The sequence below is a fragment of the Oryctolagus cuniculus genome, chromosome 6, assembly GCF_051225735.1.
Source record: "Oryctolagus cuniculus isolate XC-2025 breed Fujian yellow rabbit chromosome 6, ASM5122573v1, whole genome shotgun sequence".
Lineage (NCBI taxonomy): Eukaryota > Metazoa > Chordata > Mammalia > Lagomorpha > Leporidae > Oryctolagus > Oryctolagus cuniculus.
In genome coordinates, this window is record NC_142872.1 from 116525108 (window position 1) to 116597196 (window position 72089).

General features: G+C 40.6%; 1 protein-coding gene across 2 annotated transcripts; it reads right to left on the reverse strand.

Annotated features, from left to right (window-relative positions):
- Nucleotides 1-1143: 1143 nt before the first annotated feature.
- TMEM64 (transmembrane protein 64) lies at nucleotides 1144-28503 on the reverse strand. Of its 2 annotated transcripts, none has more exons than XM_051843877.3 (3): nucleotides 27470-28503; nucleotides 8281-8436; nucleotides 1144-3461 (listed from the first exon to the last, which is right to left on the reverse strand). In XM_051843877.3, exons 1-3 carry the CDS (start codon nucleotides 28274-28276, stop codon nucleotides 3270-3272), a joined length of 1155 nt encoding a protein of 384 aa, XP_051699837.1. In that variant the 5' UTR covers nucleotides 28277-28503; the 3' UTR covers nucleotides 1144-3269. The 2 variants fall into 2 exon arrangements, with proteins under 2 accessions (XP_051699837.1, XP_089191632.1); XM_089335506.1 differs by having other exon boundaries at nucleotides 27950-28421.
- Nucleotides 28504-72089: the final 43586 nt, after the last annotated feature.

The window sequence follows — 72089 nt, forward strand, 5'->3', positions numbered from 1 at the left end:
GGCTGAAACAAAATCTTTCACCACTAAGGCCATCAACTTAGGTCAGCTCTCTTGCTCCTGAGGTCCACGTGAGTTTCTCTGCAAATGCTGCTTGACTGCGAATGGCATGCATGGACTTACCAGGCATCTAAGGATGTACCTACACCAACCTGGCACACACACACAGTGACTTTCTCAAAGACGGCTCCACAGCCAACAAATATTGATGCGTGTAAGTCACAGCACCTTCCTCATCAGCACTGTCCGCTAACCGACACAGCGAGGCTGGGGATATGTTTGTACCTATGCAGCTTAGCTTATTTCCAGTGGGGGAAAATAAGAGTAATTACTGAACTTAAATTAATACCTTCACAAGGAGGAAAATGGTTTATAAGTCAGATACTTCACTTATCAGGAGAAAGCCATCTTGGACAGGGCTGTAGCTTATAACAAAGTGCAGCAAAGGGAGTGCCAGGCTGGCTCTGAATATACCCACAGTCATTCAAAATACATATCCTAATGGCAGAGGCTAGCTTATATTATTTTGGCAAAACAAAGGGTACAGATTTCAAGTTATTTCACAAATTAGACCATCAAATGAAACTGGATATGAAAGCATTCAGTAAATCTTAACACATTTTTTAGGAGATGCTACTTTAACATAATTTACATGGTCAGGTAAAATCTGCCAAAGAGTAAACAAAGTCATCAACAATAAAATAAAAAATATGGAAAAATCAGGCAAAGACCCCCAAAATTAAAAACAGAACAAATCTTTCATCAGATTTGGAAGTCAAGTGCATTGTATGCTTTTTAAAATGAGCACAAAGCAACTCCATACTGCCTTTAACTAGACTGAGAAATGGAAAATATTTCACATCTATAAACATACATGATTGGAGGCATTTTATATTTGGGGTAATATAAAAGTATCCTGTAGAATGTGTTGCTGCCATAAATTGGGGCTGCGGGGTTAATGACAGAGTGAATAAGTCCTGACAATGCTTTGCACAATTTATAGTGAGCTAAGTAAAACCCAGCACTGAAATCCACCTAAGAAATGACTGGATGATAATGGATGCGGTTTACTTGAGGCTAGAAATCCTGGATAAAAGGAAAACTGCAGCTACAGATTAGTGTTTTACAAACAGTCAATCCATATTATTTTAAGAAAAAAATGGATGATTTATTATATAAAATTATGATTGGCAGAATACAGAAAAATTATTTCTTTTAACCTTTACATATTTACTACAAGTACCAAGCAAAGTGTAACAATTGGAAGAATGCATTACAAACTACCAAAGGGTATTCATTTGGTGAAATTATTCAAGTCACAGATGCTAAGTAAATAAATGCACTTCAAAACACATGAAGTGTAAAATAAGTAGGAAAATAGTAACTTTGAATAATGATTCCTTTAATAAAAAACTAATCAACAAACAAGAAGCACAAGAAAAATGTAGTCAAGTTAGATGGAAAAGAACAAATCAAATGTATTGTTCACTGGGGCTGTTAAACTAATATAATTTAAAAAAATCTAAACATGTAATTAGTTTTAAAAAAATAAGAATATTCCAAATATATATCTCTTTCCTACCAATAGCAGAAGGAAGGATTTAGAGGCCAGTTATGTACTTGTAGACCAACGTGTGTCTCAAAACATCTGCCCTGAAGTCTTCTTGTTAAGCGCATAAAACTGAATTTCACTGTTACTTAAAGGTGGGAAAATTTATGTTTTATGAAGGAAAGGAAAACAATTATACTTCAGGGCAACTTATATATTAAAAGAATGTCATCTCTAGCATAATCCTAGAATAACTGACTTCCAAAGAATTCCTTTGTACTTCTGTTAAATCAGGGCAAAGGTGACCCTTATGAGAAGGCAAATGGAGGGTCTCTGATAAGTTGGAATATTCATAGCAAAAGAAGAGATACCCACTAGAAAATCTGCATTAGTATCTATAATCTCATCTGTAAAAAAACTAATCATTAAGTTCATAATTAAGCTTTTAAAAAATAAAGGTGATATAGGAATAATACATGTCATATGAACTATATGCCAAATTACTGTTTTCTCTAGTCTTAAGTGCTATTAATAAATACACTTGATTCATGCTACAAGAGAAATAATTGAGACGATCTCACATTTCAGAATTCCTGAGTCTTATCAGAGAAAAATAAGTACCAAAACAAAAACAAAAACCTCACAAAAAACAAAACAGACCCACCTATACTATGGCAGATAATACAAATTTGGGCATTAAGTTAATATAGAGTTTTAAAGCTGAAGACTATGGGAACACATATATATGTACTTCAATGTAACTATAAACATGACTTTAAAGCTTGTTTTCTTAAAAAAGGCGTTTTGATCAAACAAGGCCACCTGAGTGACATCTTCAATGATGGTAACCCACCATTTAAAGGAACAGTATCTTTATTCCAAAGCCTAATTATTAATATAAAAAGGAAAAACATTTATTTTAATACAGCATTTTAGTAAGACTGCAATGGGACAGCCCTTTGATGAAAGATCTAAGGAGGGTAAAGCCAACATAACTGGATTAGAACACACGTTCCAATTTTGAGCCACCATCCATTAAATAATTTCCTTTTTGCTTTGCATATTACACAGTGAAAATAAAAAGGTATCTTAAGAGCACTTCAGTCCCACAATGTAGGATTTAAGCTTGTGTGAACAGGTGTAAATGGCCCTGCAATAATGTGATACTTGCAAAAATACATTCAACCAAAACTTAATGTCCATTTTCTAGGAACAGGGAAACAAAGTGGTCCCACTTAAACAACAACAACAATAAAACAAAACAAAAAACACTGTTTATCCTTCCTGGGAAGACTACCAAAGCAAAGAATGTCTAGTAATATAATGCATTTAAAACTGATACTTCTACTCATCTTTATAAGTAGGAAAGAGAGGCATACAGCTATTCGTGGACTTTATAAATAAAGACAGTAAGCAGAAAAAAATATTTGGGTTATTTCTCTGTTCATAAGTACCCAGAAATAAAACAATTACAAAAACACTAAAGTGCAGACCTATAGGCCATTACAGGCATAATAAAGAGGTGCAGCCAAAATTGCATCTACATTTACATTTACATATCCAGAAAATGATTCTTGCTTTAAAAAAATTGTGCAATTTAAAAACTAGTCAGTTTTGTTTGTGCCGTAATACAATTAGGACTTGTCTCTACCCAGTAGTGAAGGGACTGCTAGACCCCAGACAGCACACTACGGGCTCCTGACCATCGTATGTTTCGTCAGAATCATACAATATTGATTCCACCTCCAGAAAACGTTAGGGTCCTCTTGTTGTAGAGTGAAGAGCCACTGGTATTTGGTTGATTGCCTTTAACCAGAGAGGTTTTCAGTTCCATTTCGCAAGCTACAATGGCTGCATTCAATTCCACTTGAGCTCGATGAACTACATAAAACATGAGGCCTATACTTATAACAATCTGTGAAGAAAAATAAAATGTTACTTATCATTATCAGTATTTTATACACAAAAATAGAAAAATTAAACCCGTTAAATACTTGGCTTAGAAAGGCTTCAAAAAAGATGCTTCTCAAATGCGGTAAGATTTAAATAGTTCATCTACAGTTACCATTTATTCTTTCCTTTGCTGCTGCTTCTAGGAGTAGTGGGGCAAAGTCTTAGGCATTATGATGTCAGGCAAACATACTGCAAAAAACCACTTCTGGTCCAAACGATGTCTGCCTGATATAAGGCAAATTTGCCTCTTTGCACCAAAAAAGCTTCCTTCCATGAACACTACCAACAACAAAATGTCTGCAGTAGAAATGACAGCTGGATAAACTTTACTAATGTAGTTTACGTAGCTTTAATTATCTTTACACAACTTTAAGCTCATTCAGAAATACGCACTGCTATTTGAAAATGAACTTCTTGGGGTCGGTGCTGTGACGTAGTGGGTAAAGCTGCCACCTGCAGTGCCAGCATCCCATATGGGTGCTGGTTCAAGTCCTGACTGCTCCACTTATGATCCAGATCTCTGCTATGGTCTGAGAAAGCAGTAGAAGGCCCAAGTCCTCAGGCCCCTGTATCCACGTGAGAGGCCAGGAAGAAGCTCCTGGCTTTGGATGGGCGCAGCTCCGGCCATTGGAGCCAACTGGGGAGTGAATCAGCGGATGGAAGACCTCTCTCTGCCTCTCTCTCTGTGTATTAATTCTGACTTTCAAATAAATAAATCTTTAATAAAAAAAAGAAAATTAACTTCTTATAAATGAGTACTACTACTATTTTATGTGATACTACAACTGTTTGCAAGAATACTCAGAAATATTAAAGGCAACTTTAAAAAAGTGAAAATCCAATAAATTTTTAGGCATCAAACTGATAGGTTTCTAGTCTCAGCATTTCCATTCACTAGTGATGTAATTTTCTCACTTTCATTTCCCACTGTCCAGTATGTAATTCATCAGAATGTCTAAACAATGAATAGCTAAATGATGTGCCAGCATTTTACAAAGGCTTCTGCACCCAAAAGTGACCCTAAAATATAACTTTCTTTCCATTAAGCTTACCCATAATTATAGCATTAACTTTATGGGGAAAGTATTCTAAATGTAAGTGTTGAGGGTGACGGGGAGAGAATTGAGCAGAACATACTGGAGTCTAGAAAAGAAGAGACCATGGAGCTTGTACCAGAGGTACCTGTAAGTGAGCAGCCACTAAAATTCTAAGTAACTAAGGCGGTAGGTCTTTAAATTCTGTAACTGTTCTCTAATATGTTAGTTTTATTAAAGAAATAAGATGCCCTTTTTTTGTAAGATCCCAGTAGAAAGAACGGGCCATCAAAGAAGGAGGTACCTTTCTCTGAAGGGAGGAGTGAATCGCCACTTTGACTATGACCTTGTCTAAATAAGATCGAAGTCGGCGAACTCCAAAGGCCTCCATAGCCTTGGCAGCTCATGACTAGAGCCTAGGGAGATTACTGGCACCATAAACAAGAGTGTCAATTTGTTAAGTCAACAACAGGAGTCACTGTGCACTTACTCCTCATGTAGGATCTCTGTCCTTAATGTGTTGTCCAATGTGAATTAATGCTATAACTAGTACTCTAACAGTACTTTACACTTTGTGCTTCAGTGTGGGTGCAAACTTTGAAATCTTTACTTAGTATATACTAAATTGATCTTCTGTATATAAAGAGAATTGAAAATGAATCTTGATGTGAATGGAATGGGAGAGGGAGCGGTATTTGGGAGGGTTGCAGGAGGGAGGGAAATTATGGGGGGGGGAGCCACTGTAATCCATAAGCTGTACTTTGGAAATTTATATTTGCTAAATAAAAGTTTAAAAAAATAAAAGCTGAAATGGATTGTGAGAAAATAAAATAAAATAAAATAAAGAAATAAGATGCATTTTCTAAAAATTCTTTAAATTTGATACTGATCAATAGATGGCAATGCGATATTAAAAAAAATGAAGCAAATGTTAAGAGAATTATCTGGGTATGTTAATGAGCATGTGTTTGCATGAGATGCAAAGTTCTGGTTCAAGACATGCTGAATTCCAGGTGCTCCAAGACATCCAAAATAGTTCTGCATGTGTAGCTATCAAAAAAGGAAAAAAAAAAAAAAAGCAAGCTACAGATGTGTACCACTGCCACCACAATAATTGGATTTGCTAAGAAATAAAAAGTTTTCAGAGAGACTAGAGAATGGGCTACAATCTCACAATGTTCAGGAACATGGATTTAGGAAGTAAAAACAAACAGAAAAAGGAATGGTTTCTGGCCATTAATTGTTACCATCTGTTTTGTGGTATGACTTCCCCAAAGAACAGGTGCAGACAGGATCAAACTTGAACTTAGCCAGAATTGCAGTTCTGGGTGGTGGGTACACAGAAAAATGCAGCATGGAAAAGAGTAACCAAACAGACCATGGAATCTACATGGGATTTCAGTACAAGAAATAGTTTGTATTGCTCTAATTTTACCAACACTGTGAACTCTTTCAGGTTGATGACTTTCATAGTCTGAGCTTCATGCTCAGAAGCAAATCTGTGGTTCATTTGAAGAATGCAGAAGGAACCTCAAGAAAACATTCACTTTACTAACTTTAACCTAAGCTTGACCTTTCCCTATGCTAATTTTCCCCTTTAAAATGACTTCTTTCTCCCCTCCTTTTACTCTTAAGTATATATTTTGCATGCTGCATTAAATCCTTCCTGAAACAAATTAAGCTATAACTAATATCAATAAACCAAACTGGAGCATAAATATGTCTGGACTTTTGCTTTTTTCCCCATAAGTGTTTGTGCTAAGAAATATGTGCCTTTCCAGTCTTGTCTTGTATCCTAAACTGAAATTTACTAGCTCAAGCAAAAGGGTAAGAAATCACTGGATAAAAGTCAATCCTGTAGCTTAAGAAGCACCAGGAGTTACAATGGTGATAGCTGAGTAATTTACTCTGATGCTCAGAAATACAATGTTCCAAATAGGGAAAGACAAGGTCGAAGGACAAAAAAGATGCTCCAAACAAATTACTCATTTTTAGGAAGCTAAAAACTATACACAGAAAATATGCTTAAGTTTATATTAGCAAAAAATTGAGAATGCATCAGAATCTTTTATCTTGGCATGATTGTAGACATTAAATTATTACATATGCTATGTGACATTTATAACACATAGAAAGTTTAATATTACATAATTTATAGCATGCTGTATTAATACAAATTAACCAAGTATAACAAAAATTATAAACCTAGATTCAGCTTAGCTAAATCAAATATAGCTCTAGAACAATATTAGTTAAAACAAAAATTAAGTATCAGAAATACTCTAGCATGTTTCTCAAAGCAAGCCCTTTTTTTGATAAGCTTCTATTAAAGTAATCCTCCAAAGTAAATATTCTTGGACTTACTTTATTGCCTGAACTTGTACCTCATAAGCACAAAGAAAATTAACTCTGGATTTATTTTATCATAGTATTCTTAACACAATTTCAAGTCAGAAACTTGAGAATAATGCCACCACTATCAAATCTGCAGTATGATACCACACAATCAATGACTATAAATTACAATGAACACGCTTAAAAGATCTATAAGTTAAGTCTGTGGGACTATCTCATTAATATTACCTGCTCAGATGACAATATTCTATCATTTATGAGCCCGGTCTCCAGAATCAGACACCTTGGTTCAAATCCTGTTCCACCCCTTATAGCTATAACTTTAGACAACTTATTACCCAATGGCTCCAACGCTATCTTGGTAAACCAGCTCTTGGGGACCCAAGCTGAGAAGACTAGCTTGTAGCATTTGCCTTTTCTTATGTAGTAAATACTCCCAACGAGGCCAATTTCAAGCTAACCAGTATTATGTCACTGAACACAAAGCTGGAAAGAGATGGACACAACTAGCTCAAGATAATAAAACTCTAAGTCCCAAAAGCTTTTGTCAAATTAAATGAGCTTTAAAATGCAGCATTTAAAGCTTGGACTATAGGTTAGCTATCATCATCATCTTACTGATTAATCAAAAATTATGATGATTTTTTATTTTGGCAAATCTTAGGACTGAAAGGCATCATAAACAAATGAAAATGTTAAATCTTTCTGTATGCAATTTAAAGGCCCTGAATAAATTTGCCTACACGGCAGTATAATCCTTTTATCAATCTCTTTATAGGGAATTACATGTACTCCAAATTATATTACAATTTGCATAGTAACAATAATCTATTACATAAATCTTATCTGGGTTTTTAATGAAAAACTTTAGAATTTTTAATAGAATCATGCCTTTGTTCTGCATCAAATTGTACTAGAAAGAAATTTACATTTCCAGGGCAACTAATACTTTAAAGTATAAATAGAAAAGTTTCAATAATTTGAAAATAGAATATTAAGATAAAAATCCAATTCTATCAAATCTCACTATTATTATTTTCAAGAATATAGTACACATACAGAAAACAGTGCACAATACCCAACACAAAATCAAAATATACATCTGATTTGTGATGACTCTGAAAATCACAGTTTTAAAAAAATCCCATTTTTACTATTCCCCTTTCTTTGAAAACTTCCAGTTAAGTATCAATTCAGTCCTATACATTTTCACATACGAGTATACAGTTAAAACATTTCAATGTTTTCAAGATTTGAAGTACTGAAACCCAGAAAAGACCTAAAAAGGAAAAATCTCTTGAATTATTTTCAAGGAAATACATTAGATATAAATCAAGCAATGCAATTAGAAAAAAAAAGATTAAAATAGATATCGCTTGGCCTTAAACTCACCTGTAAACAAAAAACAAAATACCCACTAACACTCTGTTCTGCAATGACATCTTCCATTGTTCGCAGGGTGGTACCCAGGTACGAATTCAGAAGCTGGGTGGGAAGCAGTCCAACTGAAGATGCCATCAGGTAGTTGGGTAACGAGAGATCAGTAATCTAGAAATCACATTAAAAGGAATGATTCATTACCAAGTCAAATATCAATGCAACACAAAGAGTAAGCCTTGCTAGTGGTTTTCCTAGGGAGTGGAGAGAGCTCAAATACTTTACTAACCATTCTTTTTAAAACAATCACAAAAGTTTATATATATATATCACATATATATAAAAATGTGGATTTGGAATGAAATAACAATTTTTATAGTATTTTTCTACCTTTGAGAGATAACAATCATGAGTGCCTTTGCTTATATGTAATTAAAATCCACTCATAGATGACTTGTAAAAAGTTTCCATGTCTACCTCACTAAACATTCTTCATAAAATATTCTTTTTATTTTGTTTTGAATTTGAGAAGCAGAGAGAGAATGCTCCCATCTGGTTGGCTCATTCCCCAAATTCCCACAATGGCTATGGCTGACACTAGGAGCTGGCAATATCATCGAGTTCTTCTATGTGAGCAGCAGGGACTCAATTACTTGAGCCAATACTGCTGAATTCCAGGGTTTGCTTGAGCAAGAAACAAGAGTCAGAAGCAGAATCTGGACTCGAACCCAGGTACTCAGATACAGAACGTGGGCATTTTAACTACTAGGCCAAATATTTGCCCCATAAGCAATCTTAAAAGACTGTGTGGTCATTAGGCCTTGAAGACAGATAACCCCTGGAACGGTACTGCACTGCTAAGAACGCAATGAACTACTCTGTCTCTGAGTAACAGATTTTCATCTAAAACACGAAAATAACTACCTCCTTACATAGTTATTACTAGGCCCAGAAATATGCATAAAATATGTAGAATTGCCTAGCATATGTCTGACACTCAAAAAAAGTGCAAATTATCATTATGTCTTTGTGTATATGGATGTGATTGTTTTCTTCTTGCTTTTATAAAACCCATACTTATGACAAAAACCTCTGCACATTAGCTTAAGAGATAGGCAGCACCTAAAAAAATCCCAGCAATGTGATCTCCTGGTATTCCCTTCCTTGTGTAATCCCTTCCCTAGAGGGCGGATGTAGACGGGACCCACTGCTTACTTCTTAGCAAACAGACGGCAGCAGAAGTGACTAGATGTCACTTCCAAGCATAGGCTACAAGAAGAACAGGATCTCCATCTCCTCCTCAAGCAGGCCAGCTGCTGCGCTGTAAGTATCTCCATGGCAAGGCCCCAGGTAGAAAGGAGCTAATGTCTTCTGCCAGCAGTCAGCAAAAAATTGAGGCCTGCCAACAGCCACAGGAGTGAGGCTGGGAGCAGATTCTTGCTAATGAAAGCTTTAAGATGACTGAATCATTGTGAGAAAGCCTGAGTCACACGCACCCTGTTAAAACTGCACAGGGATTCCTAACCCACAGAAACCGAGACAAAGAATGTTTGTTTTAAGCTACTAGGTTTTGAAGTCATGTTAACCAGTAGTACTCACAAATGACTAACTGTATGCATCTGTTATTTCAGGATGGGTTTTTAGGAGTGGGATTACTAGACAGTAAAAACTGTTTATTTTCCTAAAATCTGAACACTGATTTACACATCTGCAGTTACAAATACACGAGTGTGTCCATTTTATCATACTATCAGCAATTTTAAGTATTAAACTTCAAACTTTTTTAGTTTGATAGGATAAAATGCAGTTTCATTATTAATTTGCACTATTTTAATTTATATTGACACTGGTTTTCTACATATATTTTTCTATTTTCATTTCTTTTATGCTCTTATTTTTTCACATTTGTCCTTTCTCACTGGAAGGTTTTTCTCATTTAAAAAATTTTTAAATTTATTTTTGAGAGAGAAAGATATTTCCAATTTGTTGGTTTACTCCCCAAATGCCTACAACAGTCAAGGATTGGCCAGACCAAAGCCAAGAGGCAGGAACTCAGTCTGAGTCTCCCATGTGGGTGGCAGGGACCCAAATACTTGAGCCATCACTTGCTTCAACTCTGAGTGTGCATTAGCAGGAAGCTGGAATCAGAGAAGAGTTAGGACTCAAACCCATGTTCTCCAATATGAGACTTGGGCATCCCAAGTGGTATATTAACTGCTATGCCAAATGCCACACTCTTAACTAAAGAGCTCCTTATAGAGCAAGGAAAACCTTAGATCAACTGTGGCATGCATTCTCCCTAAAGCATCTTTCATCTTTATTTATTTATTTATTTATTTTGACAGACAGAGTTAGACAGTGAGAGAGAGAGAGAGAGAGAGAGAAAGGTCTTCCTTCCATTGGTTCACCTCCCAAACGGCTGCTACAGCCAGCGCGCTGTGCTGATCCGAAGCCAGGAGCCAGGTGCTTCCTTCTGGTCTCCCATGCAGGTGCAGGGCCCAATCACTTGGAGCATCCTCCACTGCCCTCCCGGGCCACAGCAGAGAGCTGGACTGGAAGAGAAGCAACTGGGACTAGAACCCAGCGCCCACATGGGATGTCAGCGCCACAGGCGGAGGATTAACCAAGTGAGCCACAGCGCCAGTCCCCATGATCTAATATTATTAATATTTTCCTACTGCCTTTGGCTTTTGATTCTTTTCAGATCCCCTAGTCAGTTTTTACCTAATATTTGTGATGACTTTTTTTTAATATTTACCACTTATTCCTTCTGGAATTTATTCAGATTAAAGGTGATGACAGAGTCTCATTCTTCCCTCTTCCTATATCCCTATAGATCACTTCATCAGTCAAAAAAAAAAAAAAAAAACCAGCAAATTCTATATTAGGTCTAAGTTAAATTTATGAATTAATCTGGATAGTTCTGAAGTCTCCACAATATTTAGTACTCTTATCTAGAAGTGTTTCTATAATTACTCAAAATCAGTCAAAATCATTTTATACTCTTACTAAAGTTTGGTAGTTTTGTTCACACTTACCACACATTTGTTATTATTTCTGATCATTTCATGTTATTACTGTTATCACAGCTATTAATTTTCAAAATAACTTCTTCATGTGTTCATCTCTGTATTACTGATATGTAAGAAAGCTAATGGCCACCTCATTAAACCAGTTATTAATCTTCAAAATAGAGTTAGAGTGTTGTAATCAGCTATAGATACTACTATAGGTACTATTACTAGAACCTAATCTAAGCATTGTATAAACTATAATTTCAATAAAGCCACATACAACTCTTTTCACAGATAATGAACTGGGGATGTGCCACTGTCAGTCTGGAAATACTGCAGTGACTGGTTGTTAAAACACCAAAAAGGAAACCTGTTGAAGTGAAATCGACACTATGAGAAACAGTGACTTGATCAGCATAGCCCTGACTGTTAATGAACAACTTAATACATTATCCCTCTTAGTAGTTTTTTTTTTGTCTGTTCTACTTAATATGACTGGCTTAATTCTGTAATTAATACACAGTTATTCTTAAGTGTTGAAATTTAACTGAAATGTGATCCCTGTTAAACACAAGAGTGGGAATAAGAGAGGGAAGAGATGTACAATTTGGGACATGCTCAAGCTGACTTGCCCCAAATGGTAGAGTTAGAAACATACCAGGGGACTCCAATTTAATCCCATCAAGGTGGCAAGTACCAATTCCATCTCACTAGTCCAAGTGATCAATTTCAGTTCACAATTGATCATAATGAAAGGACTAAGAGTCAAAGGGAGCACATAAACAAGTCTAGTACCTGCTAATACTAACCGATAGAATAAATAAAGGGGAGAGTGATCCAACATGGGAAGCGAGATACTCAGCAGACTCATAGAATGACAGATGTCCTAAACAGCACTCTGGCCTCAGAATCAGCCCTAAAGGCATTCGGATCTGGCTGAAAAGCCCATGAGAGTATTTCAGGCATGGAAAGCCAAGACACTCTGGCAAAAAAAAAAAAAAACCTAAATGAAAGATCTCTGTGAGTGAGATCCCAGTGGAAAGAACAGGTCTTCAAAGAAGGAGGTACCTTTCTCTGAAGGGAGGAGAGAACCTCCACTTTGACTATGACCTTGTCTAAACAAGATAAGAGTCGGAGAACTCAAAAGGCTTCCCTAGCCTTGGAAACTCATCACTGGAGCATAGGGAGATTACTGATGCCGCAAACAGGAGTGTCAATTTGTAAAGTCAAAAACAGGAGTCACTGTGCACTTACTCCTCATGTAGGATCTCTGTCCTTAATATGCTGTACATTGAGACTTAATGCTATAACGAGTACGTACTCAAACAGTACATTTCACTTTGTGTTTCTATGGGGGTGCAAACTATTGAAATCTTTACTTAATGTATACTAAACTGATCTTCTGTTAAAAAAAAAAAAAAGAAGAAGAAGAAGAAATTATCAATTCCCAACTTGACTTCACTGGGATTAAACATGACAATAGGTCTGATCTGATTTCATCATCATTTAAAAAATCATCTATTATTTTTCATTTTATGTTTCTGTGTGGGAGCAAACTGTTGAAATCTTTACTTAATGTATGCTAAACTGATCTTCTGTATATAAAGAGAATCAAAAATGAATCCTCATGTGAATGGAAGGGGAGAGGGAGTGGGAAAGGGGAGGGTTGCGGGTGGGAGGGACGTTATGGGGGGGAAGCCATTGTAATCCATAAGCCGTACTTTGGAAATTTATATTCATTAAATAAAAGTTAAAAAAAAATTTCATTCCATCAAAATCAAAAAAAAAAAAAAATTTACCCTATCAACCACTGACTTGGCAACTGTCCATGCAAGATGCTCCAACAGGTGCCTGAAAGAGGGAGAAACGAGGGCCATCCTTTAAGGATTTACGTATTGACGAGTACACACCAACTACCTGTCCTGGAAACACGAAGAGGGAGCTTTGCCAGGGAAGATGTTTGCAGAGCATTAGAGTACAGAGGGATTAAAGTCAGTTGCAGGAGTGAGGCCAAAGAGCAACTCTGTGAAAAAAGAGGTGTTTAGATTGGACAGGAAGTGCTAACTATGGGCAAAGACCAGCAAAGACGGGTGCGAGGAGGAAGGCAGGTGTTCTAGGAAGAGAATGAACGAGAATGATGTGGCAGGCAAGGTACAAGAGGTATGCATAAGGTTGGCAGTGCATTCTGCTTTGTTTACAGGCACATACAAGGGAATCCTGGACAACAAAGACAGGAAAAGCAGCTGGGGTGATACTAGTGAGGGACCTTGGATGATAAAGGAACAGAGGAAAAGCACTGATGAGTCTAGTTGAGGAATGACGTGAATGGAGCTAAGCTCAAGGGAAGTTCATGTGTCAGTTTACAGCACTCACAGAAGCAGACAGCTCTCTTCAGAATAAACATGTCAAATGTTTGAGTAAATACTTGTAGTTAATAACAAAACATTATACACTATGGAAGTTACCTTTAAAAGACATTTAGGGGCAAGCATCTGGCCTAGTGGTTAAGACAACAGTTGGGGCACTCATGTCCCTTACTAAGAGTTTCTGGGATTGAATTCCAGCTCCTCTCCTTGATTCCAGCTTTCTGCTATTGCATACCCTTGGAAGCTGTAGGTGATAGCTTATGTAGTTGGGCCCCTAACACTCATGTGGGAGAGCTGGTTTGAGCTACCAACTCCTAGTTTTGTTTGGCACAGCCCCAGCTGTTGCAGATTTTTGGGGAATGAACTTGTGGATGGGAGCCCTGTCTCTCTGCCTTTCAAATAAATAAACTAATTTAAAAATAAACACGCATTTAAGTTTCAAAATATTGGTATGCAGAGCCTCAGTCCACAGCCTTTAAATGTAATAAGTTTCTCTACTTGTAACACATAGTAGATATTCATGGATAATATCACTAATATCCAAATGGGAATTTTATAGAGAGATTTTATAAGCTTCAAACTACTCTGACACTCAACTCTTTAACAAGATCACTGGGGCCCACAATGCAGACAAAGCTGCCACTTGTGACCCTAGCATCCCATATGGGTACCAGCTCATGTACCGGCTGCTCTACTTCCTATCCAGCTCCCTGCTAATGGCCTGGGAAAACAGCACTAGATGTTCCGAGCGCCTGGGGCCCTGCCACCCACATGGGAGATCGGATGAAGCTCCTGGCTCCTGGCTCAGCCCTGGTTGTTGAGGCCGTCTAGGGAGTAAACCAGTGGCTAGAATTATGTCTCTCTGTTAATTCTTTCAAATAAATTAATCTTAAAAAGATCATTGACCATTGCATAAATCAAAATTTTATCAAATGCTTCATGACCAAACCTCATCCTGGGGGGAAAAGTAATTGTTATTATACACACATATATCCTTTCTGAAAGTTGCATATCTAAAGAAACTACAAAAACCAATTTCAGCTAACTACTGTAAATACTATTGCTGGAATGTTCAGTGATTTAACCAATGGAGCAATACTGTAACATATATGTGTACATATACTCCGTTTTAAAATATTAATAACTTTATTAAAGATTAAAAAAGAATCCAAATTATTTTAACACATGCATTTCCTGTGAATTCCTACCCAGAACCTTCCCCTAGCTCCAGTCTTTGCAGGAGTGAGGCCAAAGAGCAACTCTGTGAAAAAAGAGGCATTTAAATTGGATAGGAAGTGCTAACTATGGGCAAAGACACAAAGGCAAAGATGGGCAAAGACAGGCAAAAAACATATTTAATTTACAATACTTCTTTCCACAGAGACTCATTCAATCTTCTCCCCCCAATAAGCCCTCACCTACCTAATTAAAAAAAAAAAAAATCTGCCACCTTTTTCTATATTCCAGAAAGAACGTAAAATGAGCTTAGAGTTGTCCCCCTGGAATTCCTGCCTATAGTACTCCAGGATCTTGGCTCAGAAACTGTCTTCCAAATCCAAAGAATCAAGAAACTTCAACCTAGGACATTGAGTGTTATCCTGCTTTGTCTCTGCAACCAGAGATAAAAAGGAATACAGTACATCAGGAGTTTAGGGGAGCACATGCCCACTCGACTGCCATCCTCTCACGCTGTTAAACCCAAGAAGCATTACAAAATTATATACACTCTTATTCCCAGAGTACTGTGATTTACTCGGAGGCTCCATTCACTTATCTGGGCTCAGCAGAGGTTAGTGTAAAACATTATGCCAAACAGATCTTGAGAACAAAGCACCCACCTAGGGAAAAAAAGACAAGCAAAGCCTTCACTGTGAAGAGGAAGAACAGGTTCACCTCTGGACACATCATTTTTGGAGACCACCTCCACCCTTAGAGTCATCCATTACCCGTGTGCTTGGTGAAACTGGGGCCTGCTATCCGCTCAGCCACAGCATAGGCACAGCTCCAGGGAAACCCTGCCCTGGCTCCTCCACTTTCTAAGCTGGCAGATGCTCACACAACAGCTTACTGTTTTTCATTTAATGTTTTACACAGAAAATATTCACACAGACGTAATGAAGAATTTAAAGGCAATCTGGCTGGCGCCATGGCTCACTAGGCTAATCCTCCGCCTTGCGGCGCCAGCACACGGGGTTCTAGTCCTGGTCGGGGCACCAGATTCTGTCCCGGTTGCCCCTCTTCCAGGCCAGCTCTCTGCTGTGGCCAGGGAGTGCAGTGGAGTTGGGCCCTGCACCCCATGGGAGACCAGGAGAAGCACCTGGCTCCTGCCATCGGATCAGCGCGGTGCGCCGGCCACAGCGCACCAGCCGCGGCGGCCATTGGAGGGTGAACCAACGGCAAAAGGAAGACCTTTCTCTCTGTCTCTCTCTCTCTCACTGTCCACTCTCCCTGTCAAAAAATAAATAAATAAATAAAGGCAATCTGTACTCAAAGTGCCGTAATTTTTCCATGGCTCTATTAAACTATCATTCGTTTCAGCAAATTATTCTTATACCTTTCTGCACAGGTGTGTTTCTTGGTTTATCTGGAATGCTGTTTACTGACATAGTTACTATCAAGGTATTATACTAATTCTAATTCAAATATATTTAATAACTGGGTGGGTCCTGTGGTGCAGCGGATTAAGCCGCGGCTTGGGACGCCAGCATCCCATAGCAGCACATGCCAGGGACCGAGTCTCATCTCTGCTTCTGATCCAGCTTCCTGCCAATGTGCCCCGAAGGCAGCAGATGACAGCCCAAGTCAGTGGGTTCCTGTTACCCACATGAGTGACTCAGATGGAGTTCTGGTTCCTGGTTTCAGCTTGGTTCAGGGTCTGCTGTAACAGGCATTTGAGGAGTGAGCCAGTAGATGGAAGATATCTCTCCCTCTCCCTCCTTCTCTCCCTCTCTTCATCATTCTGCCTTTCAAGTAAATAAATAAATCTTTTAAAGAAGTTTGTATAATAATGACATACAACAGGAAACAATCATGAATCCTTATAATGTTTTCTGAAGAAAGGGCAGTCCAAAGATATCAAAATGGCAAGAGACTGAGCTTTTCATATAATTATTATTTGTTGATAAATTATGGATTTTATTGTAGCTATCCCCAAACTAATATTTCAGAGAAACTGACAAAAGGGAGAGAGAGATCAGGAAAGATAACTAGCTTTCACTCTCAGAAAGACAAAAATTTTAAAACTGGTTTAAGGAAAAACATTAAATTCCCATCTTTGTCTCTCTCTGTGTTCCCATCCTCAGCTGCTTGAACTGGAGACCTCAAGGTCAGTTGCACAGCTTCTCCCTCACTGCCCATACCCAATTATCTACTCTGCCTTGTCCAATGCACCCTGTCAATGTCTAAGGACTCTTCTCTATCCTGCATCCTCTTCTTGTTCAGTCTCATCCTCTCCAGCCTTGACAGCCAGACTACCCCCACTCACCACCTTGCTAAATCCTACAGAGGGCTTTTGAAAACACAAACCTAATCCTGCTTCAACTCTCACCTACAGCCAGCACAACAAGGGTCACGTTCTGCGGTGGACAAAGTGCTTCAGGACACCTGGTCTCTGGCCATCTCCTGCTTCACATCACACTATGTTCCAGCCACATCAGATGTCCCTTGGTTCCCAGAACACTGCTGGCTTTCTTTTCCTTCTTTTCCTTCTGGGCCTCTGTACACTGCTCCTTCTGGCAAGGCCACTCACAACTTTGCTCCCACTACTTTTACTCAGGTAACTGTCTGTCACTACTTGGCTCAGCCATCAACCCCGGCAGAAAAACTCCCCCATGAGAACTGCTTTCCGGTGCTCTCACAGTGTCCGCTTCACACTGGAGGACAACCGAAGGCTTCATAGCTATTTGCTCCTCCCTGCGTGCCCAAACTATGACTTCTGTGAGGGAAGAGACTGATTTGTCTTGCTCTTCACTGAATCCCTCCCAGATCCACACACAAAAATGTTATGCGTGGAAATTATGAGCAAGACTGACACCATGATATACCTACAATGCTATTTCTCCACCGGACTGCGGGCACTCTGAGGGACAGGCTTTGCTTTACCCATTGCCACAGCTTCAGCCTCTAGAATGGCAGTGGGCACACAGTAGGCGACTACAAGGTATTTGTTGAAGGAATACTAATGACATTTCCACTAGCATCCAGGGAAACCTAATGTCAAGACATTCTTGTTAGGCAGCAATGCTGGGATACTGGCACAAGACTTGTAAGGCAAGCACTCTGAGACCCCACTCCAACACACGGAGGGGGCGGCATCAAGGCAAAGAGGCTTCTAGTGACAGAAATAGTTTATAATCTAGGGCTCAAAAGCCACCTTCAAGTATAGAAACACCTTCATCAGTTCAGTGATCCTAAACCATTTTTTACACATTCATTTCATTTATGTGAGAGACAGGCAGAACTTCTCAGAATCTGGTTCTCTCTCCCCTTTTGCTCCTTCCTTCTCTCCCGCCCTCCCTCTCTCTCACATAATTGAATCATCTCCCAAGGAGGGGAAAAATGGACATTTAATCTCACACTTGTATGATCTCCAGAACACAAGCTGAAAAGCTCCTCTTTACATAGTTTAAGAAACTATACATTTTTTTTCTTTTTACTTACTGAACAAAAACATTAAATGCTTTCTATATATAGGATCTAGCTCTCAGTAGCAGTAAAATAGATACAAAAATACAGAAAACTATAGCTAATTGGGTGATCATGAAAGGTCAGGTTGCAGCATTTATAATGACAAAATGTTCACTGCATTACAAGTAGAAGATCACAACGATCATTAACTCATAATGTTATATAAGAAACATATGCACCAAGAAATGAAAATATTAGAAAAATAAATACATTCATGAATGTTTTCTTCTTTGTACTTGCTATACATCTCAAAGTTTTAATACTGAACACGTATTTTGAAAACAGATAGTAAAGTAAGTTTTAATGGGACCTCTGCTTTAAATAACTTTTATTTTTCACCTAGGAAGGAATATTAAGATATACGGCATATACAAGGGGTCTACAGAAAGTTCACAGAAAATGTGTACTCTAGAAAACTATGCATGGGCGCCGCACTGCGGCACAGTGGGTAAAGCTGCTACCCGCAATGCCAGCATCCCATATGGGTGCTGGTTCAAGTCCCAGCTGCTCCACTTCCAATCCAGCTCTGCTGTGGCCTGGGAAAGCAGTAGAAGATGGCCCAAGTCCTTGGGTTCCTGCACCCATGTGGGAGACCCAGAAGAAGTGCCTGGCTCCTGGCTTCGGATTGGTCCAGCTCTGGCCGTTGCAGCCATTTGGAGAGTGAACCAGTAGATGGAAGACATCTCTCTATCTCTGCCTCTCTGTAACTCTGCTTTTCAAATAAATAAATAAATCTTTTTCTAAAAAAAGAAAACTATGTATGGATCTCAAAATACTTTTGAACCAAAATAAAGTCATGTTTTAATTCCATTTTTCCACAGACTTTTTAAGGTATCCTTGTACACTGCTATAATAGGCTAAAGATTTGTTCATCATAAGCCTATTGATAGCACATAAAAACTGTAAAAGCGGAGGTGATAACTCAGAAGGCACAAGGAGGGGAAAACCATTTCAAGAAAATGATCGTTGGCTCTTTGCAGTTGTTTGTGAGGTCTAAGGATATGTATGGAAATGCCACAGCGTTAGCCAACTTGGTCATCCTATCTCATGCCCCAGGATCACACTCCAAGCTCCTTTCTCTTCTGCCTGAAATACCACTGGCAATGAATTAGTATACTTGAACAGTAAAAAGAAATCATCATGATAAGAATTACAACTCATCGTATTTCTCTGAATCTATGGCTGTAGTTATAGTACAGAAAAAGAATTCAAGAAAATAAGAAAAATATTTTTTACAAAGCATACCATCACTAAACACACACACTTTCTCTCCTTCTCTACATATATATATATATATATATATAATTGTATATATTTTCTTTTTAAAAGGTAATGTTGATTGAAATTGTTGCTCAGAATAATTGCCTTTTCAAAAGAAAACCCTGAGACCTTGTCTAAATTCTCATTTAACAAATATGAAAACCAAAGGCCAGAACCATAAGTAACTTTACTTCATGGCCACACAGGAACTGGGATGGAACCGGAAGTCCCTCAGGAATCCATGGGCTAAGACTTTATTTGTGGCCTGAGAGTCACTTGCCAGAAACTTTGACTTAATTGTAAGTTTCAGCTCAATTGTGAACTACATCATTAAAAGTAACTTATTTTTGGTATCTACATGCAACACTAAGAAAATTTACTCAAGAGCAGTTCTATCCGCTTCCCACTGTGATATCCTTAGCTGTTGTCATTTCAGTCAGTACCAGTTTCACAGCTCCCTGCCTCTCCCAAAAACAAACAACAAATTTTGCTGTTGATGTTTCTAGGCTACTGTAAGCTCCTACAGATAGCCAAAGTAACTGACAGTTTGGAAATAGTGAGTCAAGATGACGGGTAAGTCCTTGCACTTTTAAGTCTGCTGTCTTCTACTTTTACTCTCTACTTCATCCGTAGATTGCTTCTGTTATTATTTTGTGAAAAAGGTAAGATTTATGTGAGAGCTAAAGGGCCACTACCTTGGCTGGGGCTCAGGCTTGGTGGCTGTTTTGTTGCAGTGATTCTTAAGCACAATTAGACAGGTTTTCTAAAATGTGCCAGGTGGTAAGTATTCTAGGCTTTGCAGGTGGAAAGAGCTAACCCAACTATTCAACTTTGCCATTCCACTTTGAGAGGGGCCACAGAAAGCACATCTACAAACAAGTAATGCTGTACTTCCATAATATATACGGATGCTAAAATTAAACTTTCATTTAATTCTTTTTTTTTAAAGATTTATTTATTTACTTGAAAGTCAGAGTTACACGGGGGGGGGGGGGGGGGTGGAGGAGAGAGAGAGAGAGAGAAAGAGAGAAAGAGGTCTTCCATCCACTAGTTCACTCCCCAATTGACCACAATGGCTGGAGCTGTACCCATCTGAAGCCAGGAGCTTCTTCTGGGTCTCCCACATGATTGCAGGGGCCCAAGGACTTGGACCATCTTCTACTGCTTTCCCAGGCCATAGCAGAGAGCTGGATAGGAAGTGGAGCAGCTGGGACTTGAACCAGCACCCATATGGGATGCCTGCACTGCAGGTGGCAGCTTTATACACTACGCCACAGCACCGGCCCCGACTTTCATATAGTTCTCAGGTGCATGTAATATTACTCTTGATATTTTTCCCAGTCACCTAAAAGTGTGCCACGGAAAATCAGGCTGTAGCTTGCTGACTCTTGCTTTCGCAGCCTGGGGTCACAGGTAACTCAGCTGTCTCAAACCCTGCACAGTGCCTGATTCGGGGGAAGTCTGCCATACTGCTGTTTGGCAGGCAAGGCCCTTTTGGACAAGTTTTATGCAACTGGAACCGGGTGGAGTCTGAGAAATCCAGACCTTCTTGTACCTTCACTGTACCTGGGGTAAGTTAATCACTCTAATCATTTACTGTGTGCTTTGGGCAAGTTACTTCACTGCTTTGTGTGTCAACTATCTCAGCTAGAAGATGAGGATTAAAGTTGATATAAGCATTAAATAAGCAATGAGTGCATGATAGAACAGTGTCTGGTACTTACTAAGAACAATAAAGATTCTGTTAAATTAAAAAAAAATCATTGTGCTTCAGTGTTATTTTGGAATGCAGAGGACAGAAGAAATAGTAAACAACAAACAAATTATGTATTTCAATGCAGCAGGCATTATTTATCACATTTCATAACAGGATGTATGACTCAAAAGATTAAGGGTGGGTGTTTGGTGCAGTGTTTAAGATGCCGCTTGGGATGCCTGGATCTCATATCATGGTGCCTGGGTTTGGAGTCCCAGCTCCACTTCCTGTTGATGCACACTCCAGGATGCAGCAGGTGATGGTTCAAGTACTTGTGTTCCTGTCACCCACATTAGAGATCTTACTTGAGTTTCTGGCTCCTGGCTTTGGCTTGGCACAGCCCCAGTTGTTGCAGGCATTTGGAAAATGAACCAACAAATGGAAGATCTACTTGTCTGTGTCTCTCTGCCTTTCAAATACATATAAATAAAAATTCAAAAAAGATTAACTATAACTACCTCAGGTTGACACAGTCTAGGTTATAATCAGGTCTGACTTCAGCTTTATGATAGTCATCCACTCCCTAACTGCCACTTGGGCACTAATCTCTACTCAAATAGTGCTGTAGTAATTAAGGGAGATAATATATGCAAATTTGCTCTGCAAATTGTAAAGTGGCATACAACTTATGAATAAGAGGGTCAGTCATACTTTGCTTTTTGTTTTAAGATTTTAGGATGGGGCTGGTGCTGTGGCTTAGCGGGTAAAGCTGCCGCCTGCAGTGCTGGCATCCCATATGGGTGCTGGTTCGAGTCCCAGCTGCTCCACTTCGAATCCAGCTCTCTGCTGTGTCCTGGGAAGGTAGTAGAAGATGGCCCAAGTCCTTAGGCCCCTACACCCACGTGGGAGACCTGGAGGAAGCTCCTGGTTCCTGGTTCCTGGGTTCAGATCGGCGCAGCTCCAGCTGTTGCAGCCAACTGGGGAGTGAAACAATGGATGGAAGACTTCTCTCTCTGCCTCTCCGTCTCTCCCTGTGTAACTCTTTCAAATAAATAAATCTTTAAAAAAAAAAGATTTAAGGATGACTCAAAACAAAATTTGAAAACAAAATTTCTCATGTGTGGATTTGTTTAAAAGAAGGAGACTACCCTATACTCTTTGACCCTCATGACAAGAGACAGAGATGGGCTTTTTGTATCTCCTGACCCCTTTAGCAGTTGCAAGCCTAAGTATGAATTCTGTTTCCTAGAACAACCAGTAATCATGTCATATCTTTAGATCAAAGGTACACTACAGGAGGTAACTATACACTGCAGGTCTCCACGGCGGGGAGTCATATAGAGTGGACCTCACAAGGACATTTCCTAATGTTTACTAAATACAGAATGGGATGTTGCGCTTGTGCATGTTTTCCATTCTCCACTTCTTCTAGATAGGTTTCCTCTTTTAGGGCTCAAGTTCCTTCTATATCTGTGTCAACACTGCTTTCTTACTGATCTATACCTTCTTTTCCTGGTAATTGATACAAAAGAGATTCACAGACAGAATTTTATTTTCTGTGTTTAAATCCGAAATACCATGCCTACCTCTTAGAGTGCTGAGGGTTCTAGGAATGAACACATCAAAGAGTGCACAGAAATTAATTGTGGAACCGCCACAGAGAGGCCACAGAGGTTAAGTCGAGGAGGGTTTGGAATTCACCCTGAAGGAGAAGAAAATTCCTTGGAGGATTTCATGAAGGTGAACATCAACCAAGATCATACCTGCATTTCAGAAAGATCTTTATGAACAAAATAGAGACAGGAAAGCCTAGGCCTAGCGTCAGGGAGACCGGGTGGGAGGCTGAGACTCCGGAAGTGTGTAGGCAGTGGCACCCACAGGACTTAGCTGATGGTTAGACACAGGCACAAGGAAGAGGCAGGCAAGTGCCAGAGGCATTCAGACTGCTACCAAATGCCCCAGTTCTCTCTCCTTCCTGGCACACCCCCCAGCCCTTTGAAGTTAGTGTAGCCTTATAATTTGTTCAGGCCAGTAAAAAGATTACTGACACGTGGAAACGAAAAGCCAGGGTGTAATTCACGTCACAATAACCGAGTGTAAGATGGTAGCTTTGATGGCTTGGATACCAGAGGGGGAAAAAAAAACAATCAAGTTTGAGCTGGACCTGTGTCATGCAGAATAATGCTTTGATTTTTAATCTACTGAGATTGGGGAGTTGTTACTGCTCCTAATCTGCTAAGAAAGCAGTAATGGTCACCTGAGGTATGTATCCAGATAAGAGCTACACTTAGAAACACACACAAACTACAGATTTAGAGATTCATCTTATTGAGCAGCAAGACTTGAAGATACAAGATTACATTACAAATAAAAAACTTTGGGGCAGGCGTTTGGCCTTGCAGTTATGAAATCTGCACTCACATCAGAGTGCCCAGGGTTCAAGTCCAGGCTTTGTTCCCCAATTCAGGTTCTTGCTAAAGCACACTCTGGGAGGCAGCAGGTGATGGCTCAAATACTTGGGACCCTGCCACCCATGTAGGAGACCTGGGCCATACCTGGCTCCCAGCTGCAGCCCAGCCCAGACCTGGCTGTTGCAGCCCTTTGGGGAGTGAATCTGTAGACAGGAGTTACTCTTTCTTCCCCCTCAAACAAAACTATAAAAATATAAAACTATAAGCTCAGTTTTAAAAACAAAAACAAAAAAGCCTTACTTATTTTCCTTCAGAAACAACAGGTGCATTTTTGAAATAGGGAAGAGTTTAAACATGTACTTGAGAAACTATTTCTACGGCTTAAGAACTAATACTATAAAGTGTTCTGTACATATTTTCTAGTTTGAGAATTTTTGAAAGTAGAGGATCAGCTTACTGCGATTCCCTTCTAGTACACCAGGAGAAGCAAAGAACAATGGTTAAGAATAGACAGGAAGCATACATTTACCCTTTACAAGCAGGCCCAGCTTCTAAAATATAAACACCATCACCATGAATAACAACATCTAACAACGCCTCACTATGTGCCAGGCGATGATACCTAACGCTTTCACTGCATTAGCTTATCTGACTCCAACAGCTCCATTTTTACAGATGAGGAAATCTGGCAAAGATTACAAAGCACAGACTAATCAAGGACTGTCTGTCCACAGCCCATGCCTCTCATGACCCCTGTACCTAACAACTTCCTGGGGTCAGCTCAGACAACTTTAATTGTAGGCACTGAGAAAATGAGTTTCAACTGGAACTGAACAAAGAACTATGGGATAATTTCAAAGGTAGGGAGGGAAGTGGAAAACTAGAGAAATACGCCAGGAGAGGAGGTGCTGTGGGCAGCCAGAGGCGACGAGGGACAGAGGATGAGACATCAGCCTACACCACACTTTCTTTTCTCTCACCTGTCCCGGGTGAACGCAGTACACTGCTGTGGTTCTAAGGGCTACTTCTGCAAGCACACAGTTCAGAATAACAGGACGAACGAGACACCACTGACCACATCCAGCAGCTTTACACCTCACCTTGCTTATGGCTACCAGTAAGAATTTAGGGGCCAGTGTTGTGGTGAAGTGGCCAAAGCCGCTTCCTGCAATGCTGGCATTCCATGTGGGCGCCAGTTGATGTCCCAACTGCTTCACTTCCTATCCAGCTCCCTGCTAATGGCCTGGGAAAAGGAAAATGGCCCAAGTGCTTGAGCCCCTGAACCCATATAGGAGACCCTGATGAAGCTCTTGGCTCCTGCCCATCTCAGCCCTGGCTGCTGTGGCCATCTGAGGCATGAACCAGTAGATGGAGGGCTCTTTCTCTGTCTTTTCCTCTCTTTCTCTGTAGCTCTGACTTCCAAATTCTTAGGGAAAGAATTTTTTTAAAAAGACTTATTTTATTTACTTGAAAAACAGGGTTACATAGAGAGGCAGAGACACAAAAGAGAGATCTTCCGTCTGCTGTTTCACTCCTCAAATGGCCACAGTGGCCAGAGCTGAGCTAATCCAAAGCCAGGAGCCAGGAGCTTCTTCTGGTTCTCGCATGTGGGTGCAGGGGCCCAAGCACTTGGGCCATCTTCCACTGCTTTCCCAAGCACATTAGCAGGGAGGCTGGATCAGAAAAGGAGCAGCCAGGACTCAAAGCAGCGCCCATATAGGATGCCAGTGCTGCAGGCTGGAGCTTTAACCCTCTGTACCACAGCCCCGGCCCCAAGAAAGGATTTTACAGTGAGAAGCACCCTATCAGATGATTCTGTGTTCAAACCTCAGCTTTGCCATGTTGTAGGTGAGTGACTGAATGAACAAGTTTATTTCTTTTCTTTCTTTTTTTTTTTTTTTTTTTTTGACAGGCAGAGTTTCACTCTGTTGGTTCACTCCCTAAATGGCCGCTACGGCCCACGCGCTGCATAATCCAAAGCCAGGAGCCAGGTGCTTCCTCCTGGTCTCCCATGCGGGTGCAGGGCCCAAGCACTTGGGCCATCCTCCACTGCACTCCCGGGCCACAGCAGAGAGCTGGACTGGAAGAGGAGCAACAGGAACAGGATCCGGCGCCCCGACTGGGACTAGAACCCGGGGTGCCGGTGCCACAGGCAGAGGATTAGCCAAGTGAGCCGCAGCGCCAGCCAAGTGAGCCACAGCGCCGGCCATGAACAAGTTTCTAACAGTTGTACCTCCATTTCCTTCTCAGTAAAATGGGGGCAAAGATGCCTTCCTTTCCAGCTTTCCTCTTGATTCCACAACGCCAGATCAATAGTTGCCCCTTGCCAGGCTGAGTTTCAACTTTAAATTATTTCCAAGTGCAAAGTACAACTTCTTACATAGTTAACGTGTAAAAAAAAAAAAAAAAAAGCATTATCAAAAAAAAAGCCTACTTTTACTCTCCTTAACTCTATACCCAGGACGCGCTGGGGCCCTACTGGTCCATGAAGAAGAGGTCCCTGTGTTAAAACACTAGCATCAGAACACAGGTCAAAGTTTGACTCCATCATTTATTTACCACCTCAGTGACCTTGGGTGATATGACAACAGAAGATGACAAAAGCCAAAGTGTGCATGAGTGTTAAGTCAGGTTCTGTTGCCTATCTTCTTTTTAGGGAATCTTCTGGAAAACCCTGTGCCGTCCCACACTTTGCAAGTTAAGAGCCTGAAGCACAGAGGATAAACAACTTGACCAAGGTCACCAGATTCTAAGCAAACAGTGTGATTCCAGAGCAAGGGCCCTGTGCCCCTAACTAGAATTCAACAGTCCCTAAGGTGTGCCTAATCACCTTCTGCAGGACTGCTGTTAATGATGATAAACAAGATATGGAGACAGCCCAGGACACATGGTAGGGGGATAAGAAAAGGCACAAGAAATTTCAAAACACAGTTTTAAGTCTGACAGAAACGATCGGGCTCCTGCGAATCTGAACTATCTACAGTTTAGACTGATTGAATTTAAGGAACTCAGTAAATTAGCATAAATCCTTCACTTAGAAAAGAGGAAGTGAAGCCACAGAGTTGGTAACCTGCTTCGAAATCACGAAGTTTGTGGAGATGAGATGCCTGCCTTCCAACAGCATGGTCTCCTCACCAGCAGTTTCCATCCTAAATCAGTTACACAGGGATGCACATGAGAGACCCAAGCACAACACGCAGAACACAGGGACAGAAAGTCCGGAAAGAAAAAATATTTGCTCACTGAGAAAAAGTGTCTCTGTGCCCCTGTGCTTTAACTACTCTGATTTCAAACTGCAGCGCTGTGGTACAACAAATTACCTCAGAAACATAGGAAAGCAAAAGCCGGAGTCCACGGCCACCACCCCCCCCACCCCCCCGCACTGCGTACTCAAAATGTTTTCCTCATAGCCCCAGGCCAGTCAAAACTTGAGCCAAAAACCCCGGACGCATTTATGCGGGGCAAAACAAAGGCAGGCACGGGAAGCCTCCCTCCTCAGCGGCGGCCAAGGCTGCCACAGGAGCGAGACGGCAAATGTTCGAACTGGGCATTCCCTCTGAAATCAGACTCCGGTCCTGAAAACGAATACAACAGTTCTTTTCCTCTCCCGGAACAACTGTGCCGGCCCTGCCCTCGATCTGTTCTAAGCGAACGGCGTTATTTCTCGGGCTTAGGACAGAAACTAACTGTAATTCCCAGTGTCACTGTCTCACTTCTCTGCGGGCATCCATCCGATGGAGCGCCCTCCCAGGCCGGCGGGACACCACTCACCGAAAACACCGCATTCTGAAGCCCAAAGGGTATGGGGGTCAGTCTGGCCAGCGCCACCACTTTGAGGCCGCTTCCTCCCTCCACGACGCGGATAACGGCGCTCAGCTTCTCGCTGCTCTGGATCCTGGCGGCCACCCAGGCGGTGAGCAGCCGCTTGCAGACCACATGGGCGATGAAGGTGCCGATGAGGACGCCCACCACCATCAGACCCATGCCCAGCACGAAGCCGTAGAGGTAGCCGGCGGCTACGTTGAGCACGATGTAGCCCCAGCCGCAGGGGAACGAGACCACGATGAAGCCCACGACGAAGAGCAGGACCCCTAGCAGCGAGTCGAGGCTCTCCACCCAGAGCAGGAGGTGCTGCAGGTAGCGGCGGACCAGGGCCAGAGAAGCGAAGCACAGGGCGGCCAGCACGCAGACCAGCACGAGGCTCCGGCACCAACAGGTGCTGCCGAGGCAGCAGCAGCGCCAGTTTCTCACCTCCGCCACGCCGACCACCACGCCGCCGCTGCCGGGGCCGCCCGCCAAGGCCCCGCCCGGCGCCGGCAACTCCGAGGCCGCGGGCGGACCCTGGCGCTCCAGATAGGCGCCGAGCAGGGCGCCCGAGGCCGCGGCCGCCGCCGCCGCCGCCGCTGCCGCCGCCGCCGCGCTCGTCCCGCCCCCGCGGGGGAGGCGCTCGCTCGGCTCGTCCCCGCCCGCCGCCCGCGGCTGCGGGCGCAGGACCGACAGCTCGGCCCGGCCCTGGAGGCCGGGGTGCTGCGCGAGCCGGGGGAGCGCCTGCTGCAGGCTGCCGCCGGGGCTCCGCATGCCTCGGCCCGGCGCGGGCCCTCAGCCGGCCAAACCCTCTGCCGCGGCGCCCGCTAGGCGGCGGCTCTTCATGGCGCCTTGCAGGCCGGCCTGTCCTCCCTGTGTCTGCACAGTGGGTGGTGGGCGGCCCGGAGAAGGGCGAGAAGTCGACGGCGGCGGGGCGGAGGTCGGCCGAGGAAACTCCGCACCCCGCACGGGCCCAGCACGCCCCTTTTCGGCCCACGGGGGCGGGGCGGGGGCGGGGCCGGGGCGCTCGGGGCGGGCTCTGGCTGCGTCCTGGCCCCGCCCCCTGACGTACCGCCGCGCCGGACTGAGGTGGTTGGGGGCTTCCGCGTTGGAGACCGAGGCTGGGGGTCGCGGAGAGACAGGCTGTGGAGATGCGGGAGCCGACCCGGGACCGGGCTGCCGTGCGGTACAGCGTCGAGCTGGGGCCGGGGTTGGAGGCCTGCTGGGTCTCGGCTCACTCCCGGCCCGGCCCCACGGGCGCTCGCGTGCCTGCGTGTCAGCGCGCTCCTCTGCGGGACCCGGAGCCCCCGGTGTGTGAGTTGCGTGTAGCTCAGCACCGGTGCTTCCCGCCTGGTCCGCAGTCACCTCTGACCCGAAGGGCGCTCACATCTTTAACCGCCCTGGTGCCTTGAAGGGAGGAAGAGGGCTTGGTCTGTTCCGCGAGAGATTTGTGACTGCCCTTCCCCCTGCCCACCTCCAAGCTTCGGAGGTGCCTCCCCGGTGGTGAAGTCTCCCAGTGGAGAAGTTAAGTAGAAAAGCCTTGACGGAGAGCTCCGGAAGCCCGGAGGTCTCTTACAGGGCGCTGGACTAGGGGCATATGAAAAAAGATAGAAGGAAAGACGTTTCTTAAGGTTCCGCTGTCGGATGGCGCCTTCTCAAGCACTTTCCCTGATTTCTGTTCCTCTTTTTGTCCCTAGGTCTCCTTTCTTTCTTCTTTTTTTAGAGTTCCCTAAGCCATTTCACTCAAACGCACAGCTTTCATCCCCCTGCCCCCGTCTCCATAAGCTGATGACCCGCCCAAGTCCGTGTCTCTGTCCCTTACTTGTCACGCTGCCGCCTGTGGACATAGCCAGGTGGAATTCCTGTAGGCATTAAAAATCAGCATAACTTGGCAACTTGGGCTGTGGTGCAAAACAGGTTTGGTGTCTCTGATCAGCTCAGGAATCCCTGAATCTCAATGTTTCTTTTTAACTTGGGGAGTAAAGATAATAGTAGGACCTTACCTCCTAAGATTGTTGTGAAGGTCAAGTAAAATAATGTGGTTGGCATTATGGTGACATCAGTGTTCAGCTATGTGATGGTATCGGTCGTTAAAACTGCCAGTTCCCATAGAACTGCTCTTCCTTTGAGCTTTTCTCAACTTGGTGCCCTTCCCCTCAGCTGCCTGTCAAATAACTGGCTGGGATACTTTGAGTCCTTGCTCATGAGGCTCCTGCTTATTCCTTCGTGCTGCTCCCCTTGCATTCCACCCTGGCTCAGCCGATTCAGGTAGAAACCCTCCGAGGTGTCAGGCACCAGCATGTTCCTTCAACATCTTTTCCAGCTCCTGTGGTTCACGTGGAAGAGCAGCTCCTGGGACCCCCTGAGCATTTTGCTCAAGCTTCATTCCCTCTTTAGAAGCACCCCGCACCACCTTCTCATCACCTTCACACCCAAATTGGTGTTTCTTTTCCTTTCCCAGGCTGCTCTCTACATAGCTGTTACCACATTGACCCCATTGTGTTGTAATTGTTTACATCACTGTCACCCTGTTTAGATTTTGATTTCCTTAAATGGACCCACTACTTATCTAAGAAGAATTAAGGAGTCTTTTAAATATTTGCTGAATACATACATGATTGCATTTTATAGGAGAAGAAAGGAAGGCAGGAAAACAAGACAGAAGGCTGGCTCACAGAATTTCCTGGACAAGAATCTATGAGGGGCTTAAATTGAGTAAAAGTCCTGGAGTTGGTAGCATGGGGATAAGTTACAGAGGAGCCAGCTGTGGATTTGATGACTGGGTGTTGGAAGAAAGGAAGAAGGAGTCAAGGATTATTTGAGGTAGCATATAGATAATGGGATGCCAACCAAGACAAAATTCGGGAAGTTTGTAGGGAAAAATGAAGCACTCCATCTTGTTAAATGAGACTTGAGATGTCTGTGAATATCATCCAAATGTGGTACTCTAGTAGACACTTGAGAATATGGATTTGGAGTTAAAATGGAAATTCTCTCCTAAAAAAATTTAAAGTTGGTATGGAAATAGCAGTTAAAACAGTGGTTATGGTTGAGTGAATGGGAGTAGGTGTGCCAAATATTTCCTGTTCTTTTTTAGGTACATGGTGTTGCACATCCTGTCCTTGCAGCTGCTTTGAGCTACATGACATGTTCTGCCAATGAATTGTGAGCATATCATTTAATTGCTGATGCAAGAGCTTCCAGAACCCCTTTCCTCTTTGCCATAGCAATCCACAGTGTTCCAGAGTGTCATGGTCTTGGAGGAAGGTAATGCAGATAGTCACAGCCACCTTGTGGTGGACATTTAAAGTGAGGGGGAAGAAACCTGGCTTGTTTTAAGCTGCTTGGATTTGAGAGTTTCATTAATTCCAAAGCAGATCTTTATCACTCCTAATTGAAAGTGGGAAGTCATGTAAGTATGGAATCTTGAGAACACCCACATGCTAGTTAGACTTAATGCTTGCATGAAAGAGAAACTCAGAGACCACCTTAATTAAAAGGTAGAATGTTTATATGATTAAATGAAAGCTATTAGGAACCCAGGAACCTTTAAGGATAAGCTACTAATTTCTTTTTCACCGTGTCTCATCTCTTCTCTACCTCTATTCTCATACCATCAGCTGGCTAATTTATCCTCCTCTTACTCATGAGTACATATTTCAGAAGAATATAATCCAGTTGCATAGCCCTTATTTCTAAGCCAGTCTATGGATGGGCCAAGGTCCCATTCAGGTCTCCTGGGCACTGGAGCTCTGGGCAGGGCAACACCAACAACAATGGAACAACTCCAACTGCAATTTATTTTTCACAGAATCATGAAAGTTATATTTTACAGTTGGAAATCACATGCATCTTACATAATCCATAGATACCAACTCACCACGAACAGCCTAAAACTCTTACATTGCATCAGGAAAAAGCCCTAACTCCTTCCCTGGCCTTTTACAAAACCCTTTATGATCTGGCCTCTGCCTGCCTTTCTTACCTCACCTCCTGCCACCCTCCCTTTCACACACACCAGTAGCCTAGTGTCTCCTCTTTCCTGTGGACTAGCTAAGGTTTCCACCCCAGTATGTTTGCTGATCTGTCTGAGTAGCTTCTGCTGTTTCAGAAGGCCTGGCTTCCTCCTCATTCATTTTAAGTTCTACTCTAATTTGCTCAGAGATGATGTCACAGACTGCCTTCAACACCAGAGTTGTGTTGTCCTTGACATTTTCCTCTTTTCTTTTTAAAGTTTTATTTATTTATTTATTTATTTATTTCAAAGGCAGACAGAGGGAGTGGGAGAGAGAAAAACTTTTCATTTGTTGGCTCACTTCCCAAATGCCCTAGCAACTGGGGCTAGTCCAGGCCAAATCCAGGAGTCAGGAACTCCATCCTGGTCTCCCAAATAGCTGGCAGGAACGCAAGTACTTTGGGCCATCATCTGCTACCTCCCAGGTGCAATAGCAGGAAGCTGGATTGGAAGCATAGGTGGGACTCAAACTAAATACTCATATATGGAATTCAGGTATCCCAAGCAATGGCTTAACTCACTGCACCTCAGCTCCCACTACAGAGGTTTCCTTTTTTCTTTTAATTTATTTATTTTGAAGGCAGAGTTAAAAAGAGAGGTCTTCCATCTGTTATTTATTTGAAAGAATTACACAGAGAGAGGAGAGGCAGAGGGAGAGAAAAAGAGAGAGAGATATCTTCCATCCACTGATTCGTCCACTAGTTCACTCCCCAACTGGTGGCAATGGCTGGAGCTATGGTGATCTGAAACCAGGAGCCGGAAGTTTTTCAGGGTCTCCCACGTGGGTGCAGGGGCCCAAGGATTTGGGCCATCTTCTACGACTTTCTCAGGCCATAGCAGAGAGCTGGATAAGAATTGGAGCAGCTGGGACTAGAACCGGCACCCATATGGGATGCTGGCACTGTAGGCGGTGACTTTACCTGCTGTGCCACAGCACCAGCCCTGGTTCACTTTCCAAACAAATGGCCTCAATAGCCAGGGTAGGGCCAGGCCAAAGCCAGGAGCCAGGAGCTTCTTCCAGATCACCCATGTGGGTGCAAAGGCCCATGTACTTGGGCCATCCTCCACTGCTTTCCCAGGTACATTAGCAGGGAGCTGGATCAGAAATGGAGCAGCTGTGACTCAAACCGGTTTTCACATGGGATGCTGGCACTGCAGGTAATGGCTTAACCCACTGTGCCACAGCACCGCCTCCCCCCACCCCATATTTTCTTCATAGCGCTTACTGCCACTTAAAATCATCCTGTGATTGTTTTCCTGCCTTGTCTGTTTCCCAAGTACAATGAAAACACCCCAAAAGTGGGTGTCTCTCTTGTTTTGTGAGCCCCTGCACAATTGATTCCTTGGAAAACTGGGCATGTTAAATCTTTTTTAAGTAAATGAAGGAGATGGTGGGCAGTGTGTTTGTGGGCTGGCTCTTCCTTCACCCATGTTCTTCTCCACCCTCCCCTGCTTGTCTGTACATCTCAGGAGATGACATGTAGAGAATGCATCACTCCGGCTTCACTGTGCTCTCAGTCTCAGTTAGGTTTCACTAGTGGGAGGCATGAACACAAGATCGAAGCCTGGAAGAAGTCAAGAGTAGTCAGAGTATTTCTCTTTTCCCAAACCAGTTTCCCAGGAGTTTGGACAGCAGGTGAATTCTTCCATGGAAGTTCCTGTTTATCAAGTTCTTGGTTCTTGCCCAGCTCACATACTGGTTTCCTGATGCCCCTTTGTATTGCTTCCTTTATTACACTGTCTTTGCTGTTGCTTCTGTTGTCTGCAAAACTCTGACCTACTCGGTGAGGCAGCTCAGAACCTAGCAACTTCAGCACAACACCCTAGTCTACAAAACTTATCCAAAGCTACAGAGAGGAAGTTGTGACTCCAGGCTTCAAATTAAAAGTAGATTCAGGGATTATGAGGAGATTAGGAGACAGTCTTAAATTGGAAGCCCAAGGACGAGAGGATGTTAGGGAAGGAAGATGTGCAGTGCTCAATGTAGCAAAGGTGAGAAAAGAACCAATGAGTGTTCCTTTGATGTTTCTTTTAAAAGTAGCCACTTAGAGAAAGTATTCTCAGTAAAAGGCTGTGGGGAGCAACTCAGACTAGACTGTTACTGGAATTAAGACTTATTCTATACATCTGCTCTCCCACAGTATGGCGCTGGGAGAGGAGTAAACAGCTTCTACGCAGCTGTCTCTCGCCAACTTGAGTGACCTGCAGGAGCTGATCCTGCTCCTGATTGGAGGAGAGCAGCGTACTCGGCGTGTGGGTAGCAGAGTTGGGATTGGTGGAAGAGGACTATAAAGGAGGAGAGAGACACCATGCACCAGGAACATCTATCTGAAGGAACACCTGTGCAGCCCCCGAGAGAGCTGGCCGGTGGTGTGCCACTCCCCCGCGGAAGTGGGGAAAGTGGCAGGGGGAACCGCCCTTCCACGGAGGTGGAAGGGACAGTAGCCAACCCGGAAAGAACCAGCAGCAAACCCGGGAAGGGCCGAGCAGACAAAAGAACAGCGCAGGGTCCTGTGTCGTTCCTCCACGAAGAGGGGGAGCGACATAATGGTGCTGTGACTCGGATATGAAGCCTAGGCAGGGTTCAGTGTCGCTCCTCCACGAAGAGGGGGAGCGACAAAGGCAAATTGCGGTAATTGGAGGGTGAGGGAAAGGTAAGTATAAAAGTGAGTTTAAATAGCTTGTGTGATCATTTTGAACAGAAAGGAAGGAAGGAAAGGGTGACAGCTGGTAGGTAACAAGGTGAAGAAGATAGAGGTATTGGTAGTGAGATACTCTAGTGTGTTTACAAATTGAGGTTTGTAAATTAAATGAAAGGGTTAAATAGCAGAAGGGAAGAAATGAGAGATGAAACCAGAGTCTAGAGGGGGTGAGAGAAGATGGGAGGAAGACAAGAGGGAAGGAGTAGGTACAGGAGGGAAGATGCTACCTCTGAGACTCAGAGGAAGAATGTGGGGATAAATGCAAACTTGCCAGTGCTTATATGGCCTGAGGCATCATTTCCATTAATTTTCCTCATCACAAATAAGGGCTGATCTATCTTGTAAGTTCGTTAGGTGTCAGTCTTACAACAGCAAGTGTTTCCAGTCTCCTTGTTATAGATTTCCACTGCATCTGATTTGGAAATGTTAACTTTCGTTAGTATCTGTGAGGACTGGGGATGAGCCGGAAGAGAAAAATCCAGTCAAACATTGTTAACTAATCACATTTAAATGCAAAATGGGAAGATGCTATTAAAAACTAATTGAATGGAAAATGACTCTCTAAACTTTTCTATAAATGCAAATTTACACATACTGTATATTATTACCATCAGTTAAATTTAAGTTCATCCAAAACAATAAATTGAGTTTGATAGGTGGATATCGGAGCTTGTGGGGAGCAACTCGGACTAGACTAAGTTACTGGAATTAAGACTTATTCTATGCATATGCTTTCCCACAATATGGCGCTGAGAAGGGAAACAGCTTCTACACAGCTGCCTCCAGTTCAACCAATAAACTGTAGGACCTACTCCTGATTGGAGGAGAGCAGCGTACTCGGCGTGTGGGTAGCAGAGTTGGGATTGGCGGAAGAAGACTATAAAGGAGGAGAGAGACAACATGCACCAGGAACATCTAAGGGGAACATCTGAAGGAACACCTGTGCAGCCCCTGAGAGAGCCGGCCGGCGGTGTGCCGCTCCCCCGCGGAAGTGGGGAATGTGGCAGGGGGAACCGCCCTTCCACGGAGGTGGAAGGGACGGTAGCCAACCCGGGAAGAACCAGCAGCAAACCTGGGAAGGGCCGAGCAGACGAAAGAACAGCGCAGGGTCCTGTGTCGTTCCTCCACGAAGAGGGGGAGCGACATAATGGTGCCGTGACTCGGATATGAAGCCTAGGCAGGGTTTAGTGTCGTTCCTCCATGAAGAGGGGGAGCGACAGAGCTAACTACAAAAATCAGTTTGCTGTGATTTATTGTTCGTCATGAAAATTGTTCCTCAAGCAGGATTTGGCGTTCCTTTGTCCTGGCTTTGGTGCCTTTCTCTAGCTTCCATGTAAATTTTTAATTGTGAAGGATTTTAGGCTTCTGGGCTCAAAATTATAATCAGGTTTATTTTATAGTCCAGTTCCAGAAGTCATGAATTCTTCACGAAACTATGTACCAAATAAACACACATGCCAAGCTTCCCTCAATGATTACTCTGCAGCCAAAGGAAAGGAAAGTACAAGTGTACTGCATGAAGTGGTGGCCATAGGAGCAACAGTGCTTCTCTTCAGTAGGCTCTCCAGCAAGCAAGGAAAATAGTATGAAGACTCTTTGTGGTGCATTTTACAGAGGACAAGTGCTTTCTCTTTCCAGGCTTATTTAAGATATGTAATTCAGATGCGTACATCTGGATCCTGCATGAAATTGCTTTTTCAGTGTTTGGTACCTTGTTCTTTCTGCATGATGGATATTCAGCTTATTTATTCAATAAGAGTGTATTGAGGGCATGTGCTTTGCTAGACTGACATGAGAATGTAAAGATTAGCTAAAGACATTTCCTGTCTTCAAGGAGTATAATCCAATTGTGAAGAGAATGATAACTCCATTACCAGGTCTGTGTGTGGAGTGTTTCAGAGTGAAGCTGAAAGTCATGGGATGACAGGATAAAGAGGGGTGATTCCTGATGGGTGGCCACTTCCAAATAGCACTGTTTGTTCTATTCCGTGGTTGTATTTAACTGGACTCTTCCCGTTGAAGCCTTCTTTGATACCCTGAGCTAATTGTGAAAATATCCAGTCTTCTTCAACATTACAGTTGTATTGGAAAATGCAACAATATCATCCAGCCTTGATCTGCCATCGTTGTGTTTATGTGCCTGCTCTAAGTATTACCAAGTACACATTATCTGGAGTTCTCCCCAGCCTCCTAAGTCTTGATGGAGATGACAGATAAGGATTAGTAGAGAAAGTAGATGCACCAACTCATATCAGCTAAGTAATTGTTCGGAAATTACCACAGTAAGAAAATGAAAAATTACCAGTTGATTGTATAGATATTTCCAGTCCAAAAGAGTCAGAAGATTTGGTGTTTTCTGTTTCCTTTACTCTCAGTTTTACAGGAAACAGTATTTCTTGGTTCCCAAGAGAAAACTGTTTATTGTACATTGATATTAAAATAGCAATCTTAGTTATAAATCTGTTTTTCTACAAGTTTTTGTGAAAAGTGCTGCTCTGTGTAGCCACTCTACTTATTAACATCATATAGGTTATCAAGGAGAAAAATGAGTATAAAATGTCTCTTTAGGTTTTTGTTTAAAAACATAACAAAAAGGAAAACTCAGAATATTATACTGCCAATGGACCTGTTTCCCAGTATAGAAAATATGACTGGAGATTGATATTAATTACTTCCACAGGACAAATCCATTGCTTCTTAGCCATAGAAACATGCATGGAATTATTTTCCAACATTTATTAAACAATGGTTTTTCAATGCTTCTCATAAATCAAGATTGAAATAAAATCTTAGAGAAAATTTTAAGAATTTGAACTTGAGTCTACAGTTACATCAAGATTATTTTTATCATTTGTGAGGTATGAGTTAGGGAGGAAAGATATGCTCTACTGATCTCTAGGTTTAATGTGACTGATCCAGATGATAGTCTTTCACCTCATCTCTTCACAGCATTCTCTCTCAACCTAGAGAACAAGTTTGAAGAGGAAGAAGAGGGGAAATCTTTCCAGAAGGAAGAGGAGTCACCTTCAGTTAAAGGAAAGGAATGAAAAAAACAACACAAAAGAAAAATAGATTTGCTTGCCTGCTAAACTACCAAATACATCTTACTCCACAATTTCTTATTAGGAATTTGTACTGTGATCCCAGCATTTCAAAGGATATATTTGGACATATTAAAAAACATTTTCCAGTGTGAGAAGGCATAAACAATTGTAGCCCCAAGTGTTAAGCACTATGAAAGCACAGCAGGAAGGAATGACTAAATCTGTCTGGGGGTCAGAAAATACTGCAACAAACATGATATTTGAGCTGGGTCTTGGAGGATGAGTATACACTTATTTATATCTCACTCATTCCAGAAGGATTTAAGGTGCCTTAGAGAAGTCAACCAGTCAGTAGGGAACCAGAATAACATTTCAGGCACAGACAGTGCCAAAGCACAGAAGTGTGAAAGAGCATGGTGTGCTTGGAAAGTGGTGAGATGTTCTGAGGGTAGGTGTGTAGAGTGCACATGTGAGCCTGGGGGAAGCAAGGCTGACAGCATCACCCACGGGGGCCATCCTCTAGCAGTGCAAGGAAACCACTTTACAGATTATTTCACATATCTAAGAGATGGAGTAAATGGGCCCCATCCCATTTATGGAAAGATGAAATAGAGTTTCTAAAGCACAACCAAAAGTGCTTGTAATTATTGAATATGGAGAATAAGAGGGAGGAAATCTATGATTTTAAAAATTACATTCAATAATGTAAGTTAAATATTTTGTATTGGAAGAATCTTACTCTATCCAATTTTAAACCTATGTTTAAGTTTCTTATAACTTTCCTGCTAGTGCTGTGGGTTAGATCTTTCTAGCTACAGAAAGAGATGGCTTCATCATGGTCATTCAGCAGTTATACCTCAAAAATGTGACATGAAGCTTGCTCAAATAGGAACAAGACTTCTAAGGAAACACTTTTCAGCGGCATTGCTTATCCAGTGCGCCCACTCTTAGTATCAGAACCTTGGCTGCAAGTATCAGTTTTGTTCTTTACAGCCTCAGTATGCTCTTATTAAGTGTAGAAGTACCACCCCCCACCCCAATACGTAGGACTTCTTGGAGACTGGTTGAAGCTACAGCATGAAAAAAGAAGTATCTGTCATTCTTCTTAGGGTGTCCAGGTTCTGCTGAGTCCTTTCTTGTGTTTTATGCTGTTAGCTGGTCTTACAGGGGTGTTGAAGTGGTGGAGTCCTTCCACAAATACTTTTTTGTCATATTGTAATTTTTTAACTTTCTCATCAATATAATTACTGCCAAAAGAGCCTGCTTTCTTCAATACTCATTGCAATCTACTTGTAGCTCATTAGGTTCTCCTGGTTTTTGCAGTCATGGTTTTTGCAAGAGACCCTTTGAATCCATTGCATTAGATTGCAGCCTCTGTGTTCTATCCCTGGATTCTGATAGGGTAGGGGGTGAGGGTAAGGAAGGTGTTGTATTTTGTTCATTTTTACTGGAAGAGTAATTTTCATATTGTGTCTAAGCTGAAAACAAATTCCTCCCTTGGGCAAAAATGTTACTCTTTCTTCATAACAACATTAAGCATAGTCTTGGCTGCAGCTTTTCGGGAACTTTTATGTTCATGTCATTAACAAAACAGAAGTTTCCATGATAACTATTTGGGTTACAGGAGGTTAATAAATTAGTCCTTCTACGTGCCACTTATGTTTTGAATCAATTGAGAGACACACCTGAGTCAAGCAAATCAAAATCAAAACTTCAACTCTGTTTCTGATGGAGTTCATGGAGAATGTACCTTAGAGTAAGACCCAAATAATGACTACCTGCTGTCAGGCTATCCTTTGAACAGCCCACTACCGGGAAAGTTTGAGTCTGCAGGGTGTACACACAAGCCTAAGCCAATAGCTGCCAACCACCTGCCAGGCCATTTGTTCCACTACCTGTGGAGGAGAAAGAAGGTGGAGGGAAAGAAGCCATGATAAACACTTACGGAATCCAGAGGAAAATTACTCGACATGTTTTACTAAAGATTTTAAAGATAGTTATAGGAAAATAACAGTGACTAGTAAGAAATGTCTAGAAATCACTTCTGAACTGTAAAAAATTCTCCCTTTACAGATAATTTAAAATACAAGGACTTTTTTAAAATGTAGGTGGTCAGGCATTTGGTGCAGCCATGAAGTCTCCCATATCTAATTATCAGAGTGCCTGGATGGAATACTGACTAATGTGCTTCTACTTCTGATCCAGTACACAAGGGGGCAGAAGGTAACGGCTGAATTGGTTGGGTCTGTGCCATCCATGTTGAAGATCTGGTTTCTGACGTGTGCCTGGTCTAGTCCTAGATCTGTGGGCCTTTGGGGAACGAACCAGTAGATGGGACTCCTCTCCCTGCCACCCCCATGTGTCTCTCTGCCTCTCAAATTTAAAAAAAGATACACTGATGAATGGTAAAGTTTTCAAATGTTAGCACATAGTAGTTCTCCTCCATCCATTCCTCCATCCTCCATAGCCGTTGAGTTGCCTCTTGCTAGTGATGTTATCACCCAGGTTCACTTGCCGCTAGAGGTGGTCCCATGAACACATTCTCATCAATGAAATGGCAGTATATATGTGATATACTACTCCAGCCTCACTAGCCTAAAAAGAAATCCATTATTTTCTACTTTCTTTCTCCTTCCTGAGCTGTGATGCTGACACGGTGGAGACCCAGGGCCCCAGGGACCCTAAATGGCCTAATGGAACAGAGCTGCTCTGCCAGCCTAGCTTGGCCAGGCTGCAAGATGAGAGAGAAATAAACATCTGCCTTATTTAGGCTACTCTGTTTTTTGAGTATTTTTAAATCAGCTTTACATTTATGCCACCTAGTAGAAATATTTATAGCTCTTTTTAAAGATATTTCTTTAAATATTCAATCAAAAGAAATCTGTACAATTAAGTACTATAGTGAATTACATGGTAGACCCCAAAACACATGTCTACTCAGAGTCTAAATATGAACTTATTTGAAAAAATAATATTTGCTGATATAATTAGATATCCAAATGTGATCATCTTGGATTAACCAGGTGGGTCTTATGCACGATGATGTATATTCTGAAAAGAAACAGAAGAGGAAAAGACAGGCAAGATGAGCCTCGGCTCACTAGGCTAATCCTCCGCCTTGCGGCGCCAGCACACCGGGTTCTAGTCCCAGTTGGGGCGCTGGATTCTGTCCTGGTTGCCCCTCTTCCAGGCCAGCTCTCTGCTGTGGCCAGGGAAGGCAGTGGAGGATGGCCCAAGTACTTGGGCCCTGCACCCCATGGGAGACCAGGATAAGTACCTGGCTCCTGCCATCGGATCAGTGCGGTGCGCTGGCCGCAGCGCGCTGGCCGCGGCGGCCATTGGAGGGTGAACCAATGGCAAAAGGAAGACCTTTCTCTCTGTCTCTCTCTCTCTCTCTCTCTCTCTCTCTCACTGTCCACTCTGCCTGTCAAAAAAAAAGTTGGATCTGATGTACCTGCAAGCCAAGGAATACCTAGAGCCACCATAAACTGGAACAGGCAAGAATACTTTCTTTCTTAGAGCTTTCATGCAGAACACAGACCAGCTGACACCTTGGTTTTGACTTCTGGTCCCAGAACTGTGTGAAAATAAATTTCTATTGTTTTTAAGCTACATGGTTCATAGTGATTTGTTATGGCTGCTCTAAGAAACTGGGGCAGAGAATAAAGAACCTGGACATGGAGAAATAAAAATAATTTCTTCTTTTGCTGTGAAACACTGACAGAAGCATTGAGCTACTATGAAATGGGTTCATTTCTTCATGCCTAAGTTATTCTTGGATCACCTGAAAGATGTACCACTGAAAGGTGCAAGCATATAAAAAAATGAGAGAACACAGTCCCAGCCCACAGAAAGTTTGTTGTCTCCTTCCAGAAGAGAGAGGTATGTAAACAGCATTATTGGAGTCATTTAAAACAGAAAATAATAAATTTAACAAAAATTATAGGCATCTCGGCAACTGAGTTGTTAGACAAGTAAGTTTGATCATACAAGAAAATCAGTTATACAATTTGTCTTCATCTATTGAATCTGTCTCGTGAATATGCCAAAATTGATACTTAAAAAGTTACTTATATTTCTAAAGCAATTCACTTTATATTCACTATATATTATTCAAATAAAATATCCATTGATTTAATTATGCTTATTAGTTAATTAATGACTTAAAATATGCTTAAAAGGATTTTAATGCTCAATTCTTAGGAAACATTATCACTTATTGTTTAACCAAAAGGGAACTATTTTAATATGAAAATAAAAAATTAATTAAAGATGCAAACATTTTATTTACCCTTTGGTAATATCTGTTATATTAAGAGTTAAGTACTGGGATCTGGAGCTGTGGCATAGTAGGTTAAGCCTCCACCTGTGGTGCCAGCATCCTATAGTGTCCTGGCTGCTCCATTTCTGACCCACCTTCCGTCTAATGACCTGAGAGAACAGTGGAAGATGGCCCAAGTCCTTGGGCTCCTACAGCCACATGGGAGACCCAGAAGAAGCTCCTGGTTCCTGGCTTTGGACTGGTTGTGATCATTTGAGGAGTGAACCAGTGGGTACAAGATCGCTCTCTGCCTTTTCCTCTCTCTCTGTAATTCTGCCTCTCAAATAAATAAATAAATATTGAAAAATGTTAAGTATCAAGAAATTATATGGACATGAACACTTTTCATGTGGTATTTATTAATTCCTTTGGGAATTATGGAAATTATGGGAAAATGGCCTGATGCAAATTGGTAAAATAAAGGAGAATATGGCTTGATTTGGTTAATAAATATCAATAAATTAAGAAAATAATACCACTTTCTGTAACTAAAGTATTTTGATGTTTAAAACAAATATTATAATTACATTTTTTTATTTTCACCAAAAATCAGGCCAATTTTCTTTTTGTATTTAACATATGCAAATAGAAGTTAGGATTGTAATTGATCTGGACTCCTGGTTGCTATTATTTATTTGAGAAACACACACATACACACACACACAGAGGGAGGGAGGAGGGAGGGAGAGAGAGAGAGAGAGAGAAAGTAAGTCTGGAGCCAGGAACTTAATCTAGATCTCTTCTGTGGATGACAAGAACCCAACTTCTTGAGCCCTTTATTTATTTGAAAGAGTTACAGAGTGAGGGAGAGAGAGATCTTCCATCTGCTGTTTCACTCCCCAAATGGCTGCAACATCTGGGTCTGGGCCAGCACATAGCCAGGAGCCAGGAGTTTCTTCAAGGTCTCCCCATGGCCCAAGTACCTGGACCATCTTCCACTGCCTTCCCAGGCACATTAGCAGAGAGCTGGATCAAAAGCACAGCAGACAGTACTCAAACCCGTGTCCATATATGATGCCTGCCTAGCAAGCTGCAGCTTAACACACTGCCCAGAGTACTGGGCCCTCCCCCAGAGTCCTTTAGCAGGAAGCTAGAGTCAGGAGCTGAATCAGAGCCAGGAATTGAACCCAGGCATTCCTATGTGGGGCACAAGCACCCTAACTGGCAGTTTAGCTGCTAGGCAAAATGTCCACCCCTGGACTCTTGTTTTTCTATCTTTATGGCCTCATAAGTAAGTTAATAAAATAGTATTGCCTTCTAACCATTGAAAATCTGCAATGCAAAGTAAGTTTGAAAATTATTAAAGAACATTTTTTTTTCTAGGGGGAAATTTGTGTGTACTTCCTCCTCACATACCTACTTTATAAAATACACTTTAAAAAGTATTCTGGCAATTCTCTCAATAAGGGACCTATTTCAAAATTGCATTTGTATTGGTTCCATCTCTCAGGTTAAAAGTAAAAAAAATTTTTTTTCATATTACCTAGAATATTTTGAGCATTATTTCTTGCATTTGCATTTGGTTCTCAGTATGAATGATCCAAGATTCTCACCTATACATGTATTAATTTCATGTTGATGCTACCAGCTACAGTGCCCGAAAGAAGCATCATTTCTAGTATCACCAGTAACTATACAACATTGTGTGATCTGCTGTCTGTTACCTGTAACTTTTATTTCGGGGCTAGGCATTTGGTGTAGCAGTTAAAACACTGCTTCCTTGGGACACCTAAAATTCCATATCAGAGCACTTTGGGTTCAAGTCTCAGCCTCACTTTTTTTTTTCATTTATATATTTATTAGAAAGAATTACAGAGAGACAAAGACAATTTTCCATCCACTGGTTCACTCCCCAGATGGCCACAATGGTCGGCGCTATGCCAGGCCAAAGCCAGTAGCCTGGAGCTTTCTCAGGGTCTCCCATGTGGATGGCAGGGACCCAAGCATTTGGGCCATCCTTCGCTGTTTTCCCAGGTACATTAGCAGGGAGGTGGATGGAAAGTGGAACAGCCAGGTCTCAAACTGGTGCCCATGTGGGAAGCTGGCATTACAGGCACCAGCTTAACCTGCTATACCTCCACAATGGCCCCTCAGCCTCTCTTCTGATTCCAGCACTCCGGGAGGCAGCAGATGATCAAGTGCTGGGGTCCCTGCCACCAATGTGGCAGACAGGGATTGCATATCAGGCTCCTGGCTTTATTTTGGCCCAGCTCTGGCTATTGGAATATTTGGGGAGTGAACCAGCGGATGGAAGATCTCTCTGTCCCTGTTATGTTTCTCTTTCTCTTTATGTCTTTCAAATAAAGGTAAATGAATATAGAAATTTTTTTAACACTTCAGAACTTAAGATCCCTACTAGTTTCTTTTGCAGGAAAGAGCAGCCTCCTTAATTATTCCCCCTATATCCAATGTGATACAACTCGTGTGAAAATCTTCTGATTCCTCCCATATTCCCCCAGCATTCCAGTGCTTCATATTATCTTTTATTTTGATGTATTTCTAAGTTTTCAATAAATACTTAACTTACGTGATGTTCTCTTTTATGCTAGGCAGTATTATTTTGGCATACAAAATAAGGACTGCAAATACATAAACATGAAAATATTGGGAGACAATAAAAAATGTTTGCCATTGGGTGTTGGATTTATGAGTAGTTTTCAAAAATATCATTCGTATTTTCTATCTTTTCTAAGTTTCTGTAACAAAAATTGAATAGATTTTATTGTTTGTTCATTTGCAAAGTATCAATGTTATTCTAAAGTAAGTACGTGAGAAGTAGCAGTGGGGTCTTAGTGCTCATTCTTCAGTGAAGATAGCAGGGCCTGTAATTGTCATTGTCTTCCGAGACTCAGTTGAAGAGGCTGAAAAATCCCATGAATTCCCTCCCAGGACTGTCTATCTTGGCGTGCTTCTAGGGCAAATGCAGTGCTGAAGAATCATCCTGCTTCTTACTAATGCACAAAGGATGCAGGGAAATAGAGTCATGGTTCTACACATTTTGTTCAACTCAAATTATTGTAAAAATTGTTGAAAATGGACTGTAGTCCTCATGGAAAAGAAAAATCAAATGATGTTGCTGAATAGTCAATTTTAGCTGAAGTTTAAAAAAATTGATAAATTTCATTTTTGTTATGTAACTAGGTCTTTGCTATCATTTTAGCATGCCACATGGCTGTTAGTTTGTGGGATTGAGGCTTGGAATGTGTGTGTGTACATTTGTAGATGCATAGCATTTTAAGGCATTTTTTCTTTTCTTTTTTTTTTTTTTTTTTGCCGTTAAAGTCTATATATAGCTTAGCAGTATTGGTTTTGGGTAACATGATGTTTGATATAAAAGGTTAACATGAAATCCATGTGGTTCTATTAAATTAAAGCAGCCAGAAAGGTTAACATGAAACCCAAAGTTGTTCTATTATATTAAAACAGCCAGAAATAGTTTTTAATTTTAAGCACTATCCAGGTGGTAGAAAAAATAAAATCAGTTTTGTGCTGGTTATTGCTGTTTTTTTCACTCTGTCTCTAGATGTTAAGGCCATTTTCCTTCTCAGAGTGAATATTCTTTAGGTTTCTAGCAAGTTTTCATAGGTGATTTGCCAATAAAATACATAAGTGGAAACATATTAACCAATAACATGCTTTCTATGTGTTCAGTTTTGGCTTCAAAACACAAAAAGAAAAAAATTCAAACAGGTCTTAGAATAAAGTTGCCCTGTTTTTTTTTAAGACTTAATAACATTCATTCCAAAAACCACTCATACCTTCAGACACATGAAGTGTTGCCCTGGTGAAACAATGTTTGCTATTATGTAATCTATAATTAAATTACATGAAAAATATAGTCGAGGGTACATGAATACTAAAGAAAAGCTTCATTGTGCAAATATTCTCAGAAATAACCTTGGAAAACCTACCTCTCTCAGTACAAATATTATAACTGAGTTTCTACAGAGGTGTTGTCTATAAAAGTTAGTGAAAATCATGCACTCATACATATATGGTTAGAATAAAAGTTTTTAATGATTGCTAAGCCCTGTCAGGAAAAACTGTATGTAGTTATTTTAAGCAGGAGTTCCTATGTCCATGTTCATCTTGTCTGAGGATTTAAATTTTTGAAATATCAGTTTTGTAAAAAACGAAGGGCCGATTACCATTTCAAATGTAAACTATCAGGTGGAATAAGGTACTTCAGAAAGTTTTTAGAAAAATGAAATTAAAAGATTGGTTTATTTTGGTACAAACAACTTGAAATCCATGTGTAGTTTTAGCATTACACACGTTTTCCATGAATTTTTGGAAGACCTTCCGTTCTTGCTTTTTCAATGCTTATTTGCAGTTATTTGAGCATTGACATGTTAGCATCGCATCAGATACCCTCTTGTCATGTTTGGGTAATGTTGATGTTGATAGTTCATCTGTGAGAGGGCTAATGTTTGTTATGGATCAACCCAGTAGGAACTCTTTTATCTGAAGTTTGTTCAGCTTTTAGCCTAGTGGTTTGTTTATCTAACTGGCTTTTGAGGATTGTTAAACAACAAAAATAATTTGAAATTAAAACCAATCCATGTTACATTTCCTAAAATGTGCTATGAATAATAAACTAAAGCAGATTCAGTGCATCCAGTCTGATGGTGGCCATCTGTTCTTGCTGCTTGCGTAACTTGCCTTCCTTTGCCTATTTATACACAGATGCTGCTAAGGAAACTCAGCCTGGAAGACCAGCTCCATTCATGCCTTCAGACAATATGAATCAGGCTAGCATTTTTGAAATCAAGGAGTTGTTAAGCGAGCAAACAAGTAGAAACAGTCAGAAGATGGGAGAGGAATCAAGTTTAGAGAAAGAAATGTAAAAGACTCCCATATTTTAGTGATTTATAAAGCCATGGTAATGGATGAGATCATCTAGGATAAAGGAGAAAGCAATTTAAATATATATTTTCATGAATTTTCATTTATTTGAAGGCCCAAAGGGCAGAGATAGAGTTAGAGTCAGAGATAGAGAACTGCTGGTTCCCAACAGCCAGAAGCCATATGTTTCCAACAGCAAAGCCAAAACCAAGAGCCTAGAGTTAAATCCTGGACTCCTACATGGGTGGCAGGAGCCAACTACTTGAGCCATCACCTGCTACTTCCCAGTATGCATGTTAACAGGAAGCTAGAATTGGAAGTGGAGCCAGGACTAGAATCCACGTACTTGGATATGGAATGCAGGTGACCCAAGTGGTCAAATGCCTACCTTATAGCAATTTTTACCATGTGTCTAAGTCTCATCTCCTTTGTGAATAAACATGACACCTTTTCATCGTCCATCATACTTGAGAATCTTAGCTTCAGTATCTACATTGTTCCAGCTTTAGTTTTTGTGGTCTATATTACAAAATCAGTATTTTTTATTAATTTTCAAATTTCCATACTATTTAATATGTTAAATATTCAGGCTATAATGCAATACCTCTGATGAATAAGAAGAGCAACCAGCTGAACATGAGAACTCCACAAATAACCATGGCTTGCCCACCCACCTCATAGGGTTGCTAAGAGCAGCAAGTGAAGTCATAGACAATATTTACAGGGCAACTACTAGAAACATCTATCTATTTCTAGATATTAGAAATATTGTAAAAAAGGAAATCATTTGCTTTTGGAAACTTTACCATGATATTTTGCAGTGATTAATACAATGTGAATCAAGGTAGATATATTTTCTTTCCAGAATTCAAATCATTTGCCTTTCGATGTTTAAAATTTCTCTGATTCCAAATCTAACAAGTCTAGTGCAGAGGCTAGTGAACAGTTGAGTGTGGACAATCTTGAGTTCACTGTCAAGACTTTGTTGAAATCCTTGGACTGATTTTTAAATATCTTACTACTCTGTATTTAATCAGGTTACAGAGAATGTCAGGTCCTCTACTGTAAATGTACTTTGCAAACAAAAATAGCATTTTTACTTTTTAGTCACTTTTTCATGCTTACACATTTAGAAATTTAAGATTGTAATACCATTTAATGGTGTTTTGCCCAAGAGTTCTAGGAATGTCTACAAACTTGCCTTAACTAATCATCTCCTTCCTGGATACTTCCAAGAAGTATATTTCCACGGAGCTGGTGATCAAGAGAGAAAATAACTAAACAACAGCAACAAGCCACAGCACAAGATCTGGTAATCCTGGTTGAACACATGAAAGCTTCTTTTTCTTGAGCTCATTAGACACAAATCACATCGGTTTAAAGCAAGCTCTTAGGATCACTGTGTGTTCATTTTTTTCCTCCTTAGATTCCAGTGGGCACTAATAGACATGAAAAGAAAGGCAAATGAAAGGCATCTGTTAGTTCTCTTGAGTACTGCTGATGTGGCCTTAGCTGTGCTCCAAAATCAGGGAAAGTGGAAGCAAGAGAAGACAACCCATCCATGCATCCCCAAAGGCCCTCTCGGCCCTATCTTGCCAGCTAGCTGACTGGATGCAGGAGAAAAGATAGGTCTGTGGTGACCTCACTGCTGACCCAAGGGGCAAGTACTGACACCAGAAAAAACAGCTTCGTCCCTAAACCAGTGCAGAGAGAGTGAGTACAGAGCAGTGCTCTACACCTAATGAGCAACAAAAATATTTCAAGTATTTGAGTGCATTTCTTAAAGAAAGCAATGTATTATAGTCTCCTTGTTTTGTGTGAGATAGGTTGCTGATTAAAAAATGCTTTGTTGGGATCCCTAAGTCTCCAAAATGTAAATCAGTCATCTTTTGATTCCTAACAGACCAGTGAAAAAGTCTGAGCAGGCACATTCTTCACAATACATCTCTGGCACTCCACCAGGGCTCTAGCAAGCAAGGCAGAGTCACATAGTTCTACAAGGGCTCCTTTTGTGCCTTTGGCCTAAAGCCTAGATGAGAAGCAAAGGCCTCTGACTCCTCTCCCCTAGGCCTACACCCTAACTTTTGCTGCCAGAATCTTCCTACTTCAGTACTAACGTGGGAGGAAAAGCAAGTCTAGGAAAAATAGCACCAACGGTAAAAGATCAAGTCTTTATGCTGAGAAGTGATCTCACCTACGTTACCCGTCCTAGGCCATTCAACATCGGGGTCTGTGTGTGTGTGTGTGTGTGTGTGTAGGGAGGGACGGGAAGCATTTTACTGCAAAACCAAGTGAAAAGACACATTCTATATGAAAAAGAACAGCAAACTGCTATGCAGAGCCCAAAGGTGCCAGAATCAGAGTTGTTTACTCATCTGGATTTCTTGGAAACCTTTAGCCTGTGGCTCTCTGGCTCAGCTTCGTTGTTAAGTCTTCAGTCAGCTATCTGGACTTCCCGTTTTGAGACTCTCAACATTGTCTGTTAGCCTTCCACAGTCTGCTTTCTGGATTGAGTCTGTTTTGTTTTATAGCATTTAGTAGGTGCTCAGTGGATGTTACCCCATTGAATGACATTTAATCCTACCCTTAACTATAATCTTTACCAGAACACCACCGTGGAGGGTATTGCTGAGAGGGAAGGCTTTCTTTGCCTCCCCTAATTATAGAGTGTGTAACCAACATTAACTCTGGAAATAACTGGCGATGTTAGGAAAATTAAATCTCTCTCCCTGTCTGTCTCTCTCTCTCTCGCTATCTCTCTTTTTCTCTCTCTCTCTCTCTCACACACACACACACACTTACTTGCTACCCTCTCAGATTAGGTTTTATGTGTCAATAGCCTTTCATACACTTACTTGAAATTTCTACCTAAAAATTTATATTTCAGCTCTACTGTGAGACAATATACTGTGTATGTTTTGTTCATTACTGAATTCCTAAGATCCAACACCCAGCTTTGCATATATTAGGTGCTTAATAAGCATTCATTAACTGAATGAACAAATCTCACAGTAATCCCCTTTTGTAGATACTAATCATTATGTGTAAAGTCACTTCACTCACTTAATTACCTCCATGTTTTCAGTCAAAGACCACTGGAGAATTAATATTCGTGCTACCTATTGTAGTTACTGTAGCCACTCATGTTTCAGTTTAGGCTTAAATTTCAGTAATTCTTATATATCATTAGAAAGACAAAGAAAAAACAGATGTTATATTAATATACTTGAAATAATTTTGGGGAGACATCTAAAATTAAACTTTAATAATCTATTTTAACATTATAACATAGCACATATATCTCTTTAACATTAAATACATTTATATAAATCTGGAAAGTGTAACACAGTTTTCACGGCCTCAAAATTTATATTTGCATCCACATATAAGTAACATTTGGAACCATGAATCCAATCTATTTTTGCATTTACACATGACCATAAGTAACTCATGGCTCACAACTGCATTTCTGTTCTAGGTAATCTCACAGTTATGCTTATGACTTAAGTTTATATTAAACACTTTTTAGTGTTTAATTCAAACATAGATGCCAATAATAGTTCTTCATTTCTTGAGTTACTAAACTTCCAGTGAGTTAGACCTTATGTTTAATCAAAGATGAGCAATAGAACATGAAAAGTTAATTATAAAAGCCAGTTGCTGCTTGAAATTCTTGCATAATTTTAAAAATTTCTTTAAGGAGTAAAAGGGAGAGAATGGGAGACAGTGTAAATCTTATTTATTATCTTTGTGCCTTAAAAGAAGTATTTAACATTTTCATGATAGCTGCATTTTAATAAGCATTGGCAAATTAATAAGCCCTCAGACTTCAAGGAAATCCAGAAGTATTTTGCCTAAGTAGAACTTGTTAATTTAAATATAATTTTTAATATTTAGCCCAGGAAAACCCAAACTGATTAAATAAGTAAATAGCTAAACATAATTTAATTCCATAATAGGATGAGCTGTGTGGAGGAGGAATAAGTAGAAGAGAGGAAAAGGGAAGATATAACCATTTTTATATCTTTTTTGCTATTTTTAGTAAATTTCACACGAGAAGTAGAGAAACAGAAGGTAGAAGCCTGATTTATGATTAAAGTATTCTTGTTACACCTTATAGTCACTTGGGATGTAAGATTAAGCATGTGACACAATTTCCATGCCTTTTGAAGTACTAATTACATGATTAAGTACTCTTAACCTTGACCCTGGAAGTTCCATGAGCTTTCATTTACTATTTATTCATGGGGCTCAGACTTTCTAATCTTGAGTTACAGAGATAACTATTTGCCTCAAGTAGTACACAGTAAATTACAGGAGACAGATAAGTAATGCTAATAGAGGTCAATACGTACTATAATACTAGAAATGCCATTTGTGTGTGTGTGTGGCAAAATGCAAAAAAAAAATGACTCAAAAACTCCAAGTTTTAATGTGCAAAATGTTAAAATGGCATTTCAGGGATTTTTCTTAAAATTATTATTAGATACTGCTATGGTTTGAATGTGTTCCTCAAAGTTCATGTGTTGGAAACTAAGTACCCAATGCAATAGTAGTGGGAGGTGGGGACTAATAAGAGGTGATTAGGTCGTGGGACTTTGTTCTCACGAATAGGTTAATGAATGAGAGTGGGTTAGTTATCTCAAGAGAGGGTTGCTTAAAAATTGAGTTAGACTCCCTCTTGCTCTTTCTCATCTTTCTGCTTTCCACAATGGGATGACACAGCAAGAATGCTCTTGCCAGATGTTGATCCTTTCATCTTTGATTTCCCATCCTCCAGAACTATAAGAGATAACCCTTTATTCTTTGGGTTACCTAGTGTCAGGAATTCTGTTATAGCAGGATAAAAAGGATTAAGAGAGTTGTACTTATAATAAAAATATGTGTTCTGTAGTAATTAAACTTATTTATTTTTATTTTTTATTTATAAAAACTTCTATTTATAAATATAATTTTCCAAAGTACAGTTTATGGATTACAATGGCTTTTCCCACCCATAACTTCCCTCCCACCCGCACCCCTCCCATCTCCCGCTCCCTCTCCCATTCCATTCACATCAAGATTCATTTTCAATTATCTATATATACAGAAAATTATTTTAGTATATATTAAGTAAAGATTTAATCAGTTTGCACCACACAGAACATAAAGTGTAAAATACTGTTTGAGTACTATTTATAGCATTAATTCACATTGGACAACACATTAAGATCAGAGATCCCACATGAGGAGTAAGTACACAGTGACTCCTGTTGTTGACTTAACAATTTGACACTCTTGTTTATGGTGTCAGAAATATCCCTAGGCTCTAGTCATGAGTTTCCAAGGCTATGGAAGCCTTTTGAGTTCACTGACTTCGATCTTATTTAGACAAGGTCATAAATAAATTAATTTAATAAAATTAATACTGTTTTAGTCAAAGTTTATTTCAAGTCAATATAAAAATTCTTCCTTCTCTTATAGGTAATGCCAACACCAGCTTTTTATAGTTGACATCTCAGAGCAAATTCAGAAGAGTGAGAAGCACTGAATTTGACATTTAATCCTTTACTTTAGAATTCAGTTAAAAGTTAAACAGTAACACCTTTGAAGTTCCCCCAACTTTTTCCAAGTCTGGGTTCTCTGTCTATGTATTTGAGTCTGTGGAATACAGAGCTATGTTGTTGGAAGGGGCTGTAGCACTAAACACCATTTGGGTACCTATTAATGTTCAGGATTAGGGGATTAGGGTAGAAGATGTTGAATTTAGCTTTGGACATGCCGCATTTGGGGTACATCCATAGGAAGCTATCTAGTACATAACTGGATAAATAGTGATGATATTCAGGTAAAGGTTTAGATTAGAGTGGTGATTTGGGAAGCATCTATGTGTTGATGATTTAAATGTTTATCCAATGAGAATATATATAATGACGAAAATGAGGGTCAAGGATAAATTCCAGAAAAGTACCAAAATTGTTTCAGTAGAAAGGATGAAAGCACTCTTTAAGGAAATAAAAAGAAATAGAGAGGGTTGTCATAGAAACTTCATGAGAAATTTTAAAATATAGAGTGACCAGCCAGTGCCGCAAATTACTAGGCTAATCCTCCGCCTGTGGCGCCGGCACACCAGGTTCTAGTCCTGGTTGGGGCGCCGGTTCTGTCCCAGTTGCTCCTCTTGCAGTCCAGCTCTCTGCTGTGGCCTGGGAAAGCAGTGGAGGATGGCCCAAGTGCTTGGGCCCTGCACCTGCATGGGAGACCAGGAGGAAGAACCAGGTTCCTGGCTTTGGATCGGCGCAGCTGATAGAGTGGCCAAGATTATTAATCATTGCTGAAAGGTCAAGTGAAATAAGCACTATTGAATAAAATGTACTGAATTTGGAAATTAGTAAGAATTAATTTCCAATCCCATCCCATCAAGGTGGCATGTACCAATGCCATCTCACTAGTCAAAGTGATGAGTTTCAGCTCACAATTGATCATAATGATAGGATTAATAGTCAAAGGGATCACATAAACAAGACTAGTGTCTGCTAATGCTAACTGATAGAATTAAAAAGGAGAGAACAATCCAACATGGGAAGCAGGATACACAGCTGACTCATAGAATGGCAGATGTCCTAAACAGCACTCTGGCCTCAGAATCAGCCCTTAAGGCATTTGGATCTGGCTGAAGAGCCCATGAGAGTATTTTAGGCATGGAAAGCCAAGACACTCTGGAAAAGAAAAAAAAAAACTAAATGAAAGATCTCTGTGAATGAGATCTCAGTGGAAAGAATGGGCCATCAAAGAAGGAGGTACCTTTTTCTGAAGGGAGGAGAGAATTTTCATTTTGACTATGACCTTGTCTAAATAAGATTGATGTCTGCGAACTCAAAGGCTTCCATAGCCTTGGCAACTCGTGACAGGAGCCTAGGATGATTACTGACGCCATGAACAAGAGTGTCAATTTGTTAAGTCAACAACAGGAGTCACTATGCACTTACTCCCCATGTAGGATCTCTGTCCTTAATGTGTTGTCCAATGTGAATTAATGCTATAACTAGTACTCAAGCAGTACTTTACACTTTGTGCTTCAGTGTGGGTGCAAACTTTGAAACCTTTACTTAGTATATACTAAATTGATCTTCTGTATATAAAGAGAATTGAAAATGAATCTTGATGTGAATGGAATGGGAGAGGGAGCTGGAGATGGGAGGGTTGTGGGTGGGAATGAAGTTATAGGGGGAAAAATCCACTGTAATCCAAAAGCTGTACTTCGGAAATTTATATTTATTAAATAAAAGTTAAAGAAAACTTAAAAAATAATCTCATTGATGTGGTAAAACTCAGATTTCTGTGGGTTGAGAATGAGTAGAGAACAAAGAAGTGAATTTAGATCACTTTTCCAAGGAACTTGCTTATGAAAGTGGGAGCAGACATTATATATATATTTATCCAGAAGAGAGAGGAGCCACAGGAAGGATTTCTTTAAGATGGAAAATATATGAACATATTTATTTATGGAAGAGAAAACAGGGGATAAAAATCATATAATAAAACAGAGAGCCAAGTGGATGCAGTCCAAATTATTACAAGCAGATACATTAACATAAGCAGGGACGTAGCATGGAGGATTGGTAAACAGGTCAGCTTTAGAGTGCAAGGAAGTGGTCAAGGAGAACTGGAGATTTTAGAAATGCATTGATATCCAGTTTGACTTCATTTTGGATATTTGATTTCCTCATTCTTACTCTTAGGAGTAAGAGTAAGTTATTCCTTCACTCATACTACTTCAAGAGAAGAGGAACTAATGACATATTAAGTGAATTTTATTAAATCATCTGAGCATCACTGGATGAGTTCCAGCCATCCTTTCCTTTAGGAGCAATCTGCCTATAGAGAGCAGATGTTCTCTTGCTCTTTCAAGGGCAAACTCTTTCCTACCACGCAAGAAGACCTGCCTTGGTCCAATGTGGCCTTGAATTTGGTTGCATCTGCCTGCTCTGAGGTTTGGCATCATCAAGCTTGTGTGACTAACAGACGTAAAGCTGTATCCTCCAACCAGACTTCTTTCTGTTATAAAGATGATATTTAATATTCTGTTAGTCCTTTTTTTTTTCTTAGCTATATCATTATTAGGTGGGATCAAGGAGTTTTATGGTGTTAAATCATCATTTACTCAAGCAATCGTTTACAAGCATGACAGACTGCTGGTAGGCTCTCACAATCTGTTTTCATTCTTAATCAAACAGGGGTACCTACAAGAGACCAGCTTTTTCAGCCCACTCTCAGCCAGATGTGATCACAGAACATAGTATCATCATGAAAAATGATCAGAAATGATGAGAACAGTTACCACCTCATTTGCTGAAGGAAGTTTCTTTCTTTCTTCTTCCTGTTTTCTAGACCTTCGATGTGGCTGCAAACCAATTTGCCTATGCAGAGGTGGACTGACTCCCAGGGGTTGGTAAGGAAATAAAACAGAGGAAATTTGAGTTGTGAAACATCTTATTAGAGCTGACTTTGGTCACTAAGTTACTGTACACTACTACATGACAGGGAAATAAGCATTTATGCCATTTAAGCACTCTGCTATGAGAGCTTAACCTTTACCTGAAAAGCCAGGATCAAGTCAGTTTGGTCTTAAATACTCAATGGTGTAAGAGAGATGTAGATGGAATTTGACTTACTGAAGTCTTTTGCTTTGAACTAGACTGATTGGGTATAAGTGCTATTTCTTAGAGAAACGAATGGCATGATTTCTAATTTAAAATAATGTGACAACTAGGATATAATACAATAAATCGTAAGAATGACAGGTGAGAGAGGAAACTGTGCTAGTGCTTTCATCTGCATGTAGAAGCCCAAGAAACTTAAAATTCTGTTTACTGGGACCAATTAGTTTTTTTTAAAGATTTATTTATTTATTTGAAAATCAGAATTACACAGAGGAAAGGCAGAGATAGAGACAAGTCAGTCTTCCATCTGATGGTTCACTCCCCAATTGGCCGCAACGGCTGGAGCTGCGATGATCCGAAGCCAGGAGCCAGGAGCTTCTTCCGGGTCTCCCACATGGGTGCAAGGGCCCAAGGACTTGGACTATCTTCTACTGCTTTCCCAGACCACAGCAGAGAGCTGGATCAGAAGAGGAGCAGCCGGGACTAGAACCGGTGCCTATATGGGATGCCGGCGCTTCAGGCCAGGGCATTAATCCACTCCACCATAGCACCGGCCCCGGGACCAATTAGTTTTTAATTGCATCAAGACAATTTAATTCAGAAAATTCTTCAGGGTTCCCAGGAATGAGCTTAGTATGTTAGAGAGTCAAGAAGAGCAATGTGACTGGCTTATGTGGGTAAAGAAGTGAGTTTATTCAGAATTGAGAGAGGTTATCACAAACCGCAATAAGGAACATGGAGTTTCTTTAGGCATGATGGGAAGTCATTAGTAAATGTTAAGCATTTATCTGCCTCTTAAAAACTATCACTCAACAGGGACACATGTTGTGCAGCATGTTAAACCACTGCTTTGTAGGCTGGCATCCAGTATCAGAGTGCCAGCCAGAGTTCTGGCTACTCTGCTCCATGCTGATCCTCCTGGGAGGCACTGGATGATGGCTCAAGTACATGAGTTCTTGACACCCACATGGGAGAACCAGATCAGGTTCCTGACATCTGGCGTCAGCCTGGCCCAGCTCCAGCAGCCATTGGGAAGTAAACCTGTAGATGTAAGTCTCTCTCTCTCTCTTTCTCTCTCTCTCTCACTCTGCTTTTTAAATAAATAAATAAATAAACAATTTTTTGTTTTTTAAAATACCACTCTGCAGAAAAATGGATGCAATGGAAGAAGCAGGGCAACTGATTATGAAACTGTCCAGTAGCCTAGGCAAGAGATGATGGTGACTTCTACAACAGTTCAGACCTTTCGGATAATTATGGGATTTTTAACACAACAAGCCCCCTTTATCAGCAGCAAAGGAATAAAGGTATTAGTTTAAACTAAAGAATACTCAAAGTGTCAAAGATTTTCTTTCATTTGGCTCTCATTAGTTGGAACAATCTTACGCTTCCAAGTTCTGACACTGCTCCTGGCTGCTCCTGACATGCCCTTGTCAGAGAGTGAATGTCTTGGTTCAGTCCAGCAACCCTGACCAGGCACCTTCAACCACAGGTGCTTGCTTGCGGAATATGGTCAGCCAATTGGATGTCTAGATTTCAGTTAATCAAGTCAAGTGCCAGCTAACACTTTCAGTTTGGTGCTTCTAAAGTATGCTGCTACCAAGTCCACTCAATATTCTAAGCTGTTTTAAAAAGAGGCTTCTGCAGCTGTTTGACCCCGGTGAGGTCTCTAATGGTAAGCTTACAAGTAGCAGAGCTTTCCAGACTGGTTGATCCACTGTTCTAGAAGAAAGAAAATAAGAAAACTGGGAAGTGATGGATGCCTTCTGGTGGGCCCACAAATGAGGTCCCAGAAAATGGGAACAGTTGAAATTGACTTAAAAGAACATCCTAAGAATGGATAGTATGTAAATTGTTGCTTTTTCCTGCAAAGCTATTTTCCTGCCTAATCTTTACATCATAATTTGAACTGATTTCTTTGGAGACAGGAATCATTTCTACTGGATGTTTCTTACAGCAGCACTGGAAATAGACCAGGAAGCAAACTAGAGACCTTCGTCCCAGCATTGTGAAAGAAATACCACCCCTCACCACCAACCCAAAGAGATGACCACAATCTAAAGAAGAACTGTATTATATCTGTATTCAGACAGATACACATGCCCAACTGGAAGTGAATTATCTGTTGAGAATGAGGGTAGCAAAGAAACTCAGTGACTTTGAAAGAATAGATGGTTGTTGAAATAACTGCAGTACACCGTGACAAACTCTCAAAGGAAGAAATGGGCAGTTTTCTCTTCCCACTACAGGCACACTGAGACAGTATAATCTTGCATAACAAAAGGAGAAATTTAGGATAGATGCAAAATATTTCTTGTGTATGGAAATTGTCAGATTCTAGAATGTCAGGGGAGGCTATGGGATTTTCTCCAAGAATAATAAAGAGAAGAAAAAAGAACAAGCAGTCACTTCCCAAGTTTCTTCCATTTTTACATTTTGGGTCACCTCTGTTAGACTGATTCTTACTGCTTCCTCACCTCTACAATTAGGAAGGGACAGGGCCCATGGTGGCACAGTGGCCCAATACAGTGTAAGTTAAGAGTAGAAAGAGGAAATAAGCAGAGGAAAACTAAGAATGAAAAATCTCCTTGCCAACTTTAAAATAGATGGTCATTTAAGAAAACTTCCATAGTTGTGTTTCAGTATTTATCTTTGAAATGCAGATATTTTTAAGAGCACTGTTGTGGAGATACTGTCAGTTAAGGCAGACTAACTTGGGTATTGGCGGGAGGGTGGGGCTTCTTGAAGAATAGCTCACAGTTTTTTGTTTTTTTGTTTTTTTTTTCAATATTTCATTTATTTATTTGAGAGGCAGAGTTACAGAGAGAGGGAAACTCAGAGAGGTCTTCCATCTGATGGTTCACTCCCCAAAATGGCTGCAATCGCTGTAACTGAGCCAATCCAAAGGCAGGAGCCTGGAGCTTCTTCCAGTTCTCCTACCCAGGTACAGGGGCCCAAGTACTTGAACCACCTTCCACCTCTTTTCCCAGGCTATTAGCAGGGAGCCGGATCAGAAGTGGAGCAGCCAGGATGGGAACCTGTTTTCATTTGGGACACTGGTGATGCAGGCAGAGGCTTTACCAGCTACTCCACAATGCTGGCCCCTACATTGGACATTTTAAAGTAGATAAGGTAATAGGACATGTAGGTTTGAGAAAAGTGGAAGAAATTACAAGCTGAAGCTTGGCAAGTTACAAGAATGGAAGTAATCACACTTTTTTTTATTTGCTTTCTGATTTTGTTTAAAAGTGGAGAAAGGTGCGGCTGGCGCTGTGGCATAGGGGGTAAAGTGGCCGCTTGCAGAGCCAGCATCCTTTATGGGTGCTTGTTCGAGTACCGGCTGCTCCATTTCCCATCCAGATCCCTGCTGATGGCTTGGGAACACAGTGAAAAGATGGTCCAAGTCCTTGAGCCCCTGCACCCACGTGGGAGATCTGGAGGAAACTCCTGGCTCCTGGCTTTGAATCTGCGCCATTGCCATCTGAGGAGTGAACAAGTGGAGGGAAGACCTCTCTGTCTCTCTCTCTCTGTGTCTCTGCCTCTCTCTCTGTCTCTCTCTCTCTCTCTGCTTCTACCTCTCTGTAAGTCTGCCTTTCAAATAAATAAATTTTTAAAAAAATTAAGAAAAGTTTCAGTAAAATTGATATCATATTTTAGGAGAACTCTGAATATTTTGACACGGTAATCTCAACAAATCATGTTTGAACTTAAAGTTGAATATCTTGTTATTAAATTCCCTAATTTAAATATGTACCCCAAAGGATAATCCAGAAGTCAAAGCACTCTAAATGGCTTTAAGAATTGTTTCTCTGATGCATATCTAGTTAATGTTTTCTAAGAACTTACATTTCTACATTCTTCCAAAATGTGCTCAGAGTAGTTCTGACTGTATGCCCAGCCTCCAGGCACACTCAGTGCCTTTTATGTAATATTTACAGACTTTTCCCCTGTTATTATTTCCAGGGTTCTTTTGTTCTACTTTGTGTCATCTTTTATGCCGCAATCTTGGTGAGAAACATTCTGGAATATTCCAAACATTCAGGGAGAGAAAAGGCCTCCTGATGGGGAAAATAAACAAACTTAACCAAACCAACAAAAGATGACCACATGACTTTAGATCATTCAGCAGAAAAGATTTCTGGTGATGAAACATTAGAGATCTTATTTTACCTTTTAAATAATCACTTTGTGTTGAGAATCCATGCTCAACCCCTGACACCTTTAGTTACATGGTATGAATACATTGCAAGAACATCTTTTCTGGATTAGAAAAGTTTAAGGTTTTAGAGTTTCACAGTTTAAATTAATCTGGAAAGTTAAAACTTGTTTGCTTTGTTGGAGGATAGAATTGAAATCTTGCAAATTATAATTTTTGAAGAAAATATTGTGTTAATTTTTATATGGATTGTACTATTCCTGAACAAACAACAAAACAAACTGGCTTATAGAAGGGGTATACATGTTGTCATTTAACACTTCCATCCCGGAAATGAAGGGAAGAGAACTGAAGGTGGGAAGGCAGATGATGCAGGTGTTAAGAGGGTAATGTTTTGAAAATCACTAACTGTTAGTTTGTCTTTTCATATCTTTTTGCTCTGAAGCTTTCCTGCCAGACAGAACATACGTGATTTTATTATCAAAAGAAAGGAGACAATGAGACAAAGAAAACAAAGGAATAAATTGAGTTTATTTTTTTTTATTTAAAAAAATCATTTACTTGAGAGGTGGCTTGAGAGAGGATGAGAGAGTGAACCCTTCTCATCCACTGTTATAGCCAAATGCCCACAATATCTGGGGTTAGACCAGATCAAAGCTGGGAGCAAGGAACTCAATAATCCAGATCTCACATGTGAGTGGCAGGGACCCACTTGAACCATCACCACCACTAGCTCCCAGTCCATATTAGCAGGGAAACTAGAATAGAGAGCCAGAGCTGGGAATTGAACCCAGGCACTCTGATGTGGTTTGTGGGTGACTTAGGCAGTTGTCTTAACTGCTTTGTCAAATGCTCACTCCTCTAATGAGATGAATTTTGAAGCAACTCGGTATAAACAGTAGTTTTAAAAGCCTGATTTTCAATTGCAAAATCACGTCAATTATGTTTGGAATTTCAAGTTTTCTTTTTTTTAATTTCAGTGGTTTAAAAACAGAATTCTCTGTCTCTCTTTTCTTAAGGAGAGTAGATTGACTATAAATTTTTATTAATGAAAGTAATTGTAAGATTGTAAATTTATAAATGTGCAGAAATGGAAGCTCTTGAATGAAGTTCACCTTGTGCATGGTGATGCTGTTGACTAAGAACAGTGTGGAGTAGAGTGGACTCTTCTTCCACTTGAGGCCAGCGTTAGTTTCATGGGGGACAGTGGTGTTAAAATTAACCAACAGCAAAATGAATGGGGTGGGAAGCAAGGGTACTTCTGGAATCAAATGACCTGAGAGATGCATATTGAGCCATAGACAACTTCCCCTGGGTCTCTTCTAAACCATAATTTTCTCCCTATCATCTTACTAAAAGAATGGGAGCCTTGAAAAGGGCAAGAGAGACTGAGCAGTGCTGTTGAAGGCTGGGACTAAGTCAACACGTTTGGATTTAGAAGACATGGGAAACAATAACATGCTTACCTATTTTTCTTTTAATTTAAATTCACAGAGAGAGTTTTGACACAACAAATACCAGCACTTTCATATTAATATCATTCAATGTTTCAATGTCTTGTAAACTATGTATCTTAGTCTTCCAAAAATCCTACAATATGTCAAACTTTTCTTTACATTTTTGTATTTATTGATTAGAAACATGTTGCTGTTTTCACCTATCACTACACAGTTATGAGTTCTCAATATTCCTTCAGTTATCCTTTTATTTCAAAAGGGCATAAAATATTCTGTTTATGTGCCAGAATTTGTTAAAACCATTACCTAAGACATACACTCATTCTTTATTGTTTTTTGTTGGAGGAGGGAGATCAGTTTAGAGCTGGTGTATATAACCTTTTGCTTCTATTTAATTTTTTCCCTTAAGTTTATTTTACTTTGAACTTGAACTGACTGGGGTTGCAGGTGTTTGGCTTGCTTCCATTTCCCACATTCGCTGACTATGAAAGAACAGTGGACTTTTAAAATGAAAACAAAACTTTGAATCTCAATTTGGACAACAAAATTACTTTTATAAAGCCAACAACTAAATAAAAAAGAAGACAATTTTAGAATGGACTGCATTGATGTATTTTTGTTGGTTGTCTTCTAAATGAACTTTTAATATGAGAATACCTTTAGATTCACAAAAAGTAATGAAGATTTTATATATATATATATGTGTGTGTGTGTGTGTGTGTGTGTGATTGTGTGTGGTGAGAGAGAGAGAGAGAGAGAGAGATCCCATCTATTTCACGCTTAGTTTTCCCTATTGTAAACATCTTACGTTAGAATGATGGTAAAACTAATGAACAAATTAAGGAATGTTTTCATGAACTAAAGTCTATACTTATATTAAGATTTCCTCCCTTTTAAAATATTTGTTTCAACTGCTGTGACAGTTTACTCTGTATAATAGATAATCTAAGTATATAAAATATTGATTTTTAAAATCAATTCACATTGGTACAAATGGACACTTAAGTAGCCTATAGAACTTAAAAGGGAAAAAGCTTATTAAAAATCTTTTCTAACTCAACACAAAGAAATTTCAAGGCCTGGGTCTTGTAGATAAACATATAAAAGAGGAAAGGCAGCATGTTCCCAACTCTTCACTCTCTCCCTTCTCTTTCTATTGGTCCCAAGCAGGACATGGCAGCAGATTATCATTCTCTCCTAGGACATGGTGAGGGGCAGTGGTAGTCATAATAACGACTAATTTTAAACACTTCAAGGTCCCTTGAATTTCTGCTGTACGCCTGACACGTTCAATTGGATCTTCACATGCCACTAGCGAAAGCAACCTCCTAGTATATGAGTCTCTTAACTATTGTAGAATCCTTCTAAGAATTATAGAGCTCTCTTATTCTACTCTGAGCCCAGTTCCAAGGCCTTAGGGTTCTTTTCACTATAATGGGCCCGCTACACACAAGGATGTGCCTCTATTATGTCAGAAGTATGGGCATATTTCCCATTGGCTTAATTAATCCTAAAATTTAATCAGGGGCCAGCGCCGCGGCTCACTAGGCTAATCATCCACCTTGTGGTGCCAGCACACTGGGTTCTAGTCCCGGTCGGGGCACCAGATCCTCTCCCGGTTGCCCCTCTTCCAGGCCAGCTCTCTGCTGTGGCCCGGGAGTACAGTGGAGGATGGCCCAAGTGCTTGGGCCCTGCACCCCATGGGAGACCAGGAGAAGCACCTGGCTCCTGCCATCGGATCAGCACGGTGCGCCGGCCGCAGTGCGCTGGCCGCGGCGGCCGTTGGAGGGTGAACCAACGGCAAAAGGAAGACCTTTCTCTCTGTCTCTCTCTCTCACTGTCCACTCTGCCTGTCAAAAAAAATAAAATAAAATAAAAATTTAAAAAAATTTAATCAGATAAATAGGTTGTCCCTATTCTGAAAGATGAAATCAGCCTGAGCATATAATTAAAACAACATATGTGCTATTCATTCTGATTACTATCACATTATCTCTAGATCAGTAAAAATAGCTGGAATGCGCATTAGGGTCCGCATACATCCGAGTGCCTGGGTTTGAATTCCAGTTGTACTTCGGATTCCAGTTCCTTGTTAATGTATTCTCTGGGAGGCATCATGTTATAATTCAGGTAGTTGGGTGCGTGCCACCCATGTGGGAGACCCAAATTGGGTTCCAGTCTCCTGGCTTTAGTCTGGCCCAGGTCCTCCTCTTGCAGGCATTTGAGGCAGTGAATCACTGTGTGGAAAATCTCTCTCCTGCAATCTTTCTGGCTTTCAAATAAAAAATAAATAAGCAAACATTAAAAGTATACAAGAGGATTGTGTAAGTTTTATACAAACACTACACCATTTAAAAATTATAAAAAATAAAAATAATTGACTGGGCCAGGAATTGAGTGACAGTACTTTATGTAGATTATTAATTAATACTTATTTAATCCTCACAGCAAACTTGGGGAGCAACTTTCTCTTTTTATACTTACATTTTTAAAACTTAATTATGCATACTTATGAGATGCAGTGTGATATTTTAATAAATGTGTACTGGTCAAATTGGCATTATCAACATTCCCCTCTCCTTGTCTTATGCTTTATTTACAGACAAAGAAACTGAGGAATAGAAGGTTAAATGACTTAAGACAACCCATGTTTAGTGAGTGGCAGAGTTAGGATTCAAACCCAAGTTAATAGTTTTAACCATGTTGCTATAAATTCTTGTTCCATTCACTATAAACAAATGTTAAATGTTTAAAAGAATAAATTAACCCTAGTTAGCTTTTTTTAAACTTTTACTTAATAAATATAACCTTCCAAAGTACAACTTTCGGATTATAGCAGCTTTTCCCCCCATAACCACTCTCCCACCTGCAACCATCCCATCTCCCACTCCCTCTCCCATTCCATTCACATCAAGATTCATTTTCAATTCTCTTTATATACAGAAGATCAATTTAGTATATACTAAGTAAAGATGTCAACAGTTTGCACACACACAGAAACACAAAGTATAAAGTACTGTTATACCATTAATTCACATAGTACAACATATTAAGGACAGAGATCCTACATGGGGAGTAAGTGCATAGTGACTCCTGTTGTTGACTTAACAAATTGACACTCTTATTTATAATGTCAGTAATCACCGGAGGCTGTTGTCATGAGCTGCCAAGGTTATGGAAGCCTCTTGAGTTTGCCAACTCTGATCTTATTTAGACAAGGTCATAGTCAAAGTGGAAGTTCTCTCCTCCCTTCAGAAAAAGGTACCTCCTTCTTTGATGGCCCATTCTTTCCACTCGCAGAGATCTTTTATTTAGGTGTTTTGTTTTTTTTTTTCTTGCCAGAGTGTCTTGGCTTTCCATGCCTAAAATACTCTCATGGGCTCTTCAGCCAGATCCAAATGCCTTAAGGGCTGATTCTGAGGCCAGAGTGCTGTTTAGGACATCTGCCATTCTATGAGTCAGCTGTGTATCCTGCTTCCCATGTTGGATCATTCTCTCCTTTTTAATTCTATCAGTTAGCATTAGCAGACACTAGTCTTGTTTATGTGATCCCTTTGACACTTAATCCTATCATTATGATCAATTGTGAGCTGAAACTGATCACTTCTACTAGTGAGATGGCATTGGTATATGCCACCTTGATGCGATTGAATTAGAACCCCCTGGCACATTTCTAATTCTACCGTTAGGGGTTAGCTTTTACACAATGTGTACATGTAACAAAACATCACATAGCATCCCTAAAATATCCAAAGTTTTTATGTGTCTGTAAAATATTTTTAAATTAAAAGAAATTCAAAAAATATTTTGTCCCTAATTTTGGGAGAAAAATCTATTAAAATTTCATAAATGAGTAGAGAAAGATTAACAATGGAAGGCAACATTTCCCAGGTGACAAATCCTTGAGTGGGGCATGTCTGGTATGAGTCAAGCTTGGGAACCAGATCGTTTATCCTCACCTTCTCCATAGCTAAATAATAAAGATAAACATCCTAAAGAAATTCAAGTTCATTTTTTGGCAACTTTGAGTTTAAAATAGGAGTAAAGATACAAAAGAGGATATAATTCTGTAGAAAAGGACAACATGAAAAAAGTCATAGTGAAGCAAATAAAGAGAGAAAGGAAAATAGACCTAAACAATCTTTGAATGTAATTAAAAGTGCCTGGTGGGAATGGAAGGAAACTATTGTCTGGGTAGGTTATTTGAGTGTGGCACAAGAAGCAAGAAGGAATCATCTCAATTCAGTGAGAGCACATGCTATTCTTTAACAATAATAAAAAGGTGGTTGAGTCTTTTTATTATTTGGCTGGAGGCTATTGTGCTCATCAGGATGTAGAGAAAAACCAAAGACAGGAAGCAAGGAACAGAGGAGTCTTCATTAATCCTCAGTCTGGGTAAATGAGTGACCTGTTGTAGAAGGAAACATTTGAGAGGCGATTCCGGGGAGAGAATACATGCTCCACATTTGTAAGTCATTCTGAATATGAAAAGAATAATGTCATAATTATTTTCCCTTCCTGACTTTTAAAATTATTTTTCTTTCTTTTCATGATAAGCAGGAATTAGAGATCAATTATTTCCAAATAAATATAAGGCCTACGGAAATTTAAAATGTGAATATATCAAGTCTCAACTATATATATCATCTAGGGAACAGTAACAAGTAAAGTTCAAATTTATGCTTTTTTTAAAAAAATTTATTTATTTATTTATTTGAAAGGCAAAGGGACAGAGCCACAAAGACAGAGAGAAAGACAAAGAGAAATGTCCCAGTTGTTCATTCACTTCCAAAATGGCCACAACCACAGCCAGTGGCTAGGCTGAAGTCGGGAGCCAAGAACTCAACCTGGGTCTCCAAGAGGGGTGGCAGGGACCCAACAACTTGAACCATCACTGCCGCCTCTCAGAGTGCATGTTAACAGGAATCTAGAGTAAATAGTGGAGCCATGACTGGAGCCAGGCACTCTGATTTGGGATACAGGAGTCTTAAGTGGCATCTTCACCACCACATTGAACACCTATCTGTAAATTCATACTTTTTTTTTAAACTTTAAAATTGCATACAATGTGTTGGAGTACGCTAGAGTATTTAATTCTTTTTTAAATTTCATTTTGTGAAGATTAGTAGTAAAATATATTTATATTCTCATAAAACACAACATAGAAATTAAGACAGTCTGCAGAAGGTTTTCAGAATACTGGGTCAGACTAAAGTATATTTGAATTTTTCTCACAAAAATAAATCCGAGAATTGAGACCCTAACAATAATATGAGGAGACTTCAAAAAGTTCATGGAAAAATGAACTTAAAGATAAGTTTACTTTGGTGCAAAAAAAATTGGACACATAGAACTTTTTCCATAATATACATTTCCATGAACTTTTTGAAGATCCCTCATATAATTGCAAAATAATTTCTAAAATATTAAGATTCTATCTCTTTAGTAGTTGCTTTCCAAATACAAATGCTGCTGCATAGTTTTGACTCCAGAAAATTAATAGGCTCAAAAGATGTAAAATGACAAAAGTTAAAATGAAAACCAATAAAACTAAATTATGAATACTGAATTGTTTGCTTGATAATACTCATATGTCCTTAAGTTAAGATGACTTCTGTGAGTTATGTAAATATTGAATGAATCCTTGAGAGAGTTGGTTTGAGACCATAAGTCACTCCAAGATTTTTTTGAGACTTGAGTGTTCTTTACACTAAAGAAATATTAAATTGAAAGTTAAACGTAAGAATGGCATGAGACCCCTTTTGAGCAATACTGTTCTCTAGTTGCTTAAAATACTTCTCACTCAGCTGTCGTCTTGAGGGCCGCCTCTCTCAGACACACAAATACTACTCAGAAGTTGTCACTGAGAAGTGCCAATAGAGAGAAGAGTTCTATCACGTGGCACATAGCAAGACTTCTTAAAACTCCTCTTAATGTCTCTCTTTGTCCAAGATTCCACTCTCTATGGAGGTTCTCAAAACTTTCTTTTCTTTCTTCCTGAAAAAATACTTTCAGTTGTGCCAATAAAATTCCTGGCATCCTCCTCCCCTGGTTTCCTGTACAAAATTCCAAATGTGCTTGCATAGCAATATCAACTGACCCAAATAAAGCAAAACAGCACCGGGTTTAATCCACAGTCACCTATTGTCTCCCTCAGCATGTTACAAAGGCGGCTCAATATGTCACACCATATATTGTATGTATACATATATATATATATATATGAATATACATACATACATAAAATAAGCTAGTTGATAGAAACGGTTTTACTCAAGTGGAAGGGACAAGGTGAAGCATTCCCCTCCTTTAACCTAGCCCCACGCTGTAACTAGTTTCTTTCCTACTGAAACTCATTTCACTCTCATGATTACCCTGCAAGGGTGTACATAAGGTCACATGCCAATCTATTGACTACATTTTTTTTATGTGGGAAAATAGTAAGTCACCAGTTGACTCTTTACCCAAGAAACATTTTAACAGGTGCTGTGGAAAAACAAGACTCTAAATATATAGGTCAGAGTTCCAAGAATTAGTTTAACTAAGTCAATGTGTACACATGACAGCCTTTTTTTTTTTTCATTCTTCTTCCTATTTTTAATGTTTATTCAGCTGACTGAAGAAAGATACTATAGCAACAGCTATTAAGGGAGTCGCAGAGCCTATTTTAGAGAAAGTGGTAGGGTATAGGGATTTTAGAAATGAGAAGAAAGGAAGTCATCTAGTTCCAAGGTGGTGCGAGTTAGATTTTTTAAAAAGAATTATGTATTTATTTGAAAGGTAGAGTTAGAGAGCAAGGGGGACAGAGATCTTCAGTTTGCTGGTTCACTCCCCAAAATTGCCACAACAGCTAGGGATGGCTGGGCTACAGTCAGAAACTTCATCTAAATCTCCCAAATGGGTGGCAGGGCCCCAAGAACTTGGATCATCTGCTGCTGCTTTCCCAGGCACATCAACAGTGGTCTGGATTAGAAGGGGAGCAGCTGGGATTTGAACCGGTGCTCATATGGGATGCTGGCAGGTTGCAGGTAGCCATTTAATCCACTGTACCACACTCTGGGCCAGTTAAATTGATGCCCCAAGCACTGTTACAAATATTGTGCATAGTCTATAAGCGCAAGAGTGGGATGCTGTGTGGGTATGTGTCTAAGGAGAGAGGATTCAGGTGCTGTTATAGTAGAGCATCAGAGTATCAAAGGTACAATAAAAATGCCATCAAACTATATCAAATACAGTTCTAATATGTTCAGTGCTGTTAAAATATGAAACTGTGTGTTTTTTTAACTTGTATGAAGACAAATGATTTGATGAAACAGTATAATTTGTTTTACCTAAAAATTATTGTAGAGAGGTTGTTGTTCACAATAGAAATTTCTGACTTTAAATTAACACTGGCATACTTGGAACCACGCTTTCTTGTCCTGGTGCTCCTACAAAAATACCCAATTCTTCCTAGACTAAAGACAAGAACTAATTTATGATGTTTACCTCTAAGGAGAAAGATAAGAACTCATATGCTGTGTTTACAACTGCATAGTGCCTATATGCAATAGGTATTATAATAAATGCTTGTTGAATAAATAATGATGTAGACCTGTGTTTTAGATATGATCTTCCCTAATCCAAAGGACCTTGTAAATACATGATAATAATAATAATGATGAATAATAACTGTAGTTTATTGAATTCCTTCTTGGCATCAGACTGCACTGTACATTTATTTATGCATTATTTCACATTTCATTTCATCGACATACAATTATCGTCACCATTTTACAGACAACACAACATCAAGGCCTGATTTTTTCATTGTACTTCTTTGGACAAACGTTCTATAGGTATATTATGAACATGGAACTAAGTAAAGGACAATGGACTGAGAGTCATATATACTCTTGGCTCTTAAGAAGACAGTTAATGAAAAATGCTAGATACTGCAAGACGAATTTACCAGATAATTGAGTTAGAACCCAGTGAAACAATTTCAAAGGGGAAGAAATTTCTGTGTCCTGAAGAGCTCAGAAAATGCTTCACAGGGGAAGGAAGTTTGAACTGAACGCTGAAACATGAGTAGAATTTAAATACAGAGGAAATGAGGGGAAGGATGTGAACCCTGCTGAGAAGCAAGACACAACATGTGTTCAGAAAACAACAAGGAGTCAGGAGTAGCTGGGGCTGGCTTAGGGGACAGCACTCATTTAGGGAAGTGTTTGCAAACACAGTTGTTGGACCACCAGCTAAGAAGTCTGAAATGTGTCCAATGGCAACCACAAGGTCTGAGATTATATCTCACTGAAAACAGTTATTATTATTATGGTTCACAGCTGTGCGCTTCTTGAAGGTGCCACGAGGGTAGCTTTCATGGTCTAGAACCGCCAGGCCCTGAGGTATCAGGATCTGCTGTAGGGAAGAAGTGGGGCCACTCAGAGAGTTCAAAGTCTCACCCTTTTAGGATGCTGTGTCCCATGTCAGAGTTCCTGGGCTCCCAGTTCCAGCTGCCTGCTAGTGTGTACCCTGGGTGGCCTCAGGTGATGGCTCAAATACCTGAGTCCTTGCCACCCACATGAGAAATCCAGACTTGTGAGTTTGTGGCTCCTGGCTTCAGCCTGGCCTGGCCTGGCCTGGCCTGACCTCAACTGCTGTGTGTATTTGAGAAGTGAATCAATCTCTCTCTCTCCCTCCCTCCCTCCCTCCCTCCTTTGCCCTCTCCCTCTCCCTTTCTATCTCTATTTCTATCTCTATTCTCTATTTCTCTCTTCCTCCACAATTCTCTGTTTCTCAGCTCCTAAAATAAATAAATAAAAATGTTCTTACTCTTCTTCAGCCACTGTGATGCCTCCTCTCAATGTTTATTCAATTGGAGTCCTGCCTACATTTTCATTTGAAAAAAAATTCTGCTGGTAAAATACACTTGGAAACATGTGCTCCTTGACATGTTCAAACTCAGGCCCTTCATGAATGGGCTGGAGCAGGCGTGCCAGGTTGGAGAGGTGAGTATATGCTTTTCAGCAACAAGAATATGCTATTTGGTACATCCAGTTTGCTGTTTGCCTCCTTTATAACCTCGGGTTTTTTGCACACCTTGAGCTTTTAAAATATTATATAGTCAAATTGATTTTTCCTCTGTGATTTCTTTTATCAACTTTCTTTGGAGAAAATTCTTTTTTCACCCAGAAGAAATACTGCCTATAATTTTCCAAAATCTTATGTGGATTCTTTGTTTTTTTTTTTCTAATTTTAACTATCAAAAAAAATTTAGAATATGATGTGGATTTATTTATTTTACAAAAACAATCATTTTACCATTTTCATTTGGTGAATAATTGATTCTATTTCCATTAACAAAATTTGTATGCAAGGGGATTTTTTTGTATACAGTAGCAATTAAGTTTTATTAAACTTTTTCACATTATTTATAGGAGTAAGCCTAACAAAAATTAATTAGGTAGTAAAATTTACATATATACATACATACACACATTATATATACACATATATTACATATGTGTTTTTAAAGATTTATTTATTTATTTGAAAGAGCTACAGAGAGGCAGAGGCAGAGAGAGAGAGAGAAAGAGAAAGAAAGAGGACTTCCATCCTCTGGTTCACTCCCCAAATGGCTACAAATCTTCAGTCGGCCAGAGTTGGGCCGATCCAAAGCCAGGATACAAGAGCTTCTTCCAGGCCTCCCACATGGGTGTAAGGGCCCAAGGACTTGGGCCACCTTCTACTGCTTTCCCAAGCCATAGCAGAGAGCTGGATCAATAGCGGAGCAGCCTGGGACCAGCACTGTGGCGTAGAGGGTAGAGCCGCTGCCAGTAGTGCTGACATCCCATATGAGCACCAGTTCGAGTCCCACCTGCTCCACTTCCAATCCAGCTCTCTACTAATGTGCCTGGGAAAGCAGTAGAACATGACTCAAGTCCTTGGACCCCTGCACCCATGAGGGAGACCCGGAAGAAGCTCCTGGATCCTTGTTCCTGGCTCCAGATCAGCGCAGCTCCGGCCATTGTGGCCATCTGGGGAGAGAATCAGTGGATGGAGGACCTCTCTCTCTTTCTCTCTCTCTGCCTCTCCTTCTCTGTGTAACTCTGACTTTCAAGTAAATAAATAAATCTTAAAAAAAAAAAGTAATGGAGCAGCCAGACTCGAACCTTGTGGCTGTATGGGATGCCAGCACTGCAGGGAGTAGCTTTACCTGCCATGCCTCAGCACCAGCCCCAACATATATATTTTTTCAATAAATATCATAATTGTTAACCTTCTCAACCCTCATCTTCACTCCTAAACACATACTTCCCTCACACTGGGTTTTAGAATGACATGCGAATAGTTTTGGCAATTTCATGTGTGCTCTGTCATTGTGAAGACAGTCTTGAGCAGTGTTTCTCCAATGTCAGCAACTCTGGGGGTGGGACCCAGGAATATGCATTTTAAGCAAGCTTTCCAAGTCAGAAGGGGAAGCCAAGGAAAAAGGACAGAGTCCTGAGGTGCAACCACATTTAAAAGATGGGGGGGGGGGAGGCTGGTGCTGTGGCATTGCAGGTAAAGACGCCTGCAGTGCCGAAATCCCATATGGGTACCGGTTCGAGTCCCAGCTGCTCCACTTCCAATCTAGCTTTCTGCTATGGCCTGGGAAAGCAGTGGAAGATGGCACAAGTCCTTGGGCCCCTGCACCTGCATGGGATACTGGGAAGAAGCTCCTGGCTCCTGGCTTCGGATCAGCTGAGCTCTGGCCATTGCGGCCATTTGGGGAGTGAACTGGTGGATGGGGGACCTCTCTCTCTCTTCCTCTCTGTAACTCTGCCTTTCAAATAAATAAAATTTTAAAAAAATGATGATGATGATAAGAGGCACTGGTGTAGGAGTTGGAGAAAGTGCAGCGAGAAAAAGTCTAACTCACCAGTCAGTGGATCAGTGACTTTCACTCAGCAGCTCTCCTTTTTTTTTCTTTAAATATTTTATTTATTTATTTGAGAGGTAGAGTTCCAGACAGTGAGAGCGAGAGAGAGAAAAGTCTTCTTTCCATTGATTCAAAATGGCCGCAATGGCTAGAACTGCACTGATCCAAAGCCAGGAGCAAGGTGCTTCTTCCCGATCTCCCCTGAGGGTGCAGGGGCCCGAACACTTGGGCCATCTTCTACTACTTTTCCAGGCCATAGCAAAGAGCTGGATCGGAAGGTGAGCAGCAGGGACTAGAACTGGCGCCCATATGGGGTGCCGGCACCACAGGCGGAGGATTAACCTACTGCACCACGGCACCGTCCTCAGCAAGTCTCCTTTTAAATACCTGTGGATCAAGTGGATTAAGGTGCTCTGAATGAAGTGGAAATGGAGGCAGGAACATGGTCTCCTAGACGTGTTCCTAAGAGCTTAGGCTCGAATCCCCAGAGGGAAGGATATTTGTA

Bases quoted from the DNA above. Each gene is read 5' to 3' on its own strand.
- TMEM64 (XM_051843877.3), bottom strand. From the start codon at position 28,276: ATGCGGAGCCCCGGCGGCAGCCTGCAGCAGGCGCTCCCCCGGCTCGCG. The intron at 8,437-27,469 runs GTGAGTGGTGTC...TGTGATTTCTAG, and splicing joins TTCAGAATGCGGTGTTTTCG to ATTACTGATCTCTCGTTACC. The intron at 3,462-8,280 runs GTGAGTTTAAGG...TTTTCTTCACAG, and splicing joins ATTTTGTTTTTTGTTTACAG to ATTGTTATAAGTATAGGCCT.